Raw genomic sequence first — 72,089 nt, forward strand, 5'->3', positions numbered from 1 at the left:
TCCTGATGGCGCTCCAGACCGTGGCCTGTGTGGTCCTGTGAAGGAAGCCCCGACCCTCCCTCCCTTCCTTCACTCCCACTTCTGCCTTCCCTCGCTTCCCAAACACTATTTTTGAGCTTCGAGACAAAAGCGACGCCCCCGCGATCAACTTACATAATTCCGCTCCTTCCATCAGCTTATCTGCATAATACTGTTCTCCGGGAACTGTTGCACTGGTAGTCCATTTCATCCTCCGCTACCTTCCCCTGGTCCCTGGCAGCTGTCGAGGGAAGACAGCCCACACTCATTCCTCTCTCCTTTCCCTGACTCTCATCTTGCATCCCCCTGCACTCACTAAATCTTCTCCCCCTGCCGCCTGTTCCTTCTTGAAATAAACGACCATTAGTGTCTCCCTGATGCGCTTCCCTCTGCCCACCGCCCTCCACACCATTTTTCCTCACACGTCCCTTAGGAAAGATGTCCTCCTACCTTTTCGTACAATTCAGTCCCTTCAGGGAGAACATAAAAGTCCTTCCTACAACTTCCCTTTTTTCATCCATATTCGACTTCCTTCAACGTTACTACCTTACCCTTTATTTTTTTTTCTATTTTTTGTTCTCTCTCTCTCTCTCTCTCTCTCTCTCTCTCTCTCTCTCTCTCTCTCTCTCTCTCTCTCTCTCTCTCTCTCTCTCTCTCTAAGGGCCTCCGCTGCCTTGGTCGCGTCCCCTCACGGGTCCTGTATCTCCAGCGTCATCCGAAGTGCCACGCCAGGCTGTCACGCATACCCAGTCCATCACGCCTCTCCACCCCTGCTCTTCCTCCGCCATTTTTATTCCCCTAGGCACGGCAGATCTCCTTCCCTCTCCATCCTCCACACGCACGTCCTCGCATGATATGGTTTCGCTCCCTTCCCGCCTTCCTTACTTGCCTCCCGCCGCTCCTCCTCTCTCCTCACAGGCTGTTCTACGGGATTAGTGCCCTAATAATGGTTCGCAAGTCTATTATTGTACAGTGAATGGAACTGTCTATATGTATATGCATCTGTGTGTGCGTGCATGCGTGAGAGAGAGAGAGAGAGAGAGAGAGAGAGAGAGAGAGAGAGAGAGAGAGAGAGAGAGAGAGAGAGAGAGAGAGAGAGAGAGAGAGAGAGAGAGAGAGAGAGAGAGAGAGAGAGAGAGAGAATAAATTACGTAAATCATTGATCAACTGATTGTTTACTTAATCGGTTTCTAGGCTCAAAGTGACACAACAAGTATGATTATTGGCATCCACAACCAAATAAAAAAATAAAACCATCAGTAAAATTTACAACAACAACAAAAAAACAGACAAGAATGAGTAAACAAATCAACGACACAATAAAATCTACACTATAACCTCCATTTAAAGTCAACTCAATAATATAAATTGCGATAAAATAAATACAGAGAGAGAGAGAGAGAGAGAGAGAGAGAGAGAGAGAGAGAGAGAGAGAGAGAGAGAGAGAGAGAGAGAGAGAGAGAGAGAGAGAGAGAGAGAGAGAGAGAGAGTAAATACAGAGAGAGAGAGAGAGAGAGAGAGAGAGAGAGAGAGAGAGAGAGAGAGAGAGAGAGAGAGAGAGAGAGAGAGAGAGAGAGAGAGAGAGAGAGAGAGAGAGAGAGAGATTGGGGGGACAGGACGGAACGATAGAGGGGGCGGCTGAAGACGGTGGGGGGGGGCAGCTGAAGACGGTTGGGGGGAGGGAGGCTGCGTCAGAAGGAGTCAGCAACCATTAGCGTTAGAGAGGTACCGACAGACTCCATTGTCAGCTGACGTTTACGAGCTACTGGGAGGAGAGCGTCCCTTCAGCAGGTAAATATTTATGAGGCTGAAGGTTTGCTGTTGGGGTAATTTACGTTGTGCGAAAAGAGCGAGACCATTAAGCTTTTATTTCGTCGTTTGCGGTGGTCTTCCTCTCCTTCCCCGACCCCAAGGTATGTTGAAGATTTGGGGGAAATCCTGCCGCATTGGGAAGACTCCTCACCCACTCCTCCTCCCCCTTGACCTACATTTTTTCTCGTAATCATGCACTGCTTTTATCTGTGTGTTCAGAGGAGCGACTGCCCTTCACCTACTTCTTAAGAGGACAGGGCGCAATGGCAGGCATGTATTTAAGTGGCGCCTCGCGAGTTTTGTGGATCATCACCGAGTTGCCACCAAGATAACACACACGAGCTACCAAGAGGCAAAAATACATAAGTGCGAATACTTGCTGGCTGGTATTTTCTTTCAGTAATTTTTGTTCCTCTAAGGTGAAGTAAAAGCTGACTTACAAATGAGTATGTTCTGGTATTAACACGAAGATTATGTTACGTAAAACAATCCCATAAATATTAAAGTTATATGCTGATTCAGTGCTAATTGATACTGCCAAAAGAAAATGAAAGGTAGATTGCAGAGTAGGATCAATAGAAGAGCTTAGTTCAGCGTGTTGGTATCAATGAATAGTGAAAGCATCTGACCTTCATTCAAAACATAACCACATCAATGACAGTCTTTTAATGAGACAAAATATATTCTCTGACACTCCTCATCGGTCTCTCTCTCTCTCTCTCTCTCTCTCTCTCTCTCTCTCTCTCTCTCTCTCTCTCTCTCTCTCTCTCTCTCTAATGAGCGGACACACCTGCTTTATCCAAGAGGTCAGTGATATTCCTCGTCCAATGACCCGCAGCACTGCCCGCCAGGAGGGGAGGTGCAGGTGGCCCTTCGTGTTTTCGTGGTTGGGTTGGTTCTCGGTTGTCTGCGGCCACACACGCACACACATACACACACACACACACACGCATTCTCCCTCGCAGGCGGTCCACACACTCACACCAACTCCCCAGAACTGAGCTCTCCCCATCACACTGATCCACGGTTCCCGGTATTAATTAAGCAGTAAAACTCTCTGAGGAATCGTCTGAACCCAGCAATACGCAACTGCCGTATATCGAATTTAAAAGCATATATTTGTTCAATAATGAAACGTGTCTTTCTGTATGGGAGATTTCTTCCCCTTCAACTCCAATAAAAAGAGATAATCAAAGGACCATTTTCTTCAACTAATACTGGGAAAAAAGAGAGTAGTATTGGACGCATCAGGGGGAAGGCACAAGATGGTGACCCGAGGAGAAGAGATCCTTCGCCAATATCATTTAATTTTTAATCTGTAGGATCTTAATTCTCTCCCCAGCAGGTACCCTGGCTATTAGAGATCTTAAAGTTCAGGAATATACTACCGCTATGAGGGTTAACTTATTATGCAATAGAGAGTCTGGATAATAACTTTTGTCTCCCGTCGGTCATGGAGGAAAGGACGCCTTGAGAGAGAAAGAGGGAGCAAGTGAGAGAAAAAAGAGGAGAGGGGGAAAAAAGAGGGAGGAGCATGATTCGAGGGAAATAATAATCCTACAGAAAGCATGACCATTTCGCAGCCCCGAGAACCAGGTATTACGGAACGCCGGTCAGTGGTTCGTGGTAGACTTGTTACTGTATCCACCTTCAGTTACCGTGACGAGAAACGCTGCAACCGGCTACTCTCGGCTCTGTTCAGTGCCTCGCCCCACTTGGTATTGGCTAAGAGTGCTACGTGGCTCCTTGAATGTACAGGAAGTAGGGTTGAGTGGGAGGCGTGTGGGTAGTGAGGTGGACGTGTGTGGGGCCTCCACTTCGTAAAGGCGGCAAGGAACAGGATGAGAAGACTGAGGCTTTAGATAGAGAAAAGGTGACAGGTGAAGATGAAGTAATAAAAGTGGTATCTACCTATCTGAGAGAGAGAGAGAGAGAGAGAGAGAGAGAGAGAGAGAGAGAGAGAGAGAGAGAGAGAGAGAGAGAGAGAGAGAGAGAGAGAGAGAGAGAGAGAGAGAGAGAGAGAGAGAGAGAGACTTGGTAAACCGTAGTATCAAAGTAATGAAACAACACCAGGGATACATGCAGGGAGAGAACAGTGCACACAAATGTCCATAAATATCACAGCGTCTAAAAATAAGAGCCGTCCCCGTAACTCAAAACAAGAAATTCTCCTGGAGGTTCACGGCCCCATTCCCTCCCTGCCGCTGCAAGACTAATCACCTTAACTCACGCTATTCTCCATAGAAAGCATTAGGAATAAAAGCTGCGTTCTGTTTCTTTTTTTCCTGCTCTTTCTCTATTTAAAGTTCGACTATTTGGCCAGCCAGCGAGGGGAGGGGAAAAGGCGCGGGAATGCGTCAATAAAGCAACGCAGGGACATTAGCCCGAATTTAATGTCGGCCAAAGAGTATGGGCCGCCGCTTTGCATGTATTCAATAACGCTGCCCTGGGTAAATGCGTCCATTCCATTTGTAATATTGCAGCGTTTGAATCATAACTAACACTATGCAAATACTAATTGTCGTTGAATAACTCTGTAAATAACTTTCATTTCCATCCAAACAGCTGTAGTAGACACAATTGTGCGTTTGAGTGGAATACCCCTTTGTGTGTGTGTGTGTGTGTGTGTGTGTGTGTGTGTGTGTGTGTGTGTGTGTGTGTGTGTGTGTGTGTGTGTGCGTGTGCGTGTGCGTGTGTCCAACTCTCAAGCACACCAATCCCACAACTCTCACACAAATCCCTAACTCCTCCCTAAGCCTTGTTCTTCCCCGGGCGCCGCACCCCCGCGTGACATCCCTCCTCCTTCTCCTCTGCCCTGTCACTTCATAACCTGCCCCAGAGAACGGTCCTGGGGAGTTGTTTACGCTTCGTGTGGAGAAGCTGCGGGAAAGTGGTTATTATGAGTCAGGCGGGCGTGGGCACAGGACCGGGCGGCAAGTCGCGTCTCATAACTAAGACAACGAAGAGGAGGCAGCATCTAGCAGTTTACTTGACTTTGTCTTTAAAATCTGAGTCTAGTTCGCTCCGTTCCATACTATAGTTTCGAGAACAGTTCCACGACACACAGAAAGGAAGAGGGGTAGGATGTTGGGAAGGGGTGGAGAGGGAGAAGGAATGGAGGAAGACGCTAGGAAGGCAAAGGCTGGAGGGAGGAGAGAGAGGAAGTTACAGGGAAACAAACAGTCGTTGTATTTTGTCGAGGGAGGTTGCAGTCTAGCTTTGGGAAAAGAAATATCACTAACAGATATTAGGCATCAGTAGTGCGAAGGAGGAATCGGAGGAGCATGAGAGGAAAAGGAAAACGAGGAGTACGAAAACGAGGAGGAGGAGGAGGAGGAGGAGGAGGAAGAGGAGGAGGAGGAGGAGGAAGAGTCTGGCCAGCAGCAGCGGATGGATCAGACGGCCGTCCAGCAGCTTCACCTCGCTAGAGTGACCTCCTTATCGACTCTCCACGCTTACTAACCACCATGACTCCGATTACCAGACCTACAAAACTTGCAGCCTAACCACTCAGTCACACATACCTACGAGCTGCACCAGGGAGACACTCATACAGCACCACTTCCCATGTAAACAGTGAGGAGGGTGATGCTAAGGAGGTTGGCTGGGGGAGGGGACGAAGCGGCACGGTTAAGAGGAAGGGAGGAAAGGAGAAGCACAAGGGGTGGGAGAGGAGGGAAGGAAGGAGGTGGAAGTACACTGGCTACAACAAACATGTGTGCAAGAAGCCTCGGTCCAGTTGTTGACATGAGTTGGCTCCACGCTAAGCAATAAAGAAAACAAAACTCACATTACCTCAGCTTATTGCGTTCCACAGAGGACTTAGGGTGCAAACAGTGCAGGGTTGCTCACCGCCATTAAAACGCTACAGTTATGTCCCCGGCACGTCCTCTTGTGCTCCATGACGCTGCAAGGAGAAAAAAAGACCAACACATTATTTACTTCAACTTAAATGCGAAACTGTAAGAAATATACTGAAATCTCGCTCTTAATTTTTACTTTTACTAAGATTAAATTTCCTTTCTAGCGCCCTCTCCACCTAATCAACCACTGTGATGTCTGTTGAGATGGTTCGTAAGTGGCACTGCTTCGAGGCATCTCGAATCATCACTCTTTATACCAATATTACATCTGCTTCTAACAAGTAATGCATTTATCAAGTCAATCTTACTGGTCTGTTATCAAAAATGCATTTCATGTCGGCCATTAATGTATGTAGATCATATTTTCTGTAAAACTACATGAAATCCTGCCCAGTCATGGTGGCGACGTTGCTGATTTAAAAGGAGGAAGAGAGTGAGATGCCAATAGTGTTTGCGTTGTGTTGCATGAACGTCACCTGTATCATGACTAGTAGCAAAAATCATAGTGGTGGTAGTGGTATTATCATTATTATTATTATTATTATTATTATTATTATTATTATTATTATTATTATCATTATTATTATTATTATCATCATCATCATTATTATTACTATTATTAGTTGTAGTAGTAACTGTTGTGGTCGTTGTTTTGTAACTGCAATAGTGACAACAGCAGATGATGACTGGTGGGGAACACAGAGGTGGTGGTGGTGGTGCTCAGGTAACAGCAAAGCTAGGGATTGCTGTTTAAATGAATGAATTTTCAGTGATGCCAGTGAAGTGGATAGAATGGTGGAGATGATAAGAATGTTTACAGTGGTGGTGGTGAAGACGCTAGACGTGGTGATGGAGAGAATAACGGCAGTGGTGATGTTAGTGGTGGAGTTTGCGGTGTTTGGTGGCGTTGGTGATGGTGGCATTACTACTGGTGGTGGAATTGGTGATGAGGGCAGTGGTGATGGAGATAATGGTGAACGTGGAAGTTGTGGGGATGGTGATGGTGGCAGTGGCGAAGGGAGTAAGTAATAGTGATGTTGGTTTTGGTGGTGGCGGTGGTGGTGGTGGTGGTGGTGGTGGTGGTCCGGTGCGTGGGTATACCTGGGTCACCAGCCGCACCTGCCCTGCGGTAAGGCGAGAGGCCACACCTCCGCCCTGCAAGATGGCCCCGCAGAGTACAGACTAAGGCAAATTTTTGCTAAACTCTGATCATTTATTCTTCGAATATTTCACAAAGCCTTGTAATTACCAGCACGTGAATTTAGCATGTGCCAGGCTTTTGAAAGCGGATGTTGGCTCGCAGTGTGTCTATTAACTGTGGGATTTTCCTTCAGTAAACACTCAGGAAATATATTCACACTCTTCATCCTGCAGGCACGCGGGAGGCTTCCCGCACACTAAATATACACACCAGATTACACGTCCTTTTCATCTCCTCTGCCATTAAACACATCCCACCATTTATTTATATCACACACACATACACACACACACACACACACACACACACACACACACACACACACACACACACACACACACACAAAAAAAAAAAAAAAAAAAAAAATCATCATCATCATCATCATTCAGGTCTAGCCAAGTAAAGATCATCTCTGCTTCTGAAGTCTTGCCAGAGTCCACAGTCCACAGCCCCATCCATCTGTGGCCCGGACTCCACTCGGCAGACAGACAAACCAGGCGGCAGAGTATTTCATCCCTTGGCAGTTTAGAACGGGTTTTCTCTCCTCCTCCTTCCTACCCTCCCTTCGTCTCCCTCTCCTCTCCTCTCCTCTCCTTCTCCACCTCTTCTCCCATCCTCCTACTCTCCTCCGACCTGTTCTCTCCTCCCTCCCCTGTCTGTACACTCCCCTCCTCCCCTCTCCATGGTATAATTTAAACCTGCGAGATGCAATCGAGAATTCCTATCAAAAGCCCGGAGTCTCGCTTCGCCATGCGCACAACAATGGCTGGAAACAAAGACAACAATAACACTTCTCGTACATTCATATGCAGATCCAGTGCACGAGCCTGAAGGGGCGCCAGAATGAAATATACACATTCATTAGGGATTTCTACCTCGCGCTTTCCTGTCCATTTTTGGTTCGAGGAAGGAAGACAACCTATCCTGGACGGACGGGAGGAGCGGCGGGAATGGGACGGAATGGACGGCCAATGGTGGTGTCGAAGTGGCTGTTTACGCCGTCAGCATCCTCTTCCAAGCGATTTACTCACTCTCTTGGCACTTTTGTTATATTTATCCACGGAAACTCCCTTACAGCTTGGAGCCGATCTTGTTGTGTGTTGTGTGTGGACTCTATCTTGACTCTCGTGCTTGTCTTTGCCATGAAACTTTTCTTAGTTTTTTTTTTTTTTTTTCTGCTTCCTTCCCCAATTATTCTCTCCTGACGCTCCTCTCGCCCACCATCCCTTTACAGTATTCTCTCTGCGGCACCGTCTCTGCCGACCCTCCCAATAAATCTAGTTGGGTGCATGTCATGCATCGCCAAACAAGGGACAGAGGAACCCTAAATCATTACCCAGGGGGTCAGGGACGCCTCTGGGATATATAATTAATTTCTACAAGGGATACGAGTCAGAGTCCGTATATTGGTCCAGGGGGGAGGTTGTCTTGATGCTTTTTCTATTTTTCTGCCAAATAGTTCAAGTTGACAAGAACGTAATGCCATTGTTTTAGTGTTATATTACTTAAAGCTGAATACTCAAGTTTGTAGCTCTTTCTTATTGTTGTATCCCTCTACTACTATTATTCTCTGCCAAGAACCTTTCAGGTCTTCGATGTCAAACTGATAATGTTCCAGTTCTTACATTTCACGCCTCGCTAGTCGGGTTTCTCCATCGCCTTTTTATCTCCCAGTGCCCATCTGACATCCCCCTCACGCCTTGCTTCTCGCTCCTTCCTTATCGATGTTGCAAAACTAATAACTGGCGGTTCCATTACTTCCTTGAATCCCTTTGTTCCTGCTGGCTGCATTCACTTCTGTATTTGGAGTCTTATCGTGTGCATCGCCCGTTTTCAGTTCATACTCTGACATTACGATTTTTCCTTGCGCGTAATCTACTTTAGGTGGTTCTTATGGGTTAGAGAAGTCAATATAAAGGAATTGATTAGGATATCTCAGGATAATCATGTACGTAAGGTTTAACATTATATTGGTTTTACTAATTAGTTGATCTGTGCATAATTACTAAGGTCATGGAGGGTTTAAAAAACATGAAAAATTCACTTAGTTTAGTTATTATATTAGATACATACTACAAATACTTTCTGCGATATTAACTGACATCAAGTGTTTGTGAACGGTGACCGCATATCAGCAGAGCAAGTTTCCGAAATATATTTTTCTGCAGTAGACAGTTTAACAAATTAGGTCATAACGTAATCTTTGCGCCACTTCTGCCTCGTGGCCTGATCATCGTGCCCCTCAGTTTTTCGGTAAACTCTTACGTTATATGGAGCGAGCCGCGTAGCGACCTGCAGTTTTCATCTCGGTCATCAGGGGCAGGCCGTGATGGGCGGGGACGATCAGCAGTCCATCACCATTACGGTCACGAGATAATTTTGTGTGATAATGACTTGAAGCAGCACAAATTATTCCTTACACCAACTAGATATTTTGCAGCTCAATTACTGGCGTGTTCAAAAGGTGTGTGTGTGTGTGTGTGTGTGTGTGTGTGTGTGTGTGTGTGTGTGTGTGTGTGTGTGTGTGTGTGTGTGTGTGTGTGTGTGTGTGTGTGTGTGTGTGTGTGTGTGTGTGTGTGTGTGTGTGTGTGTGTGTGTGTGTGTGTGTGTGTGTGTGTGTGTGTGTGTGTGTGTGTGTGTGTGTGTGTGTGTGTGTGCGCATGCATTGCATGAATGTGTGTGTGTGTGTGTGTGTGTGTGTGTGTGTATTATATATATATATATATATATATATATATATATATATATATATATATATATATATATATATATATATATATATATATATATATATATATATATATATATATATATATATATATATATATATATATATATATATATAATACACACATCACGTACTTCATATTATAGAAATTCTGTTCAATTAATTTCCTGAAATTATTTCAGAAATTAGCATGGAAACAGAATATGATGGAAAACGAAGCAGTACGTTCTCAGTTTTCCCTTTACGAGCGTACGCCTGGCAGTGGCACGAGCCTGCAACAGATGCCTGGCTTAATGACTGCTGGGCGAGGGTGTCGGCGGTGGAGCAGCAGAGGCTTCATCTTCCTGCTTCATCTGTGTACGTATGCTCACACTATGCTAATAACGAATTTCTGCACAGGGCTGAATGGAAAATCAGACACACAGCGAGCTGCGCCTTCACTCGGGGAAATGGAATCTGAATTATCATTCAAAATGGTTCATTATGGAAACTGATGAAATTACTTAGATGACGAACAGTGATATATAAATATAAATATAAATGGATAAATGAATGCATATGTGTGTGTGTGTGTGGAGAGAGAGAGAGAGAGAGAGAGAGAGAGAGAGAGAGAGAGAGAGAGAGAGAGAGAGAGAGAGAGAGAGAGAGAGAGAGAGAGAGAGAGAGAGAGAGAGAGAGAGAGAGAGAGAGAGAGAGAGTGTGTAAATATAGGTATAGATATATCGATAAACACACGGGTATAAAGCTATGTAGATATATAATTAACTGATAAACATAAATAAACAAGAAAATATGAGACAAAAATAAAACGGAAACGAGCAGGTAAGAACACCATTAGTGATTAGGTGGAGGCGAGGCTGCAGCAACACGCGTCACTCCCCTACACCATCACCAGGAGGCCTAGACAACGCCTTCGAATATAAGAAAAACAGAATCTCCTTAGTGCAACGTTTCTCCTCTGAAGCAGAAATCGTGGGTACCGCTTTACGAGCTCTCCAGGAACACAGCCGCTGCCGTCTCCCCAACACTTCTCAAATGATGCAAGGCGTCGCTACCTCGTCCCTGGGGAGTGTGGAGTCGCCCGTTGATGCTGGAGGCCTAAACACGAATCGGTCCACCCCTCTGTCAGCGTTAAGGACGAATCTTGAGCGTGGCAAGGAAGAAGATCGACCAGAAGGACAAGGGTGGCCTGGCCGATTCTACCTGTCCGCCTCGTACTTCATGGTCGCGAGAGGTGTCGGGTGGAAAGGTACCTTGAGTCGAGACGGAATTCAATCTATATGAGCTGCTGAGGCGCGCACACAACCGCTCACTCACAGGCGACAACTCTCTCCTCAGACATGACCTCCCTTCACGCCAGCCTCACTCACAGGATCGCAAATTAGGCCACGTTAGGTAAATCACTTATTCAGGAGGGGGAGTGACACCTGAGCCCCAGAGCAGGTAGGAAGAGCGCCTCTGTCTCCCCCAGACCTCATTCCTTAGGGCTACCGTACAGGGGTGGGGTGCTCGGGGTCGTACAAGGGAAGATAACACGTGCACGGAAAACGAGACGACCTGGTCGGAGTCTTTGTAAGGGGAGGAGAGAAGGAAATAATCGGAAAAGAATAGACGCACGTGCAACTCAGGGAGAAGGTAGCAAATGGCGCCCTAGAAAATGCCTACCTGGGTGCCTGCTATTCAGGAGAATTTTCTCCGAGAATGTGACCTTGAGATGGAACTGGTTTACGCATAATAACGATAAATTTTTATTATTATTGTTATTACCTTTATTACTATTATTATTTTATTCATCATTATTATTATTAACGTTATTTTTATTACCGTTACTACACACTGTCTGTTCAAGCCTTGCCCTCGCGGATATGCAGGCCACTCCTCACAGTGTCTCCCTCTCCCTGGTTTCCTTCCACGTTCCCATTCCCGAGTCCACCATTCACCCCACCACCCCTATACGGTTAATTCCCATCCCATCACCACCACTCCCTCACTTCCTCTTCATTACCATCCCTCAAACTCCACAATATTTTCCCACCCTCATAACTTTACTCCCACCTCCTACGCCCCCGCAGTCCACCCCACCTCCGCCGCCTCCACCTCCATCGTTCGTCCCCCGCCATGGAGCCTTCCCACGTAACCCAATTTGGAGCTTCGTGAGGGAGTGAGTGATGGCCCGCTTGCTGGTCTCCACCCGACGAGGCCAAAATTACTGTACGCTGACGAGAGTTTATGGCGAGGCTGGCGATAATGCAGAGGAATAATTTTATAGGCTATTTTCACTTGATCTAAATTACCCTCTGATTATGTCAAATAAGCCTCTTACGGAAAATAGAGGGGGCCAGGGAGAGTTATTGTAATGGGCTTCACATGGTTTGATGGTAAAGGATAAAATTTTTCGATATTCTGAAGCACTAAAGTGTAAGTCTTTATGCTCCACATTCTTAATAACCATCACGGAGCGAATGATCAAGAATGAGGTATAAAACATTTCTTCAGTAAGAGTTACTACAAAAAAGAAAACAAAAAAGACGTTCTGGCACCAAAAAAAAAAAAAAAACGTTATGTAATGATTCACTTAAGACCATGAAGCAGACATTTTTCCAATCTATAAAGTCAAACTGAGTCTTATGTATGCATGGAAACGATCTATTCTGGAAACTTACAGAGACACGTGATGGCTATGCACAGGGCTATGTAAAAAGGAAACACAAACATTCTTTTCAACTAAAATAAAGTCTATTGAAAGGTGGACGTGGTCTGTCTTTTTTTTTTCCCCCTTAGTAAACAAAAATACCTTCGTTAATTCCCGCTATTCATTTTATCTACTTTTTGATCCACATTGACTCCCTCTAACATTATTCCTTTCACAATCTTCCTTTTCCGGCGTACAAAAATTCCCTCTACTTCATCCTACAAAAACAAACACTCATGACAAGTAGATTTACGCCGCAGTGAACGCATGGTAATTACAAGTTATGTACTCAAGAAATCTCCCCACTAATGGCCAGCTTTCCTGCAGCCTCGACAGCCACTCTCCCTGATCACGTGCACGCCCCTCTCCCCTCAAAGTCGGCGGTGACAGTGCAGCAAATTTACGTTCACCGCAGAAATATATTACAAGGAGCTTTCTCGTCCGTGCCACTCCAGCGTAATTGTGAGTGTCGTGTCTTGAATAACTGTACAAGTAAGTCCTGTTGGCCTTTGTAGAACACAAGCCCACCACGCACTGCACAAGACCTTTGTTATTAAGGAAGGGCAAGATAATGATATAAAGTCAAAAGTGCAGAAGCGAAACACGAGGCACAGAAAAACGAAAGAAAAGTGCAGTGAATGGTGAAGCAGTGCGTTAGATAAGAGGGCAATGGGCGATAAATGAAAGGGGGGAGAAAATGAGGGAAAGTGAAGTGGCAGGAGACATAATGTAATGATGACCAAGGTGGAGGAGACATGACATTAGGGCGTGTACACTATTAACAAGTTTAACAAGTAAAAGACTATAACCACAGATGAGCGATAACGGTGTAATACTCTGTGATCGAAGTTATCTATGAAAATTGTCGGGTAATTTCGCGAAAGTCAACTACTAGCATTACGAAGATTCAGAGTGCGCTTGAACATCAATTCATAAGACGGAAAACCCTCAAAATCTATACTCAATCAGGAATGTTCATGAACCAAAAATACCAATACTACCTGAATTCGAACGGATCCAATATAGCGTTTACAAGTCATAAATAACTGAATTTATTGAGTGGCTTCCAAACCCAATCTTCAGGTTTGAAAATGTACTAGAACTAACACAAATAATCCCAATCACAGGAATTGCCTCTCACCTTACACGAGAAGAAAAACAGTGGTGATCCTAATTGGTGTATTATTTACTTTCACCGATCAAGGGTTTCGATTGGATATATTCCTGAACTTTATGTGGCATGAAGTATTTACACGCGAAAATGACAGGTTCTGGACGAGCTGATGCTTGCCTGCTTGGCTGCCGGGACCGCGAGTATTAAAGTGTGGGGGACAAAACCTTGTGGCATCTTACACCTTCACTTTAATGCTCACACCGATGACCGCCTTCTTGCACTGTATCAATTTTGTATCTGAAGATGAGCGACTTTTAATTCGGAGCAACTTCCCCCCACCCTTTTTTTTTCTTTTTCTTTTCTGCCTGATTATGTGCCAAAGATAAAGCCTACGAGTTGCGCCTCAGCTCCTTTCGTTTTATTATCTGGTGTTATTGTGCAATCAGGGACAAAGATGGAGGAGAGTTTGAGATTTTATTCTCTCTCCATTATGAGCAGTACAGTAGCTATTACAACGTAAGACTGTGTGAAAATTATGAGTTCAATTAATGATTAGTTATGTTTTGTAAATTCGTTATCTCTTTTTCCTAACTTGAAACAGTGTTCACATTTTCATCACATTTTCCAGGGTTAGATAATTATGATTATGTCTCTGAAAAGCTTCAGCCCCCTCTCTCATCGCTTTTTCCTCCCCCCGCCATTCACACAAGCTCGCTCGTGCATGACGTTGGGGCTGAGTGCATACGAATCCAATGAAAATAGAACGAGAGTTATTTGCATTATATTCCCACAACAATAATTCAGGTAAGGCTCTTTGTCCGGCGCTCGTGGCGGTGGTGGCGGTTGTCTGGGGTCTGTCCCAGGGTTAGAAGCCGCCTCGCCCCCCATCCCCCTAAATCCCCCTTCAAAGCTAGCCATGAAAGCCTTTGAATTACTACACAGTGAATCGAATTTTACCTTGGAATGGTACTTCATAAGTTTTTGCGTGAATTTTTGTTTAACGAGGAAGTATGAAAAGACATTGATTCTTAATTCAAACGGCGAGAAATCTTAGCAATTGCCTCGTGATTGCTATCTGAACACAGCGTATGTTATCTGCGAGCTGTCCTTGCATTTCAAAAGCCGAGTACCAGACATTTTTTGAGCTCACTTTAGCTAACATGGATTCCATGCACCTTTTGATCACCACACCTTTGATTATCTATGCTAATGGAAGGCTGGAGATGTACACACACACACACACACACACACACACACACGCACGCACACACACAGTGAGAGAGAGAGAGAGAGAGAGAGAGAGAGAGAGAGAGAGAGAGAGAGAGAGAGAGAGAGAGAGAGAGAGAGAGAGAGGAGAGGAGAGGAGAGGAGAGGAGAGGAGAGGAGAGGAGAGGAGAGGAGAGGAGAGGAGAGAGAGAGAGAGAGAGAGAGAGAGAGAGAGAGAGAGAGAGAGAGAGAGAGAGAGAGAGAGAGGAGAGGAGAGGAGAGGAGAGGAGAGGAGAGGAGAGGAGAGGAGAGGAGAGGAGAGAGAGAGAGAGAGAGAGAGAGAGAGAGAGAGAGAGAGAGAGAGAGAGAGAGAGAGAGAGAGAGAGAGAGAGAGAGAGAGGCGGGTACATATTCTCTTCTTCTCGCAGGTGTGGCAGCCCCACGTCACACCTGTCTTTGTCAGTGACAGGTGATCAAGGCACCACGCCCACTCCATGTGCAGCAATCGACAGGTGGATGTATTAGGTCATTGTTCACAGCGACACTGATCACGCCATGCAGACATTTTCCACGACCGGTCTTCTGTACTGGCAGTGAATCATCAAGGTGCTGCTCCTCTGTCCCTGTCCCTGTCACTCTTCCTCACGCCCACCTCACAGGAGCCGCATTTCCAAACTTTTATCACATTTCCATCTCGCGTAACCCACACCTGTATTGCATCTCACACAAGCAATCTTCCACACTTGTTACATTTACGCCGCACACAGTCACACAGAAGCCATACTACTACACTTCTACAATATTTTCATCTCACGTAAGCCACAAATCCACATATCTATCACATTTTCGCCTCACATAAGCCACACTTCCAGACTTCTATCTAATATTCATAAGCCTCATGTCCACTATACCACGCAAGATCGCCACCTTCTCCAGAACAGTCAACAGCAACCTCACCAAGCTCCCTGACTCCATTATGATCACATATATCCTCGCGTCCGTAATGCAAATCAACGAAGGCAAAGTTAACTATCTCCAAAATCTACCACTGATGAGCTCCTGTCTTACACGTCAGGCTTCGTCCATCAGTCATTCAGGGGCTAAACTAAAAGGACTACAGAAATTGGGGAGGAGGTACTTATGTGTTAATAATAGCGGTATGGTTAGTATATTAGACCGGTCTGGCATATAGATGTTATAGTCACGAGTCCACGCGAGGACATTATTATACACATTACCCGTTAATTAGCTTGTTAACTGAAGACTTAACATATACTTACCATCAATATTCTAAGCAGGAAAATATACATAATAAACACTCCTTGATTATAATCCCTTCATTCTTAATTATACCTCCTTAGTTCTTCATAATAAGCCCTTAAACTTTAAACGTATAATTACAGCAATTATACTTTTTTTGCATAATTTCTTCACGGTAAGAGCATTTTAGTAAGATATAAAGTTAGTTAGAACATACTTATTGACGTTACCTAAAATATTTTCCCATGTAGGGAAAACACGCACGTAGAGAGAGAGAGAGAGAGAGAGAGAGAGAGAGAGAGAGAGAGAGAGAGAGAGAGAGAGAGAGAGAGAGAGAGAGAGAGAGAGAGAGAGAGAGAGAGAGAGAGAGAGAGAGAGAGAGAGAGAGAGAGAGAGAGAGAGAGAGAGAGAGACTGGAAACAAATGAAACAGGAAAAGAAGAATTCCATGGGCAAAAGAAATGATCACGAGAGAAATAGACTGTAGAGAGGAGAGAGACTTGATGGAGGAGGAGGAGGAGAAGGAGGAGGAGGAAGGGGAGGATGAGGAACAGGAGGAAAGGGGAAGGGGGAAGAGCACCGGAGCCAGACACAAGAGGCCCTTCGGCGGGAAGCTCTGGAGGGAGTAGCATGCCCCTGGGAGCCCCGCGCCTGCCTAAGAACCGGACCCCCGAAAAAAGCAACGGAATAGTAACTCCACCAAATGGGTTCAGGGAGAATTTGGTAGCGATGCGTGATAGAAAATTTATAGTAGGGGATAGAAGATGGATTACAGAAGGGGAGAGCCTGGATTATAGAGAGGAGAATCCATCTCGCCCGCCCGCTCGGAAGAACTTAATCTCCCCGTAAAGGATGGTGGATGCTTTGCCCGACGGGGGAAGAGGATTGGGAGGAGGAAGACAACGAGAGAAGCATGGGAAGGGAAGATGTATGAGGAAGGAAGGGTAAGGGTAGGATGCATACACAGGCACTCAAACATAAAAGTTAACTCCTGCACATAGGTATAGGATTGGAAGGACAACGAGGGAAGCATCAGGAAGAAAAGATGAAGAACGAACAGTAGTGGGTTACGTGCACAGGTTGTCAAAGTGAAAAATTTAACGCCTGCACAGAGGGAAAAAAAAACTATTAAAGGTTAAAGACAACGAGGAAAGCATCAGAGCAGGTTTAAGAAGAAAGAACATTAGTACGAGAAGGTTACGTGCTTAAGTATTCAAAGTAAAAATTTAACGCCTGTACATGGGAAAATTATTAGAGGGAGGAAGACGAGGAAAGCATTAAAAGAGGAGAAATATGAGGAAGAGTAACAAGGAAGATGAGCGAGTGGATACATACGTAATCATTCACGAACACAAAATATAACGCCTGTGATTTTGTTGATAATAATGATAGAACATGGAAAGTCCCCGCCACATTTCTACTTCTTACCTTCTTCTCTTTACCTTACAAGCTAACAAGAAGAGGAATCCACCATTAACAGACGTGGTGTTGGAAGACCTGGGAATGTTGCGACTTCATGGAAAGGCTTGTCGTTAGTTAAGTAAAAACAAATATGAAGTATGCGAAACGAAGTAACGAGTAGAAATTAGATACCGAAATACTGCTGTGAAAAAAAGATATATGAATAACCTTGGATAATATTTATGAAAAAGAACTGCTGGGCATAACAAAACAGTGAAGAATATTTCCTTGAAGAACAACCGAATGCGTGTTGAGAAGACTTCGATGACTTAAGTGAGATAATTCAAGTAAAAAAATAAACATATCCGCTTGTTGCTGACTGTGGAACTCCTCCTTTTAATAAGACATGACGCGCGTTCATTTCCACGTTAATGAGGGTGAAAATGCATGACTCTCACCGCTCACACTCCACTACCATGCTAATGACCTCTGAAGGAATGGAGGAAAATGAAAGGCGCAAAAGGAAAAAAAAATAGCAATACATGGAATAAAAAGGAATGTTTCTTTCCACTCAGCATTCACTGCAGACAAGACGGCTACCCGCAGATTATGAGTGAGCAAATACCATGATTATTTTCTTCCTTTTTCTTGTTTCTTTTTACAGATGAGAATGAGAACGATTTGCATATCCGGCACATTCAATTTTCTTTTCATATTCGTGTAGGTTTGAGTGGTCTCCGCGGCGGGTGACTGTTAGATTTAAGGAGATTGTTGAAGACGGTACGCGAATAAGCAACGAGACGCTTCCTTCAAGCCTTCTGGTAGCCATCATTCCCCCGTGTGTGTGTGTGTGTGTGTGTGTGTGTGTGTGTGTGTGTACAGAGAGAGAGGAGAGAGAGAGAGAGAGAGAGAGAGAGAGAGAGAGAGAGAGAGAGAGAGAGAGGAGAGAGAGGAGGAGAGAGAGAGAGAGAGAGAGGAGAGAGGAGAGAGAGGAGAGAGAGAGAGAGAGAGAGAGAGAGAGAGAGAGAGAGAGAGAGAGAGAGAGAGAAGAGGAGAGGAGAGAGAGAGAGAGAGAGAGAGAGAATTCTTGTACTTAAGGAGGCAATGTGTTTGAGCAATGGTGAGACAAACAACATATTCAATTAATTATGAATGTTAACTAAGAATGTAACTATGATATCGAGCAGTAGGTGAAGCAAATATCACCACAGGTATTAAAAGATAATTATCGCGAGATTAAATTTAATAAACCTTACTTTTTTCCCTATCAGTCCATTTGTGTGATAAACCAAAAAGCCCAAAACGAAATAACTACATTACCACAAAATGCTAGACAAAAACCCAAGTGGTCATATTTACACATAACCCTTCAAAGACCTCAACTCATTTCCTGTAATCCCTCTATCAGCCTTTCTGTGTCCTCTCACTCAGCCATTCCTCTCTATCTCCTCCTCTCCACGCTGCGAGATACCAGGCACCCGACGTCACCCCGCCCGCCTGGTGACGAGGGACAGGTGATGCGGGGGAGGCCAAAGGACGGGGTCGAGGGGGTGGGAGAGAAAAAGGACACGGCAGCTGGGCTCTTAACACGGCAAAGTGCTTGACCCCTCCACCCCTATACGTGGCTGGGAGGCGGCACACGGCTGAGGGTTCCTGACACTTGATGTGGTGGTCAGAAGCGGCTCACTCTCATGCATCGTCCACTCTCTCCTACTTTGGTCACCGTCACGCAGCGCCTACACGTCGTAATCGTTCACACACGCACGCAAACGCTGCCTCACCCGGGCGACACACACACGCACAGTAGAGGGAGGGATAAGTCAGGAAGACAGATGGTTTTGGTGTTGTGGGAAAGATGGTAGGCACTTAGTTGACAATAGACGAAGATGAAGTCTAGCAGGAAAGGAGAAAAATAGCAGGGGATTAAGTGGTGCAATTGTGGCTAGAGAGGAAGGAAAAAACAAAACAGAAAACGGCGGAAGGTTGAGCCAAAATGCTAAAAGAAGAAAAAAAAAGAGATGAAGAGGAAGGTTATGCTAATGGGAAGGAGAAATATGAAAAGAAAACGATGTGCGCACGTGAGGATCATGTTATTAGAGCCTTGATCCTCCTCCACCTGCACACCACCACCACCACCATCGCCGCCTCCTCTCAGCCAACCACTCCCACCAACAGCCGCCACCATATTTCTCTCTCTCTCTCTCTCTCTCTCTCTCTCTCTCTCTCTCTCTCTCTCTCTCTCATATGCATCCTTTGTTTTCATTTTCTCCTTTTCTTCTTCGTCTCCCTTACGTTTCTCTAAAATACCATATCTTATCGTTGTTAGTCTTTCTTTTTTTTCACTTTCAATATCCTATAAGCCTCTAGTTTCCTTTCTTTGTATTATGTCTTTTTTTTTCTTTTCCTCCGCCGTGTCTTCCTTCACTTCACTTCTCGACAAACACAACGTATCCTCTCCCTGCCCTGTACGTCTTTCTTTCCTTCTTTTTTTTCCTTCAATTTCCCACAAACACTCCCGTCATATTTTCCTGTATCATTTACTTTTTTCCATGGCTTTTTTCTATTTATTTTTCATTTTAGTCCAAAACAGCTGTCGTATATCAGGCCAAAGAATCATACACGCTCTATCTCATAACCAAGAAACAGTATAGGTAGCACTTTTAATTTTTATTCTACCTTCCTTGCTTCACTTACATCTGCATTACCATTTCGTCACTGCCTCTCATCTACAATACAAGACAATGCAGCATCCGCCATATCAGCTTCCACAGAGCCATTAAGTAAAGGGGGGATAAGGGAGCCTCTCAAGTCGTAATGTGCAGAGACTGAGGGAGGTTTGGGGTAGGGAGATAACGCAAGCAGCCCTGCCTGAGAGGTCATCAAGGTGTAGCACTATCTAGCCTCCCAAAGGGCTCTATATATCACCAGCTCTGCTTATAAGACGGCGCGGCTTCAGCTGGGCGGGATATTCATACATTACAAGATTGCCCAGTGATCCCGTTGTATATAGGCAGATTTCCATAGTTTCGGGAGGGCTTACGGCCGCCGCCCCTCCGCTCCAGACGAAGGATTAGGTGGTACAGTCCCTTGGCAAGATATCGGAAATTACTGATTCCCTGAGATACGAGGACGGCGCGGGGGAAAGTTTAGCTCGTGTAATTAAGGAGACTGTCATGGGACGTGATGTATGGCGAGGCATTAAGTGAGGAATCTTCGTTATGCCTCTCCAAGCCGCCGAGTTTGGCCAAAGTTCGCTGATGGTTCTCTTTTTCTTCCTCTTCCGTAACTTTCTCCTCCCCTCCTCTTACGTCTTCCTTCGCCAAGCCCTCCTGCTCCTCCTGCCCTTCTTCCTCCTCCATTTCATCCTGCTGCTGCACCGGATTCTCCTTCCCTTACCAGAACATATTGCTTTCACTTTTATTACTAAAAGTTAATTTTTCAACTAACAAATATTTGACCTCATAAACACTGCATTAAATTATATTATCAATGGACCTGTTGAATCTTCATTAATTCAAAGCTGGGGGGGAAATCTTGTTTCATACTCAGTCTCACCAAGCCTTCCACTCCACTCCTGGTGCGCACAATTCATGTCTCACTAGGCTGCTTTCTGAAAACGCATTCTAGATTAAGGAATATTATAAATGAGCGAAGAAATCTGTGAAAAGAACAGGAAAAAAACGTGTTGGATAGGGATGGCAACCCTTAAAAGCAGGGAAAAATGGAAAGCCTTAATAACTACGACTACGAAAAAAGGAATGTTTAAATATGTAGAACAGATTTTTGAATTGCACAAATGAAAGAGATGGGTAGACAGATCGCACTGATACACAGACACAGAAATAAACAAACAGACGAAAAAAAATCAATAAGCAAAACCAAAAAATACAAAGAGTAAGAGACGAACGGACTGATAACACACACACACACACACACACACACACAATATATATATGAGTCCGTTTGCTAATTTCCCAGTGTATTTACAGGACGAGAAACTTCCTCTTGTTGGCATTCATGTTACTAGTACAACGTGTATCTTTGTATATTGCTGCATCCTTCTGGAGTAATTTGCCTTCTACTTATTCACCTTCCTAAAACAAAGACGCCTTCATGATTTCTCTGGAACTAAACTGAGCTGTCTTTATTACACTCGTATACTTTTTAAGGAACTGTTTAATTGCTTGTTTGGAGGAGGTCAGCTCTTTCGTTCTTATTTAGAGTACATAACTTACACAGGCTTTATATATGGTAAACAACTCAAGCTAACTTGCACACGCGCACACACACACGCACACACGTATTGCACACAGTCATCACATTCAGATTTTTGTTAATTTCCTGTTGAATCTCCGCTAACGGCAGGACCCGGAAACTTTATTGGTTTAATCAGCGAGGAGCGAAAGGCTGTCCGGAGATGGTGCGAGGGAAGGGAAAGAAGGGAGGGAGAGGAGAGGGTAGGGAGAGAACGGTGAAGAATGAGAAGTTATAACGAACAGACGAGTGTGCAAAATAATGAGAAAAGAAAAAAAAACTCGAGGTAATAAATGGTTAAGGAAGGAAAAAACATGCAAAAAAAAAAAATAAATAAATATAATGGGTACAAAATCTTCATTCAGACTTCTGAAGTACTATATATAATTCTGTAAAAATATAGAACATTCATGGATACCTTGATACACGATGGAGAACTTGAAGGCAATGGAAGAGATGGAAGGAATAAGAAAGTCAGAAAAAAAAAAGCAGAAAAGGAAAAAAAAAAAAAGAGACGAGTAATTCCGTGAGAGGCTTCACCACTAACCTAGGTGTGACGCGGGCAGGTAGGACGATACATTAGTCTAGATTAACAAAAGTGCCGCAGGGAAGGAGGCTGTTCTGCCCGCCTACCTCCCTCCTCTTCCTTGTCCCTTCCCCTCCTCTTCCACCCTCGTTCCACTGCTCGCTCGCTACTGAAGACTCGTATCAAGACTCATATTTTCCCTCTAAGGCTCCGTGGCACATCCCTTAACACCCACCAAGGGCCCATCACGACACCAAATTTGGAGAAGTGAAAGGGCTCAGTGATATGTTGAACTGTCTCGCGTATATCTCGTTCCTCTTAAAGTTCATTTTAACCCGAGAACACAGGCCGCCGCCAGGAGTGGCGCGCCCGGTGAGTCATGACCCACCTGTCCGGGTGACGGGTCATCACGGCCCTGGAAACAAGTACTACATCTTTTTGTTTTGTTTCGCTAACTCTGCTACGTGGGCTTCCTGTATCTTCTTTCGTTATCATTGTACCATTCTTAAACAAAACAAATAGTTCCCTTCAGCAAGAGTTCATTAATCTTGTTATACGAGCTTTCTACAAGTAAATCACGAAAGTTTACGTAGCGGTATGTATGGTAAATTATGGTTATATACACAAGTAATACAGCTTCAGAAAACGAAGTACTGCAACAAAACCTTTTTTTTTTCCTAAAGCAAGTAACGGTAAGTGAAGTGGGACACAGACCTTAATTACCTACATATACGTGCCTAATTAAGAAGCATGACAAATTGTTATGAAGTGAGATAACAGGAAAAAAAGAAACCTCAGCCATAAAGAGAACCAGAGTATTTTCCTTCAAGTTATTTTACGTTAAGCTGCGTCTTATGTTTCGCCCCAAGCCTATCTCGACACACCCTTTACCTCCTAATTCCTTAATGCGAGCCAGTTTACGGAACGAGGGGCGTGATTTTTTGTTTTAAGCCCACCAAATGAACACACTATTATTTTCTGAACTGAAGGTTAGTAATCGTAGTTTTTTTCCTTATTTCTTTGTCTGAGGGACCATCTTTCCCCCCTTTAATTCGTTAGCTTTAAGGATTTTGAGGTTAGCTTGGTCTCAGGAGCGCGTGTGACTGGCAGGTAAGAGTTTGTTATGCTAATTTTGCGACCTTTTCCGCGACTGAGAACCAGGTGGGCGTTAAACACTCCCTGCCCGCTGTGCTGACATCATTTACCTGAGAATAACGAGAACACACTGAACAGGAAAGTGTCGGGGCTGGAAGTCGACATTTCTTTCTCTTTAGCGTCTCCTTAATGGTGTGTAATTGCTCTTGATGGGCCGAGAGGAGACTGAAAGAGGTGCGCTTTGGTTCAGTTTCCTTTACATATTCATTTCCTCTCACTCCATCCGGAAAGATAAAGTGTTCCGACTTAATATACTTCTCTCCGTTTGTTCGGCAATGCGAGACGAATATGTAAAACGTGGGCAAAACATCCTCCATTATTAAAGAGAAAAAAAAATTACATTCGTCTTAATGAAACGAGCATGACCACTTGTCAAACCGCAAATGGAGAAACCAAGGCGAAGCATCCCCGCAACAGCTTTGTGTACAGTGATGGAGGCTTCTCTCTTAAGGAAGTGGTTGGTGTAATAGTTCAATTGGAAAAGATTTCGTAACATAACATAAATATTGATCTATTGAGGTTTGGTGTTAATTATCTAAAAGAAACGTCGAGAACACTGGAATTTTTATTTTTTTATAGGGAGGGAGAGAGAGAGAGAGAGAGAGAGAGAGAGAGAGAGAGAGAGAGAGAGAGAGAGAGAGAGTCATGACACCTACAGGAGTTATACCTCAGCAGTCCTGTCAACCCTCCACCACGCCCTCCCAGACAGGCGGCAGCTCCGTACATTCTCCTCCATTAGTGGCAGGACACACCTTTACTCTGTTTTTAGGCTCGTTTTGCACACCTAGATCCCTTAACTCCCTCTCTCTTTGCCCTCCCTGTGTGGCCATTCTCGTCAGTTCTTCCTTGTTTGTCTTCCTGTCCTCCATGTCCCCTCTACTATTTCTTTGCCTCATACATTCCCTCAGTTTCCAGCCCTGCTCTATCAATTCTACAGTGTTTCTTCACTATGCCCTTCTATTGTCCTCTCTAAAGACTTTTCCCCCGTCCTCGTCTTCCTTTCCTCACTGATCTATCTGAGGTGTGTCTTTCTCTCGCAGCATCACCCATCTAAGAGTCCTATGCACGTGTTTTGGATCAGCATCGTTAGGAAATGGGAAGGCGGTCGCCCTCTCTCTCTCCAGCGCCTCTCAGGATCCTTAAGACTCGGGCCCAGACGAGCAGCTCACACGCCCAAGGCTAATGTTCCGCTCCCTCCTCCATTTATTTTGCATTTTGCTACCCTAATGCTTATTCCGTGTCGCTGCAGATCCACGTTCGCCCTTCCCCTTGACGCGCACCTCGCTGTCTTAAATATATATATAACTTTTTTTTTTTCAGCTTTTCTCGATTCTTTTCAGTGTGATTTCCATAATGCTGAATTAACTGCATGATATTGCTTTGACTGCTTCTGGTAATCCTTGACACTTACCCACACACACACACACACACACACACACACACACACACACACACACACACACACACACACACACACACACGCACAAACACACACACTGGAAAATAATAATCAAAACCGTAAATTTATATTAATTGCCCTAACATCGACAGACCTTAATAGAACATGATAAGCAGCGGGAGTATATTAAAACGTGGGGCAAGTCGTGGGCTGTGGGGCATCTGAGGGTGCTCGTAATGACAAAGGGGAAGAACGTTATATTTAGCAAAGGTGCACCTGAGTTGCATCTGTGAGGTGTGGGAGCGTGCTGAAGGGTGTGTGGAGGGATGACGAAGCCAGGGGTCACCTTCAGGCATTCAACAGGTCAGGGGGCATTGTAGGCGTTTCACAGTGAGGTGATTAGTTAACAAGACAAAGTAAATAAAGTAGATAAGTTCCTCCGGGCAGGCATGCAAGGGAGGCATCGAGGTTAAGGATCGAGGGAGGGGAGTGTAATAAATCTAACACGAAAGAGTTCATAATACCACATGCAACATAAAACAAAATAAACAATAAATACACTGTCTTCGTTAACTTTACTTTTCAACAACAAAATATTAAAACAATTTAATTTTTGAACACCATCAAGTCATACCACATTTCGTTATTCGACTCAAGAATTAAAACAAAAAATATTTCACTCAATATAATCTCTTTCCTACTCCTCATTACTTTTACAGTCTGTAGTCAATAAATAAAGTTAAATAAATACTCCAAGTAACTAATCTTAAAACTCACCAGGTCTCAACGCTTTCATGAGAAGAGAAAACAAACCTAAGCAGGAAAAAAAAGTTCCCAGACATCAAGGACATCCGAACTGCCGTGGGACGTGCTGGGAATAAGACGCAACGCGGAGGAAGCCTTGCGGAACGCCTCATAATGGGTAAACGGTGCGTGACCTGCTACCAACACCTGCACATGTGACAGAATTATGGAGCTGCTTCCCAACATGACGGACAATGCTGCCAAAGTTAAACTGGAGGAGAATGGAAGCGGGAAACTATTCTGTGTTAGTTTTATACGAGACAATATTTGCAAAAAACAAACAGGAAAACTGAACAATAGACGCAATTAATAGCCTTAGATACTTCCAACTCAATGAATGAGAATAGCGATAGAGTATCATGATAAAGCTTGAGCATGGAGAAAATTTTATTTAATTTTGCTTTTGGGTAAAACACGAGATGTGACGTAAGAAAACAAAAACACAAACATATATAAACGCAAGGCAACAAATACACCGCTTCCTCACACACGCACCACAAATAAACATGTCCCAACACCCAACGGCCTCAACACTGCCATGATCCGACACGGCCGCGACAAGAGCTCCTCACCCCAGGCACGAGTGGACGGCAGGCAGCAGTGATTACTAGTGTTTACTGGTGGCGCCTCGATACAGGGTCGAGTGTGGATTGGCACTCATGGGTGACATACTCCGAGAGGTGGAGGAGTGAGACTTGTAATTTAACATGTTCTTGAGTGGGTGGCCCGACCCCTCCTAGGAGCTGGGATGATGCTGATGGTGATAGCGGTGGTGGAGAAACAAGATAAAAGAATATATATATATATATATATATATATATATATATATATATATATATATATATATATATATATATATATATATATATATATATATATATATATATATATATATATATATATATATATATATATATATAGACACACACACACACACACACACACACACACACACACGTAGTAAGCCTCTTACCGCCAACCTACAAGGGACAACCCTCGGCCCCAGTCCAACCAGTTTGGCGAGAGACCAGACCAGAGGGAGGAGCGTGGCGAGGAGGGTGATGGCAGGGGCAGGGAGTGGTCAGCACGAGTATGGATGGCGAGAAGCTGCGATACAATATACAGCCATTACTTGATGTACGAAGAGGGACGGTGGGAATAAAATTGAATGAAATAATGCGAATATAACGACTGGAAATCTAATTAACTACTTGGCAATAAAAATCAAGAACAAGGTGTACGGAGACGAGTCATGGCCAGAGGAGACAAGAATGAAAGCCGTGTCCGCACAAGTCATAATGTATAGTAACGCTGATATAAGTGACAGATTATCAATTTATGTGATGTGCATAAAAACGTTAAGAATTGCAAAACAAGAAAAATATTAATAGCAAGGTAGAGGATGATGAGCAATGTAAGATGCAGAAAAGACAATATATAATGTCTACGTGAAGAAGAGGAGGAGGAGGAGGAGGAGGAGGAGGAGGAGGAGGAGGAGAAAGTGAAGGGAAGGCGGGTATGAGACTGAAGAAGGGGTTAAGTACGAGGATGTGGATAAGCTGGATAGAAAGAGGAGGAGGAGGAGGAGGAGGAGGAAATGGAGGTAGAAGACGCAGGAAATGGAGGAGAGAGGAGAAGGAAGAAGATGCTGAGGAGGGATTGAGTAGGAGGATGGGGATAAAATGGAGATGAGAGGAGAAAGAGGAGGAGGAGGAGGAGGAGTAGCAAGAAACATCGAAGAGCAAGTAAATGAAAACTGCTGGGAAAGGAGAGTATAGGTGAGCATCGAGCATCGAGGTCAAGGATGTGTGCTGGCTACATTAGAAGAGAGCATAGGAGCAGAAGGACGCCCTCTTAGCATGCCGCCCCGCCACGCCCCACTCGGCACCGACTGATGACCAGGTAACCTTTAAACGCAGCGAGCGGGCGTGCTGTTCCCGGGACGCTGCAGGTACGTCGATCCATACTTGGGCCCCGTATTGTCCTTCTCTCAACTATCTGTTTTACCTCCGTGTTTCGCTATTGTCCCTCCGCGGTTGACTTCATGTGTGTTACGGCAAGCGCAGGTGACTTCATTACCCACACGAGTTACTCTTGTTGTTTTGAAACCTTTCTTGTTACTTTTTCTGTCTTGTATCTTGTTTACATAACATATCTGATGTGTGTGTGTGTGTGTGTGTGTGTGTGTGTGTGTGTATGTGTGTGTGTGTGTGTATGTGTGTGTGTGTGTGTGTGTGTGTGTGTGTGTGTTGGGGGGAGAGAGGGGAGGGGATATGAAGCATCGTTTACCTTTTATTAACCCTGTTTTCTTTACCTCCTTTATATACTCGAACGTGTGTGTGTGTGTGTGTGTGTGTGTGTGTGTGTGTGTGTGTGTGTGTGTGTGTGTGTGTGTGTGTGTGTGTGTGTGTGTACAAACTATATATATATATATATATATATATATATATATATATATATATATATATATATATATATATATATATAAATATATATATATATATATATATATATATATATATATATATATATATATATATATATATATATATATATATATATATATATATATATATATATATATATATATATATATATAAAACATACGAAAAATTTGAATAGATAACGTCCTGAGACAAGAAGCGGATGCCTCATCCCTGCAAACTCTCGCTCTGCTGAGAAATGTTTGGCAGGGAGACTAACGACCACATGTGGCTTGTGGCAGAAAACACCAGATTGACGACCCCCACCCCCGGCCCCAGCACGGGCGGGCCGCGGAAGAAGCCACTCCTACATATTTCCCTCGTGTAGAACCCAAAGTCTTTAGCCTTCATTAGGGAGCGCTTCCAGGCCTTGAGGTTTTTCTTTCTCTGTCTGAAAAAAAAAATAGACGATAGCAAAACCGGAAAGCAGAAGTCGAGCTCAAGTATTTCCTCCGCCGGTAAAGACTTTCTTACAGCCAGTCAGGGACGTGTTAAGGAAGGACAGTCACGCATTCACGGCAATGGTGCCTATACAGGAGGGACAGGCACACATGGACGCTGGTGCACATGCTGCATTCATATATGAATATGCACATATTAACGACGGTAGAAATAAGAATACAAATACATAAATAAACAGCACACACACACACACACACACACACACACACACACACACACACACACCGTGAGACTGACGTAAGGTGACATTAATGATAACGCTATTTTTACGAGGGTCATCACACCCTTCGACGCCGGCTGATAAAGCGGCTGCAGACAAGGACGTGGTGTCTCCTGCCCGGCAGTAACAACGCGACGTCCCTCAGATAACACCACTGCAGCGGCTGCCGGGCCTCTCCCTGACAGCACGAGACGTTTATCCGCTTGGGCCGCGGGGAGGGCAAGCAAGAAGCGAACCATTGGGTGGGGAGGAGGAGGCAGCGGCTGACGGGTGGGCTGTACACAGTGAGGCCTCGCGGGAGGAGCAAGTCCCTTAATTAGTAACAGTCGAGGCAACAATGAAGATCGTAACTGAATTCCATTATGAACATTCTATACATGTTCTTAAGTATCTAACCACTTGTCTAATTTTTACTAACATTTTTTCATTATAACTTTAAGATACACTCGCACAAATAAGGATATACAATATAATTGCTACGTAAGGTACATAAAAATAAATAAAAGACATGTTTTAAGAAAGGTTGTCTTAAAAATTTACTCACCTTACAATACTCGTTTCCGGTGCTGGCGAGAGAGGACAGAGTACCAACAACCTAAGAAGCTTCCTTTGTGAGCTTATATATATATATATATATATATATATATATATATATATATATATATATATATATATATATATATATATATATATATATATATATATATATATATATATATATATTATCCTGTGTGTGTGTGTGTGTGTGTGTGTGCTAGCACGCGTGCGTGCGAGGGTGCGTGTATAAAATAAATGCACATATCTATGGCTTCGGTGAAATCATGATGGGTAAACCTGTAAGCCAGGAGGAGGAGGAGGAGGAGGAGGAGGAGGAGGTAGCGGTGATGGTGGTGGTGGCGGTGATGTGAGACGCAGCGCAGGGAGTGTCAGGAGTGGAGGTCACGCTCAAATGCTGCTGTGAATTGCTGCAGGTAATCATGGCCCCTGACGCCATATTGCCACAAAACACACGGATCAGCCTGCACACTATTAATCTGGTTATTGCTTCACGGCAAAGCTAAAGAACAAACTAACTCAATTACAAAATTCGTTACTTCTTTTCTTCCAGGAATTAAATTACAGTCTGGCGCAGCTAAACATCAATATCAAACTTTAGAGCTTTAATTTCAGCATATGTATAAAAGGATGATGGACCTCACTGAAGAAAAAGCACACCAAAAAATAATACAATAAAAGGTTACTGCAATATCGTTAACTTGTCTTCCAATGGATAAAAATGCGATAGAAATATATATATTACACATTTTACGAAGGTGAGGACACATCCAACCCCCTAAACCTACCGCCTGAGACGTCTTCCTCCCTCCCAATCCTGATTAGCTCCTCTGTAATGCCGGGCGATTAGCGAGTCTGCTTGAGATTAATTCGCCTTAACTGGTATCCACTGCTCGTTACCCAATAGCGTCTGGGGCGGAAAGCTGCCGGATTACAAAGTCTATTGCCAAGGCCACGGGAGGCGGGAAGGGCGGCGCTACCCCCTTAACAAAAACATCTCTCCACAGGTGGCGGGAGGGAGGCAAAAGAGAGAAGGTGGCAGCTGTGCTTGTGATGAAGGCTGCAGGGGTTATTTTGGATGGTGGTGGTGGCGGTGGTGACTGGTGGGGTGGGCATGATGGCGGTGTTGTGAGTGAAGACATGCACACACACAGAAGCGGTATCGGAAGAAAAATGATACGTAGTCACCATGGGAAAAGGAGAAGAGCAAACAAAAGCAGAGAATGGTGCCAGGAATGTGCAATGCAGTCAAACGACACAGATAATAAAGTAGCGATAAAAATACCACGCAAATTCACTAACAACGCAAAATTATTAAAGTATAGCAACACAGATAAAAATGTATGCAACAAGATGGGGACGATAAACGATAGTAAAGAGGGAGAGTAATGTAATCAGGCAAACACGAGGGAAATGAAGGAAGAGTTAAACACAACAATGGACAGGCGTGTAGGGGTGTGGGGGGTTAGGGGGAGCAGGGCGCCAGGCTGGGAGGAAGGAAAAATTCAGAGGATTCTGAGCTGGACATCCAATGATACGAAATGTGCGTGTACGAACAATAATCATTATGTCTCTACCTCCGCATAAATTACGTCGGAAACATCCATAAAACTGGAGCCATAATTATTTCTGTTTGGAGTAAAAATGTGCTTTGTGTTCACGTTCCAGGGATATATTTCGACGGCCTCCTGCGTATTAACAGCTTTTGCCACACTGTTTCTGGCCCATTGCTCCGCGGGGCGGCGCTAGAGGCTCCGCGCCGCCCGCGAGGGTAAATATTCCTCGAAATATACGAATTCAAATGTGAAAAATTATGAGCGGAAAAAGGAAATGCGAGACTCGACAGTTTTTTTCGCATTTGGATTTAGATGAGCGAAATACTCGTACATACTAGGCTTTATTGTTCCGGTCTTTGTTTCTCCTGGAAAAGACTGTTTCAACTGGACACTTGCAATACACAAGGGCGAAAATTATGTATGTTAGGAGGCAAACTCCTTTCATTGTATAGATAGAACTTAGTTTGCGTTCACAGTCGAAATGTTCTCATCCGATACTATGTTAAATATTAATGTATACACCGTGAACACATAGACAGGGCAATCCTTGGTCCAGAAATGTATGCACCGATCAAACAAGGAAGGAAAAATGAAGAAAAAAGTACATGAACATCCCCACATATGAAGAACGAAGAAAAACATACTGCATACACGATACTGCATATGTACGGAACTGCTCCAAGTGCATCGTAGTGTTTGCCAATGCAGGACTCCATTACTTCTCGATAGCTCGCCGGCCTCGCTCGCTCTGTTATTGCACATTTAACGACCCGGGAGCGGTGGGGAGCGGAGGGCCTCAGGGTTAGAGTGGGTGGAAGGGGGTGGGCGGGAGGGGGCAACGCTGGCGCGAGGGAGAGGTTCCCTAGTGAGCGATGAGAGAGCAGGAGAGAGAGGAGTGGGACCAAGGGGAAAGAAAAACAGAGTAGAGGGACCAGTTGAGGGGAAAGGATCCAGCTGAAGGGGTGACATATTAAGGGAAAGGGAGGCAGATCCAGGGATGTAGAAAATAATTTAGAGAAGATTAACAGTGAGAGAAGGGAAATAGGCAAGAAGCGTATTTGGGAAAAAAAAAAAATGGGAAGGAGAAGGGGACTAAAAAAGGAGGCAGTGAGAACAGACACAAATAGACTGAGACTAAAAAGGGTGGGTGGGGCTGGTGAGAAGGGGGTGGGGGAGAACGGAGATGCAGAACCGACCACTGTGGGAGAACAAATGGAAGGAGGGCCGCGAAAAAGATTCGGGGAAGAGTGGATGAGGTGGATGAGGGAGAAAGGGAATGCAAGAGAGCGCAAGAGGGGCTGCAATGATCGAAAGGAATAGAGTGGTGGCTGGCTGACCTTTTTTTTTTATTTGAAAAATACAACTACTTGCTGGAAGAATAATTACTTGCACAGAATAATTACCTGCTTTAGAATCCTGAGCTTGTCTGACGAGCACCACCTTGTGTACACTAACGTAGATTTTTTTTTACAAAAGTGAGAACGTGCACGCACGCTAGCGCGCTCACACACACACACACAGAGAGAGAGAGAGAGAGAGAGAGAGAGAGAGAGAGAGAGAGAGAGAGAGAGAGAGAGAGAGAGAGAGAGAGAGAGAGAGAGAGAGAGAGAGAGAGAGAGAGAGAGAGAGAGAGAGAGAGAGAGAAAATAAACGTAAGTGAGGGGGGTGGGAGGGATAGGAGCAGACGCAGGGTGTATGGCCCAAGCACTTAGCAACAGCCGCCCCGCGAGGTACCAATAGCAAGGCTGAGTGTGCAATGAAGCGCTTGCACACACTTGTTTTCGTTCAAAAATTCCCTTATCTCCCACGTAAAGTTCGGGAACAGCCTACCTACGACGACTTTGAAAATAAAACAGCGATGAGGTCTTGATTACTCGGCGGGGACGGACAGTGTTGGCGAGGCATTAGAGTTCATAAGGGAGCCTCAACTTTGGCATGAGGGAGGGGGGGAGGCAGGGGGGAGGGGGCATCAGAGCAGATAACAGAAAGGAGACAGTCGGGAGCTCCGCCTGATCACCTCACAGCCGCCCACGCCCTGATGTCCATTTAATATCGTAACACCAACTAATTACTCTCCTAACCGCTGCCCTTTTCTATTTTCCCCGCATCGCCTAGGCATGATGGCGCCTCGGGACGCGTCGCATTTTTGCAAACTCACTGCCATTACACAGGGAACGGCCTACGGGGGCGAACGGATGGCATTATCGGGGTTCTATTAAGACTGGATACGGTTATTGGCTTCATCAGGTTCCATTACGGCCGCGGGCAAACATCGAAGCTTCGAGGCCGACACCATCCCGGCTCAGAGGGGCTCGGAGGGCGGTGCTTCAAAAGGTCAATACTTGGAATTTGGAGCAACGTGTGCGCGTCGAAACACCGCAACCTTTTGTTTTAATGTTCATTTGGCGCAAGTCTACGCAATGTAAAAGGAAGTCCAGGGCGGGACGCGAACGTGTTTATTTGCATATGTGAGTCGGGATTGGGAAAAGTGTGTGTGTGTGTGTGTGTGTGTGTGTGTGTGTGTGTGTGTGTGTGTGTGTGTGTGTGTGTGTGTGAACACCAGCGAGTGTGCGAGTGTTTCAGGTGGACATTAGGCATACATATATATACACTATTACTTCATAAATGAAGCGACACTCATATGAAACCATCTGTGATGCTTTGCGCTTACGCCATTATACACTCGTCCCGCGGCCGCCACCCAGGCACTCATAACAGGCCGCAGTGAGGAGGATGGCGTGTGTGGGCTGGGGAGAGCGGGGGAGAGGTCCACGTCATATTGAAAAAAAAAAAAAAAGATAAAATAAAGTGTTGTGTCCAAAGTTCTTAATTGAAGCAGGAATTTTTTTTACGTCCTGCAATTTGCATGTTCCAAATGAATAAACATTCGAGATTTTTTTTTTCGGTGCCATGGCAGATTACATTGGCAATGCAAATCCCTTCTGGTGTAGGTGAGTTTGCGAGCCTCAGCTAGAAGCACCACGTTTAGCAGCCTCTTGGTGCAGACAGCTGGAGACACTCTTGGTGTTTCAAAGAGAAATAAAGCGAAGGAAACAATATCATATTGACTTCTGCAAACCTTCCTCCCTTTTCTTTGTCGTCCCGGAAATTCATCATGGAAACACCAACCACCATGAGTATGCTTTTAATAACACATGTTAAGAGTTTCCCATGACACTACTTGTATAGTAGATAAAAACGAAATTCCGATGGCCTCAGCATAACAATATTTAAAAAGGTGAACTATAATGAAAACAGTTATCGTTACTCTTAGTGAATCGTAAGATGCATCGCGTTCCACGCCAAGGCCCCCACACCCGCCCTAGACGCTCAGGCGTGATAATTAAGAGAAAAGATGTTTACGAGCTTCGTCCAGCAAATTTTTTTTTTTTTTTTTTTTTTCTTTACGGTATACTGCAATGAATACAGCATACCCTCTTGTACAAATGGATGCATGTGTACGCGCGCGTGTACACACACACACACACACACACACACACACACACACACCATCACACACACCCTCCTAGAGACTAAGGTTATGTGTATCCCAAAACTCCTTTATGATTTCACCGTCGTAAATCAAGAGTGAAGCCAAACCACGAGCGAAGGCGAAACTGCATTATCCTGTTCCAGCGTCCTGCCATCCCACCGTGAGCCGTCGCCCTACCACCCACCCGCCATAAGGACGCCTCTTGCTAAAATGGTGGATAGTTCGCTGATTTCGTCACCTCGACATTGTAGTGCGCTGGTTGTAAAATGCTCGCAGAACCTGTAGTGGAGAACGCGAGGAGCCATAAAGCCGATTTTTGGCAAAGAACAATAATATTGGCCAAATGGCTCGGGTCGGACCAGCGTTACGAATCGCTTTCCCAAGAAGAGGGACAACAGGTATTTTTTATGTGAGCGGCGACTCGCAGATAATCCCGCGAGGCCTCCGCCGGGAGACACAAGCAGCTCTTGACCAGTGAATTTTTTTTTTCTTACCCATAGAACCTTTTTTCCCCCTTTCCTTCCTACCCTTTCATGCCTTCCTCCCCGCGGCGGCGATTCATATCCTTTACGATCGTCGTGTGTAGTTTTAGTCTTGTTTCGACTCCTGAGAGAGACACGACACTTTCCTTTCCTCCTTCCTCTCGTTCTCCTGCAGGTAAGTTTGTGCACACACCATCTGTTGGAGGGTGAGTGAGCACTTCCTCAGCATGCGCGGGGCCTTTGTGTTTTTATTTACTCTCCCAGGAGCTAATGATCCTCTTAGGTATGCTCGGGCTGACCAGTGACCGCTATTTAGCATGTAATAACCCATGCGTGCGCGGGCGCGCGTGCCTGTTTGTGTGTGTGTGTGTGTGTGTGTGTGTGTGTGTGTGTGTGTGTGTGTGTGTTTCGACTTAAGCAGGATATGTGTACGTCGATGCGCGCTCGCACACGTTGAATTTACTTACGCAAAATGGTTCTGTATATGCGCTACATTGCGAGCGGTATTGCATCATTAAAAGTAACTAAATAAAAAAGAGCACCTTAGTGAATTCCCCGCCTGGCGGGATGTTCGAGGCGTCCGCAAGGAAGAAAACAAAGAACAGATTCCACTTTACTTTGTTTTGCTCAAATACGTCGACGACGCGGGGTGTTTTCTGTCTGTCGTGGCATGAACAGTGAGGGGAGAAAAAACAAATAAGTTACCGCTCGGAGCACCAAGAAAAATACGAAGTAAAGCGTGTGTTGCGCCAAACAAGCGGGGCCCCTCCAAACGGGCGTATTTGTGTTGCCCCAAGTGGCACATTTGAGGCTCGCTACTGGGGTTCCTCCGCGCCGCTGACCCTAAACACCCCTCGGACCCACAACCCTCGTTGCTGCAGCTCTTTTACCCCTCCACAGCACGCATGTCAATTAGTTCTTATTACGACAGCCTTTTACCTCCACGCTACCAGATGGCAATTAACTATATGTTTTATTTCTTAATGACCAACCTTGCTATTACGGCCTTTTACTTATTCATGGCACATGAGTTAAGCTAGTGAGTTATTAGCTCGTCATCTGAAGAGATATTGGAGATCACCGTCACTAATCAAATTTACGAGTGAATGAAAAACAATGATTGATGTTCATTGTTTCATTTAGGGATAAAATCGAAACGATCAGTTAACGCTATAGTTGTTATTTACGAGAAGCATGTTAACATGACCTCGTTAAACTATTTTAAAGCTTATCTTACCGCAGTGGTCATCAAGGATGAAAATGGGAACACCTTTTTATATGAAAATAGCATAAAATACAACAAAGTGTGGAGTACCTGCCATTTGGTAACGCTTATGATCATTTTGCCTCAAATATTTACACTCAACGTCCACCAAACACACATTATCACCAGGGCAAGACCCGCCACCGAAAGGAAGGCGCAGAGAGAGGAGGCGAGGGTGAGGACTGGCGAGGAACGTGAGGGGATTCATGCACTGCAGGGAATTTCCTTTCTATTGATTAACATCATGCGTACTAACGGAAAAAAAAAAAAAAAAAATATATATATATATATATATATATATATATATATATATATATATATATATATATATATATATATATATATATATATATATATATATATATATATATATATATATATATGAACCGGGTCATCTTGACTGCAGCAGTAGAATTTAGAGACTGTATTCAAATGATGGAAAGTGTAATTAAAAAGTTCACGCTGTTCAGATTTGACTAGAGGGTCTTGCATGTACCTACAACACGTTACAGCCTTCTGGATCCTAGCCAGAGAAAACTCCATCCCACCTCCCTTCGTCTAGCCAGCGTCGCGTCGCCCGCACCACACTCTTACGTTGATCTAATGGGTCCTTGGTGGGGCCCGTATTAACATGAGCTCTATGGAAGGGTCGGGTAGCGTCAGTGATCCCGTGTTAACTTACCGTCAGCCGAGCAGGGAGCTCGAGCTGGAAAATTGTGTTTATAAGATGAGCTTCCCTGAAACACAACCGGGGAACGGGCGGAGCTGGCAATCGCCTCACAATATACGCTGATTAAATTCCTTATCGCCTGAGTTTTCGTCCAGGGGAATCTTCCAAGATCGACTGGAAGTTAATTTAAGGCTCTGAAGCGTTTCTTGGGAGTGGAAAATTGCTGGTGCAAGTAAAGAGAATACAAAATACTCCTTCATCGTGTTTCAGTGTGCATAACATCCTTCTCGTCACCATCTCACCCAACAGAACGCATTATCATCATGTGCAGCATCATTAAGCATTACTTGTTCAAATTTCTTCCACAACATATAAAAAATGCCTACAATTCACCTTTACATCTCATGAAACGGCAAACTTAGTAATTACAGGTGCGTGGGGGGAGCCAAGGTCCATAACACCCGCGGAAAACAAGTAATCTCTTAAGGTTAAAACCACATAAGCCCAAATCTGCCCGTGACAGGGACGCCAAGAGGCCGAGCAAGGTCTGGCAGCAGCCTCCCGGACGGTCTGGAGCCGATGCAGCCAGACCGAACGATGATCTTCCTCTCACCTTTAAGAAGAGCAGCGCGTCGGGGCTCGGCTTCTCCTAGCTGGCGAGCTGGAGTCGAACCTGTTGGGGGAAAGCCGGGGGGAGGCAGGTTATACAACAAGCCATTGCACCACGAGTCCCAGCGGCTCAATAAAGGCCAGGGAAAAAAATCATGAAACAATTTCAGCCTCGCAATAATTCAACATTTCATGACAAGAGATGAACTCGGAGTAAATTAAAGTAATAACAACTTGGAACAATAACATATATTACACATACAACCACAAAACTGCCCAGCGGAATAAGTGGGTCTTGATTTCGTGTGATGTCAAGGTGAGGTTAATTAATTGGGAAGGTACAACACCAGGTGATACAGAGCGACCATCAAAACTTTACGACGCCATAAAACTCACCAATTGTGTAATCTCTGTGTGTGTGTGTGTGTGTGTGTGTGTGTGTGTGTGTGTGTGTGTGTGTCAGAGAGAGAGAGAGAGAGAGAGAGAGAGAGAGAGAGAGAGAGAGAGAGAGAGAGAGAGAGAGAGAGAGAGAGAGAGAGAGAGAGTGTGTGTGTGTGTGCCAGCCACATAAAGACAGAGCCACAGACAGACGTCGACAGACACACACACAGACAAAACAGAGACAGACAGACAGACAGACAGACACACACGCACACACACACACACACACACACACACACACACACACAAGAGACGAGACAAGGAAGAAGAGGGGAAGGAGAAAGGAGAAGACGGGATAAATGATAACAGCGAGAAGAAAGAGAGAAGAGCAAAAAGGGGAAGATAAAGAGCACGGAAGAATGGCTAGAGGAAGAGAGAGAGAGAGAGAGAGAGAGAGAGAGAGAGAGAGAGAGAGAGAGAGAGAGAGAAGAGAAGAGAGAGAGAAGAGAGAAGAGAGAGAGAGAGAGAGAGAGAGAGAGAGAGAGAGAGAGAGAGAGAGAGAGAGAGAGAGAGAGAGAGAGAGAGAGAGAACCCTTCCCTTCCATAGCGTCCCCCTCCCAGTTTCTTCACCAACAAGCGGCGCTCACCCCCAGCCCATATCCATCCCATCACGCACGCTTCACCTACACCCAGGAAGACACATGACCCAAGTGATAAGCCGCCAGTATAACACGCGAGCATCCATCTCCTGTAAGGGTGTGGCGGACATCCCTCCCTCGTTCCTCTTCGTCTCCCTCGCCTCTTCCCTCTCCCTCTCCTCTCACTCCCTCCCTCCTGTCCCTTCCTCACAGGCGCACCACCTCCCCGCCTCACTCTATAAGCGACAGTTTGGAGTTCATCACGCAGCGTATAGCGAGGGGGAGCGTCAGAGGGACCCGCGTGCCACTTCGCGATGCCCGGAATGCTGTAATGAGTGCCAACAGTATGTGGCGCTCTCTCTCTCTCTCTCTCTCTCTCTGTGTGTGTGTGTGTGTGTGTGTGTGTGTGTGCAGCTCTTCTCTTTCTCCCCTCAGGGTGAAGCGCGCTCCCTCCCAGGCCTCTCTCTCTCTCTCTCTCTCTCTCTCTCTCTCTCTCTCTCTCTCTCTCTCTCTCTCTCTCTCTCTCTCTCTCTCTCTCTCTCTCTCTCTCTCTCCACCGAACAACCCTGTCTCCATTTTTCTCTTCCTTTCACTCTCTACTGTCACTTTTATTTTCTGGTCTCTTTAGTTTATTCCATAATGCCGCGGTTTTTCTGCCATGTATTTATGATCGTAGGGCTGCACAATCATAAAAATCTAGGTTTATATGCATTTTCAGTAACAGAACTTTACGCAACTCTAAAGATAGTATTTTTATTTCTTGTACTTTGTCGTATATTAGGCGCTCCATTTTCCTTTCAGCGTACATTATGCGTGAGCCCTGAGCGTTATGTAGAGAGGGAGACGAGAATTTTGCATGTATAATGTACTTGAGGAAGGTACCACATCCTAAAATCTGACGGGTCGCACGCACAAGCACCAGTATACACACATGCATACACATAAACACACACAAACACACACACACCACTACCCCTCGTCACCTCACCACCAGGCAATGGCGATCACGATAGAAGACGCTCCTTAAGAAGAGCGCAAAAGGACACTCCCCCATCCGCCCTTCTCGCAGCCGCTTGAGTTAATGCAACATAAAACACACTTGAGAGGTCCTTTAGACTCTGCTTGACGGTCGTTCCCCCGCCCCCGACGATCGATTCGTGAAAAAAAAACGGCAAAAAAAAAGAAGTACATTGTTTATCTCCTCAGCGGCAACGTTTCGAGCTGTCGGACAAACAACAAAGTCCCGGAAGGAAACATTTCGTGGACGGCGACAGAAATACATCCCACTGTCTGACCTTCTTGCCACAGAGAGAGAGAGAGAGAGAGAGAGAGAGAGAGAGAGAGAGAGAGAGAGAGAGAGAGAGAGAGAGAGAGAGAGACGAGAAGAGGAAGCAGCATAGGAAAACATTGAAACTGATATGAGAGGTTGTAGTAGAAAGGAAATGGGAAAAGGAAGATGAGCAAAGCGACGGAAACAGGAAGGAATGACAGATACTCTCCCGTACACAATATAAAGAAACTCTCCGTGAACAAACAATAAATAAAACACATAACACATTAATGAACCATGAAAATAATGAAATTACTGATAGAAGAAAAAAAAAACAGAAAAACCTGCAAAAAAATCCGATAAAGCAGGAAAGGAAAGAGTACGATATAAATATTGGATGTGGAGAAAAGAGGAAGAGGAGACAGGAAGAGGGGAAAGGGGTTGATAAAGGGAGAGGGGAGAGAGAGAGAAGTTGATAAGGGGAGAGGGTAGGAGTTGATAAAGGAACGGGATAGAGCGCTGCGTGGGGAAGTATATAGAGGGAAGCATATTCAAAAATTCAAACGAAAAACAAATTCTGAAACAAAGGGGAAAGTGGGAGGCATGGAAAGGGGGCATGTAAATTAAGCGAACGAGAGAGAGAGAGAGAGAGAGAGAGAGAGAGAGAGAGAGAGAGAGAGAGAGAGAGAGAGAGAGAGAGAGAGAGAGAGAGAGAGAGAATGTGGGGGGGAGAGGGCGAGGGTGAGGAAGGGAGCAAGACAAAGAGGAGGGCAGGGAGGAACAGGTTCGAAAGGAGACTATACCCAACCATCTTGATTAGCCAAATGGTACAAAACGGGATGTAAAAATTCTTAGTGAAACTGATGCCCATTATAGAGGCAGAGAAGGCTTCTTTGGTGGCACGATCGGCATCCCTTTCACACCTCTGCGCCCTCTTCCCCTCCCCTCCCTCCCTTCTCCCACTCACTCACTCATTCTCCCTCCTCCTCTTCCTCTCTCTCCTCCTCTTCTTATTGCGCCATCTTGAACCTTGATACTTTAGTCCTTTCGTACCAACTCCCATGCTTATTTCCTCAGTGATTCTAGGTTTACTACTACTGCTACTATTACTAATACTACTACTACTACTGCTACTGCGATTGCTGCTGCTACTGCTACTATCAACACCACCATTACTACTTCTGTTATTGTTTTTACTATTATCATCACCACCACCACCAGTAGTACTAACTATTGCTACTACTATTACTACTACTACCACTACAATTACTACTACTACTACTACCACCAATGCTACACTTGCTAGTACTACCACTACCACCATTACTATTACTACTGCTACTACTACTGTACTATTATTATCACAATGCATAATAACCATCAAACTACCATTATCACTCACGGTACCATTAACCAGCACCAGCACTACTTCCATTAACCCCACAACCACCACTAAGTCATACACTCTTTTTTCTTTTACCTTCCTCGACCCTATATTACTTTTTGTATTTCTTAATCTTTCCTGCTTTCCTTCCCCTGAGCGGCTGCAGAAGCTACACCTCCTTCAGAAATGTTACACACTCCTGCTCTCCTCTGTTAAGACGCTTTTCTCCTTGCATTTTTTCCTCTCCCTTTGTGCATTATGGATTACAACAACGTCGCGAGTTTGTGGAGATGACTCGATGCTCTTAATTCTAGTGTAGCGAGGGAGCGTGGTGGGCAGGTACGAGGGAGGCAGGGAGGTGAGAGAATGCTGGGGGAGCATACATGGTGCTGGGTGGGAGCGCGTGGCGGGTGGAGTATGGCGTGGACGAGGAAATGCGCTGGGTGAGGAGGGCTGAGGAAAGGGATGGGGATGGTGAGAGATCGTTGAGGGACCGGGAAGGGTTGGGGGATGAAGGGTGGAGGGCCAGGGAAGGGTGGAAGGTGAGGGAGGGTTTGGGTACCGACGCTGGTGGTACTGAGGGGTTGGGGAAGCTTGCGTTGGGGGAATTCTAATGAGTTTCTTGCCGGTGGGGGCCAAGTAGCAATGAAGAGGCAGCGGCGCGCATGAAGCCATCACTCACCGGGAGAAGCTCGCAAAAACAAGATGTTACATTGCTCGGAGCTGCACCACGCCCCGCCTCGCCCAGCCCTCCTGTCATGACCGGCCAATATATGAGATTAAAACATTATATTTATGTACTTGGGTACCTGTAGCCTCCATATGTATGCATGCACGCTACATATGCGTATGTATACTCGTGTCTTCATATATATTTGCTTTTAAAATATTTCCACATCCTCCATCTTTCAGCGCCAGACTTCGTGGAATTTCTAATTGTGGATTTTGTCAAGGCAACGAAAATGGTGTCTGTGTCTGGGAGCGTGGCGGCGTCACATGCCCGCCACATGTTGGCCGCCGCCCTCACTGACACGCCTCCCTCGCCGAGACGTATTTCCTCTCGTAACTTTGTGCGTATGTAACTGTGGTGGTGGTGGTGGTGGCGGTGCTGGTGAGGGGACTAGTGGTAGCAGAAGTGGTAATGAGCAGTGGTGGCGGCTACTTGAATTTACGTGTTAGCTTTGTGCTGTTGTGAAGGGTTGGGTTGGAAGCCGCATCGTTTCGTCATTAAAATAACCCATTTCACCATTTCTTTGTGATTATTTACTATTGCTATAAATCTTGTCCTTCGCACACCGCATACTTTCCCTATTTCTTCTTAATCATTATTGAAACACACATGCTGCGGCCAAACTAAGCCCCTCTCCCATCCCCGGTCCCCGTGCCTTCCTCACCCTCACCCTCGCTGGCCCAGAGCCGGCTCCCTTCCTCCTCCGCCACGACTCAACATTGATACCAGCGTAGTTAAGGAATTACCTCCCTCGTAACTTTCAGTTTGACCAAAATGACGGAGTACTAAGAGTAGGCTAACTCCTCGTAAGAAACAAAGAGAACATACCTATTGAGGCAGGGAATACGGAGCAGAAAGGCAGGAGCAGCGCGGCACACCAGCCACCAGGAACAGTCTGGGAAGCTCCAGTGCGCGAGACATGCGTGAAAAACTCGAGTCTTTGTTTCGAACCAATTACAGCTGAAGAAAACGATGAGAGGTAAACATCGGGGACATTAGTAAAATTCCACAAGGCATATTATACCTGTTTTAAATCATAGGAAAATGTTTTGTTGTTTTGATCTCGTCCATATCACATGTTATACAATAACAGTCTAGTCTTCCTCCCTACAGATTTGTCGGAGCTAATAGGAAAATTACACAATTGGTCATTCCCTCGTTAGCTCGTTTGGTAGTGACGTTATGGTAGTAACAACTCTCTCTCTCTCTCTCTCTCTCTCTCTCTCTCTCTCTCTCATGAACAGAGCCTCATGTGAAGAGTTGAATAAAACGCCATGCACTGGCACGACATGTTTCAATGTTAGGGGCGAGTCAGAACCAACTGAGAGATCTTGTGTAAAACGGCTCGCTTCTTAGCTTGGATCTGTACCAGCAGGTACTGCTAAGTTAATTAAGTGTTGTAACATAGATGTAGTACTAAGGATGCACCTCGAAAGACCCGCAGAGAGAGAGAGAGAGAGAGAGAGAGAGAGAGAGAGAGAGAGCTTGCCTTTTCCCTAGTCTCCTTCTTTTCTTCGCTGCTTCTTATCTTTCCTGCTCCCTGTTTCCTTTCACTTCGTATTCCAAAGCGTTCCTCACCTCATACTCCACTTACCTCCTGAAAAATGCAGAATGTCATCCACGCCGGCGGAATTTCCCTCCTCTTTTCGCCTTCCCTTTACTCCTTGCACTCCTTAACTCTTACCCTCCTTTGCTTCTTTGCACGTCTTCCTTCACCCGTTCATTTTCTCTATTTCTAACTAATTGATTAAGCCCTTACATTTTTTTGCTTCCAATATGGATGTGCAAGTAATCACTTCCACAAAGAATTGTTGATTATTTTCAATTATATAATTTTCAGGCATGTTTGCTAATTAATATCGCGATTCGCTCACTTGCCTTGATTATTCTAATGAATAATACCTCCATTATCACCGTTTTCTTCGTTACCACAGACAATTCTATTTGCAATTATCAATTTCTCGTTTGGCACTGTTGTTATATTCATCAGTGGAATAGATCAGATTTTTTTTTTTTTTTATCATCGCAATTTTGTCATCTCAATAATTATTTGGATTCATTAACACCATGTCCACCAAACTCTCTCCATAAGTTATCGTCAGCATTACTCAAGATTACCGTCATTCCCTTCCATGGCGCAGTATTTTTTGTCCACCTCATCGTCGGTCTGCGTCTCCATCACCACTCATCACAATCACGCGCACCATTAGCATCACCAAGCACCGCCAGCGCCTCGCCGCGCCGCTCCATACAAGCGGCGGTCGTCTACACATCATCTGTTTCATCATCCAGACTCGTATCGCCGCCAGCGGCTTTGCGTCATCAACCTCATCGCAATTATAACCGTTTTAATGACAAATATCTTTTGCGTTACTAATCCAGTGCTTCTTCATAAAAATAAATAAATAGATAAGTAAATAAATAAATGCATAAAATAAAACTAATACCAATAAGCAAATAATACTATATCATTATACGCACAGTTTTTAATGTTTTTTTTTTCCTAGAAGTAACAGGTGCACCTTTTACTCACATCCTACTCATACTGGTCAGTGTCTCTTTTGTGTCGGTATCATGTGATTGTCTGATCCTTATCACCCTTAGGCCTAAATCTTTCACTGGTCTTTCTTCTCCCATCTTCCCTTCTCTACCTGCCGCCGACTCCTCCCAGCGCCCTCTATGCAAGCTTCACCTTTATTAAATCAATAATTCATCTATGTATAATGGGGCCTCGTCCCTACCCACGCACTGAGCCAGATAATTGGAGAGTTGGCGAGGCAGTGTAGGGTTGGTGTGGGCAGGACGTTACAAGTGGAGGCAATGGGAACTGCAGCAGGCAGCGTGATGTGAAGAGCATGATGCAGAGCTGGTGAGACGTTCGCTGTGCTGCAAAGGCTAAGGGACGGAAAGGGGGGGAAAAAGTATAATGCCATGGCTACAAGGAAAACTTTATAATCTCGATAATTTACAACCATTTGTAGTGTAAATATAAACACAAATCGTCAACATAAGCACTCATGAAGCCTGGCGCTTAATTCTTACACACACTGCTGGTGACTCAATTAGGATTTCTTGGTAAGCGAACACCGTGAGTCTTGAGAGCGCCATGCCAGGGGACAAGGGGCGCTGTGTTCGAGAGGAGAGTGGGAGGGCGAGGGAAGTTGAGGGAACCACTTGGTTCCGAACTGCTGACGGCATCCATTTAGTTATCAAATTTATAAAGACAGTTTTTCTTCCCCTCATTCGATAACAGCGATAATGCACACGGTGGGAAAGTAAAGTGGTAGAGGGAAGAAAATGCAGAGAACAAAATATAAATTTTATATATATATATATATATATATATATATATATATATATATATATATATATATATATATATATATATATATATATATATATATATATATATATATATATATATAATCAGAGAGAGAGAGAGAGAGAGAGAGAGAGAGAGAGAGAGAGAGAGAGAGAGAGAGAGAGAGAGAGAGAGAGAGAGAGAGAATGGGAAACTGGGAGGGGCTTGGGACAGAGGTAAAGGACAGTAGAGTATTGGGCGGTCTGGCGGGAAGAAGGGCGGAAGGAAAGACGAGAAGAGAGGATGGGAGGGAGGGAGAAAGGGTGGGAGAGAAGACAGGGAACACGACAAGAAGAAAGGGAGAGGAGGGGGAGGGAGGGGGTCGGGAAGGCGGTGGGAGAGGAGGGAGTCGTGGGGGTCTTGGGACAGGGCCGAAGTCTTCTTGGCCACCGCTCAGCTCAGTGGAAAGGTCATAATGGCGAGGAGGATGAGCCCAGACTAGCGGCGGAGAGTGTAAGGGGGTGGGCAGAACGAGGGAGAAGGAGACGTATGCTGTAGGGAGAATGGCGCGCCTGACGAGCAGGAATGGGAAGCTAGTGGGGAGGATGATTGAGGGAGAATGACGTATCATATGCTCAGTCGGAGGCTGACGGAGGGAGGGAAAAATAGTCTCTCACCTTGTGAAAAGAGCGAGAGCGAAAGGGAAGGGTGGAGAGGCTTAAGAGTCCTGCGAGGGAGTTCCGGGATCAGGGGACGAAGGACCAGTGTAGGATTTGTCAGTCTCAGAACTGACGCGAGGAAATAGTTTAATGCTATCTAACGCCAACCTTTGGTCTGTGTGTGTGTGTGTGTGTGTGTGTGTGTGTGTGTGTGTGTGTGTGTGTGTGTGTGTGTGCGCATCCATATCTATACCTGTATCTACATTTCTTTCCTATCTACCTCTATATCGATGCTTCTAAGTATTTATGTGACTAGCGATCTACCTATATAGCCATCTGACTGTCTGTCTATCTCTCTCTGTCTGTCCGTCTTGAGCAAAGTTATAACCATTCATATTCCCTCGACCACATCATCTAACTATGAAGTAAAATAATATTTCACCAAAACAAAAATGTTTAATGAAACTAGAAAGAAAGAAAGCTAATGTGGGAAAACATGAGTGGACTTAATGTAGGTGAATAAAAATTAAACACAAGACCCAGTAAACAGGCACACAAAGGCGAGACAAGAATGTGACATAAAAGCAAACACAACAATGGAAGGAAGAGCCGGCGGGAGTCTGTGTGTGTGTGTGTGTGTGTGTGTGTGTGTGTGTGTGTGTGTGTGTGTGTGTGTGTGTGTGTGTGTGTGTGTGTGTGTGTGTGTGTGTGTGTGTGTGTGTGTGTGTGTGAGAGAGAGAGAGAGAGAGAGAGAGAGAGAGAGAGAGAGAGAGAGAGAGAGAGAGAGAGAGAGAGAGAGAGAGAGAGAGAGAGAGAGAGAGAGAGAGAGAGAGAGAGAGAGAGAGAGAGAGAGAGAGAGAGAGAGAGAGGAAACAAAATGGCCACACGGGAAAAGGTACGGCAATTAATTTTGCTTTTTACGAGAAAACATTTGTTTTAAGCTGAAGGTGGAAAGAGGACCATTCTCCTTAAAATTTGGAGGGAGGCCAGAAGGTACGAAAAGAGAGAAAAAGAAAGGAGGAAAGCCATATACGGAACAAAATAAGCGTACTTTCAAGTAGAGAACATGTAGGTAACGATGAATCGCTAAAGAATACTTGATTTAAACCTATAGCGAGAATATAATACAAAGACAATAAGAGGGAACATATCCCTTCCCACCAGTAACTCCGCATCTTTGTTTTACCTTCCCAGAGAGTCGCAGGTCACGGGGGAAGACTTAGCGCCCAATAAGGTTCCATCGTCGCCACGGCCACATAAGTTTCGGCATTAGATCGCCTGTAGTTTCCCGGGACGCCCCTCGTGGGATGTCGACTCCCCAAATCATGGGGTCGAGTTTGCCTTTTTCGTGAAGGTTTTCATCAGGCGCAGCTATTTTTATGGGTCGCTTTTCATTTGTTCTGTGGACGTCATCGCCACAACTCACGGTTCTGAGGGAGACGTATGTTGCGAGCTAAAGTGGCGCCAATCTGCCGGCCCTTGCTCTCCGAATATATGATAGGAACTGTTTGAGCTGTTTTCCCCCTTCAGGTAAATTATTGTTAGGAGGTGAGGGTTAACTGAGGCACGGGACACAAGCTCAAGTTAGGACAAACTTAGGAATGAGTCTAAAATTTTAAAATGTTATTTGAATATTTTGTAATATACAACGTAAAATGATCCCATCAATATAAATATATAGCGAAATTTCACAAACGTATAGCGAGAACACAACAAAGTGCACGAAACACAGTAATGATAGTAGCATCTTAAAGGCGGTGACATGGGAGCGGGCTTATATTAAATTCTTTCGCACAACTAACAAAATATAATACGAGGACTGGAGTGTTTGTCCTGACAAAGTTGTTTACTATGCAACGATATGAATATCAATAAAATGTTGCGAGTAATGAGAAAATGTTAAAGCTAAAAATAAACTTAACGCTGAGATGAAAGGAGTATCGGAAGTTATGGGGACGTGGTGGTGGTGATGGTGGTGGTGGGAGAGGCGTCGCGGGCGAGGAGGTGGTGGGAGACAGGTAGTAAACAATGACAGTAACGGCCTCACTACGGCCCAGAAGAATTTACTAAACGGTTATTTTCTATGTGATTTGAGACACTACATAGCTTGGCAGAGGCAGTGGTGGGTCGAAGGCGGCCTGTCGGTGGCACCTTTATGCATACGGTTACTGCCATCAGCGGGGTGGGGACGGGCGTCTCCTGTCGGCAGAAGACGAGCTACGGATCGGGTTGCTCCATCAACAAATACCAAACCCATTTCTCGCTCACGTTACTCGGTTCAGTTTACTTTTGAACTCAGTAAAGGACACAGGTATTTTATATAAGAGTTCTTCATATACGTGTGTGTGTGTGTGTGTGTGTGTGTGTGTATATATATATATATATATATATATATATATATATATATATATATATATATATATATATATATATATATATATATATATATATATATATATATATATATATATATATATATATATATATATATATATATATATATATATATATAGATAGATAGATAGATAGATAGATAGATAGATAGATAGATAGATAGATAGATAGATAGATAGATAGATTGATAGATAGATAGAGTCACAGGCCTATTACACGCTTCATGGAGCATGAAAATAAGTTGGGCTGTGAATCTCCTTTTGCAATTTCTCTCTCTCTCTCTCTCTCTCTCTCTCTCTCTCTCTCTCTCTCTCTCTCTCTCTCTCTCTCTCTCTCTCTCTCCCCCCCCTCCCCAAAAAAATGCTTCGGCCGTGAGCCAAGTTTTCAGAGCTCAGTTATTACTGCACACAACCAATAGCCTAAGTGCTGATGTTTTCCTAGGAGTAATATAACATGACTAAAGGAAAAAAAGTGCATTAATGTAATGTTGGTTTACAGCAGCAGTGAAAGAAGCGCCGCGCGAGCTGTTCCTCAGACCGGCCCTAGGAAGTCTTAATTCTGTCACGAGCACTTTGGCTTCGCCGGTGCGCGAGAGAAGATAAGAGAATGATGCAGAAAGCTTATTACAGCGAATGAAAGATAAGAAAATATAATAAATATGCTTAACGTTGTGCAGTGATCATGAAAATTCCAGGCTTGAATTTATTTACTAGAATACATTTTTGTGTCCATCACTTCCACAGGTTATCAACTTTCTATTTTCCTTTTCTATAATTTCTGAACTATTATCAATCCTTACGTTTCTTCATCCTTCCCTCTCCACACCTTCCTGAGCACTGAGCACCTCTTCATTACTAAGCTTACACTGCCTAAGATCTCATTTATCTTTCTGAACAATATCTCGCCGACGTAGGTCTACCTTACGAGAGTCTACGGGTGGCCTTCCCTCCCTCTTTCCCTATCCCTGGCCACTCTAGCTTGTTGGGTGTCCCGATGGTCAGATAACACGGCCGACAGGTGAGTTGTGTCGTGTCATGGATACCTTTCCACACCTCCCTCCCACCTGAATTACTTCACTTCCCTGCCTCTTCACCTGACCTGCGCCATCCACCTGTCCTTATACTGCCACGCTTACCTGGCCTACCGCGTTTTCCGCCACTTTCACTGCTTACCTGTCCCCAATTAACCTTCCCCCTAACCTACCACATGTGTTCCTGCCTCCATGACCGCCTGCCTGTTCAGCTAAGCTCGTCTCCACACGCCCACCTTTCCTCACTTACCTCCTTCATTCTCGCCTGTGTTACTTGCCACAAATCATATTACCTTACCTGGAAAAAAAAAGAGAAACTGAAATAAGGAAAACTTAATAACCAAAGAAACTTATGTGAAGTTGACAATAATCTAACTACAATTAGCAATGTGGAAATTACAGATCACGAAAGGAAAATAGCAAACACTTGATAATCGAGAGGAAAAGTAATGAGCAAGATAGCTCGAAACTGTAATGAATAATGAGGAAACCATGATACCATTCCGAGCCACGAAATTACACCAGCTCTCCTCTTGCCTTTATCACGCGTGGTATTAATTACGTTTGCCGAGCCTCGCTAATGTCCTCCGAGGGAATTTAAACAACCAGATACGATGCTGGAGGCAAGACGCAATTTACATATTATTATCCCCTCGGCCACAAGCCCCTCGGCCCCGCCCTCCCCACAGGCACGTAGCCTCTTAACACAGCTAGAATTAAAGTCTCTCTAACGCCCGTCGACGCATCCTTCCTCACTCCATCCCCTCCCTCCATTTTCTTCATATATTGTCTTGCCTTGCTCTCCTCGCCCGTCTGTCTGGCTCCCTGTCTGTCTACAGCTCTGTCTGCTTGTGTACATGTCTGTCTGTCTGTCTTTCTGAGTTCATTATTTTAAATCATGATGGTTTATGTCTGGATGTTGTATAAAAATGGCTAAAGAGAATGATAAAAAGTTGAAAACGGCGACAAGAAAATGCTTGAGTTTATTATTAAGATAAACTAAAACCGTTATAAGAAAACAAATAATATGAAGCACAAAAAACAATAATAAGATAAAATAAATACATAAACAAATAAAAAAAAAAAAGAAGAAGAAAAACTGAACATCACAACGTGGTATATAGATAACTTCCATACCTATAGGAATCAAAATAGACGTGTACACTTCAACAAACGTATCACAATATTCACAGACACTTCACTGACCCAAAAAAAAAAAGAAAAAAAAATAGCTAAAAATAATTCTCAGAAATAAGCGAAACGAGAAAACATTATAATGAAAGCAACCCAGCTCACGTGACACGCACCGAGGACAAGACGAAAAAGAAAAGCAATTAAAGTGAGGAAAAGAAAACTAAAGAATAACAACAGCAGCAGCAACAACAGCTTCATGTCGCAAGGAGCGGAGGCAAAACACGGCCAGGCAACATTGGGAGGGACGTGAGGAGCAGAAAGTTGGACAGAGTTGCTTCAGGCTAATTACTGCAGCTAATGGCAGGGGAAACTGTGTCCTCCCGCCCTCACCAGGAAAACACACATATTTCATACCGCTGAGCATATTTTCCTGTTTTCCCTCTTGTGTCTACGCGGAGTTCTTGTACTGAAGTGGCGCAAAAGTTATTGTAAGTATGTGTATTTACAGATCATTAAAATTCTTCTTTTACTTCCTTATCTGCGCACATTTACTGTCTATGTTTAGTAGTATTGCAACATTTACTTTTACTTGTGCACGTGTTAAGGGAGGAATAAGTGTAGTAAAGTGTTGCAATGGACGCGTGTAAGTTCCCAAGTTTCCAAGATAACAGGGACCTTAATGTCATACTTTTAGGGGCGAGAAGAACGTGGAGAGAGAAACTTTACCCAAGACAATTAAACTCTCGATCGACCAACGGGGGAGTTTATTGCCTCTTCTCCGTCTCCTCCTCCTCTTCGCGAACCTTCTTCCTCACCCCCTCCCCACTACTCCCAAAACCCTGATTTTTTTTTTTTTTTTTTTTACAGCATCGTCCTCTCCTTCTCACTAGTGTCTATTTGCATGCAGGTCTATTGGTTACATGATACACTGTAGTTAGTTGTCTTTGACTTTCTTTTCCTCTACATTTGAGGCGGACTAACACGGCCATAACCATCCAGAATTATCTTCATATCTGCCTCTCTTTTTTGCTTGCCTCTCACTTCCCAGCGTTAAGAAAAAACACGCTCCTCTCTCTTCTTTACACATCCTTCCCTTCGAGGTCAGGGAAGCACAGACCCAAGCCTCCTCAAAACAAGGTCTTACCGTGGCGCCGGCAAATCGAACGAGGGGAGATGAAAGTAAAAATTAAGATACACTCGTGAGAGAAAAAAAAAAAAAAGAAAGAAAAGAAGGAAAAAACAAAAAATAGGAGAATGTATATATGATTAAACTGTAGGAAACGACTCTTAGAAAAGAACTCCAAACTCCTGGTCTGGCAAGCGAGGCAAGGCAAGGCACAAAACTTGGGTAAGATACGATGCCCTTAATTAAGAACAACGCTATGCTAATGCCCAAAGTTAGGCGGGCTTAAATCGGACCGAAGTTGGTAATGGCCGCCTGGGTGTGTTAATTATGAGTCTACTGCAGGGCGTCCGAGGGAGAGAAGGGCAGCTTATTGAGAACCAGGACTCTCTCTCTCTCTCTCCTCTCCTCTCTCTCTCTCTCTCTCTCTCTCTCTCTCTCTCTCTCCTCTCTCTCTCTTTCTCTCTCTCTCTGTCTAAGTTCTTAAGTCTCTGTCTCTGTTTCAATACCCACCTCTCTCTCTGTCTCTGTCTCTCTCTCTCTCTCTCTCTCTCTCTCTCTGTTTGTCTGTATGTTCCAATTCCCATCCTCTCTCTCTCTCTCTCTCTCTCTCTCTCTCTCTCTCTCTCTCTCTCTCTCTCTCTCTCTCTCTCTCTCTGTTGGCTCCTTTTTCATATCTTACTTCCGCTCTTCCTCCTTCACCTCCATTCCCCCTCCTTAACCTCCCCTCTCATGTCCTCCTCTCTTTTATCTCCTGTCTGGTTTTCTCCATTTCTCTTATCTGTTCTTACCTTCTTCCCTTCCGTCATTTCGGTATTTCTTTGTGTATTTTTTCTTGCTCCTCATATGAAAATCCTAAAACATATTCCATCCTTGCGTGTACTTCTTTTTCTTTAATCTTCGTCTTCGGTTCTCTGTGTTTTCTATTTTTTTCATTGCTCTTAATTTCTTGTTTTCGTTTGTACACTGTTTTTACTCAATATTTTTTTTTATAGCTTCGTCGTCTCCTTCTAACGTGAATAAATGAATAAACACAAGAAAGAGTTCCACGAAAAATTAGGAAATATGTCAAGGAGGAGGAGGAGAAAGAAAAGGAATAAAGAGAACTAAGAAGGGTAGATTATTATTATTACTATATATTGTACATTATTTATTGTATATTATTTAAACAAAGACAGCGATGCGTGTTGGCAAAAGCAAGTCGTGTGGGACGTGAGACGGAGGAGTATCTGCAGACCGGGGCCAAAGTTTTGTAAGATAATATTGGATCTCCTTCAGATGCATGCGAGGAGAATCCAATCCTAAATTTCGTCGCCTTGGATCCCGACCATAATTTTTCCTGGCTTTGAATTCACAGTCATAAAGGCGGTGACAAATGATAGTTCGGTCGCGCTTTCACATTCTCAGAGGGTGACTTCGAAAAAAAGAACACTATTCACGGTGCACGTAAGATTTGGTCTCTTATTACCTGTCATTAGCGGAGGGAGGCCATGAGGAGATCATATGTGCAGACTAGCCATTCTCAGACGCTCGAATCCCGTAAGGTATACTACAAAAAGATGCTTGATACACGGGGATCCTAGACCGCTGTTTATCCTAAATAAGATATTCCGACGGACGTTTCCTAGACACAGCCTCGGGTAATTGAAGCCTCGCTATTCTCGGTGGGGAATAATCAAAGTACTTGTAATGATGAACACGCCTTGAGGGTGATATCTTTATTGGTGTTCTGCCAGACCGAAGGGGCAGGTGGTGCGGCAGCAAGGGTCTGTGTGGGGGCAGGGACGTAGGGGAAGCGAGAGGGAGGGGTTTAGGGAGTGGCTGCGACTGATTGGCTGACTGTGAGGGTGGAGGAGGGAAGGAAGGAGGAAGTGAGGGGGGGAGAGGAAGGTGGGTGGGAGGAAAGGAGTGACAGCCAAGGGAAGGAAGGCGGACAGGCTATTAGGTTAAAATGGTTCGATATGGCCGTCAAGGGTATTATTTATATACTTCATTGAGGGAGTTAAATACTCAAGTATATATGGATTTGAATGCATTTATCAACGAGTGTAAGTGGAGCCTCTCTCTCTCTCTCTCTCTCTCTCTCTCTCTCTCTCTCTCTCTCTCTCTCTCTCTCTCTCTCTCTCTCATAAACACACACACACACACACACACACACACACACACACACAATTCAATCGTATTTCTTAATCCAACAATATCGATGAAATACGCAGACACACATGGCGTTTTAGCACGAAACTTTCGGAGAATTTTCCAGACGAACCCAGGGAAAAGAGTTAGCCAAGTCACCTCACATAAATATAGTTTAGAAGAAGCAGCACAACAGTCCACACGGGGGAAAAAAAAATTTAATTTCTATATAAGCAAACAGAGGTCCCCAAGGGATAATTTTTTGTCAATATTTTCAGGCCGCATCATCTCAGAGTCGATTCTGTTTACCTGATGAAGAAAGGAAAAGGGGAAGGAAGAGGGAAAGGAAAAGGAAAATAACAGGGAAGAGGGAAGGGACGGGGAAGGTCAGAGGTCAACAGAGTTGGGTCAACAAGGCAGCGCCATTAAGTATGTGTTTACGACTCAGTCACACGTGATGAACGAAACAGAGTTGCAATGTCAAAGAGAGATTGTGTTGATTGAAAAATGAGGAGGGTCACTAAACCCAGAAAATTATTATTTTTTTAACAGTGTAAACTTTCATGAAATTCAATATTCTTCTTTTAGGTTTCTTCTCTTTTGTGGCTGATTTATTAATGTTTTCACAAAAAAAAAAAATAGAAAATCGTCATTATTTAGCTTTCCTGTGTTTTTATTTCTCCTCCACTGTTCTCCCTTCCGTCTGCAACCCGCTATTATAATTTATAGTACAACCTTTTCCTGGTCTTAGCGCCGCGGCTCCCTGCGTTCCCCACGCACGCTCCCGCCCCCCGCACGCAGCCCAGGGACATCACTCATCATTACCGCACCCAACTGAGTTACTCGCAAGACGAGGTCGACCTGAGGCACATGCTAATCTACTTCGCCCCGAGAAAACTTGCGGGGAGACTTTTATTGTTGCGAGTCACCTCGTGAATATTTGATGGTTACCTCCCGACGCCGCCTCCTTAGTACTGTGGGTGGCCTCGCACGCTCACTCCGCAGGCCACACGTTACTTCTCAACGTGTAATTCTTCTCTGGGTTATAATACATACATTATAGGAGCGATTTTTTTCATCCTATATGAAGTCCTCCCTTTCACATACACACCCACGCACACGCACATGCGCATACACACGTGTGTGTGTGTGTGTGTGTGTTTTATAATATATATATATATATATATATATATATATATAGAGAGAGAGAGAGAGAGAGAGAGAGAGAGAGAGAGAGAGAGAGAGAGAGAGAGAGAGAGAGAGAGAGAGAGAGAGAGAGAGAGAGAGAGAGATAAATAGATACATAAATAAATAGAGAGATAGATAGATAAATAAATAGATAGGTAGTTAGATAAATAATTAGGTAGATAGAGAGATGGCCAGATATACGTACAGACAAAGATACATACATACATACATTTTGTTTGTGCACATCCGGTGGTTTTACGGGCAAGACTGCAAACCTCGCCGGCAGACAGCAGTGACAGCCAGCACCTGTATCTCACGGGAGGCTCCAGAAAATAATATCCACGACTACATTTGGTAACTACACATCGTGTGGGGCTCTTATCGACCTGGGGCTCACGCCAATAACAAACCTCAAGGCCTATTTAGGACCACTATGTGGCCAGGAGTGTGAGCGAGGGACACTAAGGACACACTGCCCTGTGTTTCTGGGGCGAATTTCGAACCTATGAATCCCTTTGCAAAAGCACCTTGTTGCCCGGGAGAGCACTGTTAGTGGGTAGTTTGGAGGGATCGGCGACCTCGTGGACCAGGTAGACGGCGGGAACGACACAGGTGCAGATCATAAATGTTCCACGAACGGCAGGACAAACACCTGCAATGGACGGCCGCCCCGGAAAGTGTTTCTGGATACTTATCGCCGAGGGGGGCTGAGTTATGAAGTGCCAGGAGTGTTGGGTCGAGGTTGTGGCGGAGGTGCGAAGGTGAAGGCGGCGGTGGCTGTGGTGAGAAAGGAGGTTGTAGGGTTGAGGGAACATGGGAATGGTTACGGAAGACGGTGCCTCCTCTTCCATTCCCACCCCCGCCACCACTCACCACCACTCACAAACAGACAGGTATATCATTTAAAACGGAAACTGTGTTAGCAATTTACTTTCATTATGAAGAGTAATGTCAAGGTAGACACGACCCATACACAGCGTTATCGCCGCGTCCACAGACCACACCGAGATGGGAGTCACGCTAAGCGGATATTTCTCCCTGCCTTCCTATGATTACCGATACCACGTCCATGAGAAAATGCAGGACTTACATCACTCCCACATACAGGACTCAAATTTTGGCTACACGGGAACGCGGGTTGAGAGGGAAGCAATCATAGCATAAATACGTGACGGGAGTAGCGTAGGTGCCGAGTTTATGGGAAATTCACGCCTCCATTACTCGTGGCTACCGCCAGCCGCCGCCGCCGCTACCACCGCTACTGTGCTCCCTCCCGCCGCCTCCTGCCCACTAATGGTTGTAATTATCGAGATTAAAGCAGTTGGAGCCGGGTTGATTTGTATGAAATGAGTAACTTTTTTCATATTCGTCAAGGACTTACGGTGGATTTCATCAAGGTAAACGCAGCGGGTTTTTGAGTTATGCTTCGACATTTAAATCAGTTTCTTTCTCGTTCTCCCGCGGGTGGTGACGCTCCGAGATGCGAGGACTCCCTTGGTCCCTCGCAGCGCACGGGAGGGGTCGTTACGGACTAAACTGGGCGTCTTTGATAAGATAGTTTATAGTTCATCACGGCACGATTTTAATGTGCAATCGCAAGATCATGTAAAATTAAACGAAGTTTAGGTAGATTTTCCTCCCGTTTACTGCCTTCTGTGCGTGCAGAGAGACGCACATATATATATACGTTTGTATGTACGTTATGTCTGCCACACATAATAAAGTCCAGCGGGCCATCTCCTCATAACAGCAGCTCTCCTCAAAATAAAGGGCGAAAATAACCACACAGACGACTCGCCTCACAAAGACATACCACCGCACAACGCTGTTATATGCGAATACCCTCGCTGCGTAACAGCCGTATTGTTGGGACTTCACTTGAAATTCGAAACAATATCAGTCGTTAGAGGAATTCAAACGACCTGATTTATAGTAAAGTGTTGCACATAGCTATCGACAATTTCTCTCACAATTAATGAAATGCAAAGCTCGTGTGTTGGAGCTGTGCCTCGGACCTGATGACGCGACAATCTATAGTAGAAGCAACACGGCCATTATCGTCACTAAAACATTTGATTAGATAACGACACAAAATATATCTGTACATACTGGACAGTACTTAACAGCGGGATCACAGCACCTTTACTTATTAAAAAACAACACTCAGATTACTCTTTTCCTTGTTTTTCTTACTCTTTCTCTCTTTCCATTTTAGTAAGTATCATCGCATCACACAATTGCTCTCTCTCTCTCTCTCTCTCTCTCTCTCTCTCTCTCTCTCTCTCTCTCTCTCTCTCTCTCTCTCTCTCTCCATTTTGTGCCATTTCTTTTCACTTCCCTTCCCTCCTCCATCTGGTCTTCCCGCGCCTCCTCAGCTCTAGTAAAGGAGGAAAAAATACAGTACGAGGAATTTGTCAATGGGTGAGGGAAGTGCGTGATACTTCTCCAGCGCCTCTTTCCTCGCCGCGCCGTCACTCTATCGCAAATTCCACGACAATCTTGGATAAATTCGACATCAGTCAGACCTTTTGCATACATCACACCGCTTCCCTTTCCTCCCGTCACTTCCTACTCCCCTTTGCTTCCTTATGTAGTTTAATATTGCATTTCTCTCTTTTTTTTTCTTTTTTTTCTGGTATATGTTTATGATAATTTTACGTGGTGTTATAAAATTATGGTGGCTTTGAGAGAGAGAGAGAGAGAGAGAGAGAGAGAGAGAGAGAGAGAGAGAGAGAGAGAGAGAGAGAGAGAGAGAGAGAGGACGAAAAGACGGAGTAAAGAAAATGTAGGTTAGAATGTAGAAAATGGAGGGTGGAGCACGCACGTACGCACCCACGCACACACACACACACACACACACACACACACACACACACACACACACACACACACACACACACACACACACACACATGTATATAAGCACATATGTAAAGTAAGTGTTGAAATGATAAAGAAAAGAGATATGTCTGTAAACGTCTTGCAAGTACAGAAAGAAGTTTGAACAAAGAAAAGGAAAAGGAAGTGCAGAGAGAGAGAAAAAGAAAAACAAGGAAGGAAACTTCGAGTGATTAAGGAAGAAGGGATGTGAGAACAAGGGTTGGGTGCACAGAAGATAGAAATAATAAACCAAGGAAAAATAAAGAAAACAAAAGATGCGAGGGGAATAAACAAATAAGGAGAAGGAGAATGAAAAGAAATGATAAAGAGAAACATGTACGAGGATAAAAGAGAGAGGGGGAGACGCAGGGGAACGAGGAAAAAGGAGTATGGAGGGAGGGGAGTAAAGGGAGAGGGGAGAAAGGGTTCAGCCATAATCCGCTAGGGGCTCACACCTTCCTGCTATGAATATCAGGCCGGAAATTGAACCGATATATTCAGATGTCACTGTAGCAGAAAACTTCCCTGGGCCACCTAATCTCGGAGGGGAAATGAGCCTCTTCTTTCTTCTCTTGCCTTCCTCCTCCTCCTCTTTCTCCTCCTCCTCTTTCTCTTCCTTCTCTTCCTCATCCTTTTCTTCCTATTCCTTCCTTCCCTCCTTCTCCTTCTCTTTTACGTCTCGTCTCTTTATTATCCTATTAATTCGTATTCTATTTTTTTTTTTTTTGCGTGTTTTCATAATTTTATTCTATTTACGTTTGTTTTTTGACATTACCATTTAAGTTTATGAAATGTTTCCTTTAAGTTGAGAACCATTTGGGAGAGAGAGAGAGAGAGAGAGAGAGAGAGAGAGAGAGAGAGAGAGAGAGAGAGAGAGAGAGAGAGAGAGAGAGAGAGAGAGAGAGAGAGAGAGTCAATACCAGGCATCTCACTGTTTCAGACTCCCGCTTTGAGAAAGAAAGACTGCAAATTAGAACCCTAAGAATGTCACCTTCGAGTCCCTTAATGTGGCGGAACCTACTCCAGAATCTGAATGGCCAGATGCTCCCCCCTCAGCACACACACACACACACACACACACACACACACACACACACACACACACACACACACACACACACTTTAGTATATTGGATATTATGATCGGATGGTTTTCAAGGAACTGTCCTGTGTGTGTGTGTGGTGTGTGTGTGTGGTGTGTGTGTGTGTGTGTGTGTGTGTGTGTGTGTGTGTGTGTGTGTTTCTCAGTTTTTCCCTCTTTTCTCAATCCAAATCTATGGTTATTCCTTTAAATAATTCTGGAATCTTTTGCCTCCTTCCCTCTCCTACCTTCCTTGTATTTCACTACTTCCTCTTTTCTCATTTATTATCCCTTCCCCCTCTCCCTCCCCACCCTGATGACGAAGACCCTTTTAAAACAAAGAAAAACTTCCCCAACTTGGTCAATAGCAACAAGAGAGGAAGGAGGCGAACGAGAAATATTATTCCCTATTTCCGGCAATGGCCTCATTGGGAAACACATACGTCGCCCTCCGTATTAAGGCGACTTTATGGAGGAGAATTGTTTCCAGACTTCGGTGGATTTCCAGACAGCCTCCAGGGAACATCTTCCTTCTGGGACGAATTGAAAATCATATTTCACAGAGTTTATTTTCATAGGTTTCTCTCTCTCTCTCTCTCTCTCTCTCTCTCCTCCTCCTCTCCTCTCCTCTCTCTCTCTCTCTCTCTCTCTCTCTCTCCTCTCTCTCTCTCTCCTCTCTCAATATTTCCTATCATTTCTTCATCCAACTGCTTTACTTACTTGTCCTCTGGAACAAGTTACTCTCCAATAGACTGTAATTTTCTAGTAACATGGAGGACCAAACGCAAGTCCAAATACAGCCATTTTCAGCTTTTACACTATTTCCTCCTTCTTGTGCTCTTTTCCTTCTTCCTCTTTCCTCCAACCGTTCTCTTCCTTTGCTTCGCTTTTCTTCGATCTCCTCATCGCACTCCTCCTCTACCTCCGCCTTAAACACTCTTATTTAAGTTATATATTTGGCGGAGGGTAAGTGGTCTAAGCCTCAAGGAGAGTCAGCCAGGTCCTCCCATGGCTTTACTGGGGCCACTGCTGCTATATACATGACCGCTTGTTGCTCCAAGTTTTATGTGATTAAGTTCTTCGTACCCGGGATCTTTTTTTTTTTTTCTTTTGTTAACTTATAGAGTCGTCATCCTGCTGTACGACCCCATAATGCATTCACCTGCCGTACCAAAGACTGTGATTTGCTTTTTTTTTGTGTATTAAACGAAATGGTGGCTGCTCAATCAATCACACTGGTACACGTGGTGGGTAGCTATAAATAAGGCAACTATGTATCAAAAACTGTTGGGGCATGAGGGAGTGAGAGGTTGAGGCCGGGATGAAACTGAGCATTTTAGAAAATTTGATCCACACGAAAATAAGTATTACAGTGATAAAGGAAATTGACTCTGTGATAAGTTGTTAAAGTCAAGAACAGTAAAGAATGCAATGGAAGACACTCACACACACACACACACACACACACACACACACACACACACACACACACACACACACACACACACACACACACACACACACACACAAGGACGATAAACGCATGGGTGCGGAAAAAGACGACACAAAAACAGACATGAACAGGGCTGGATATGTAAAAGTAAATAGAAACGTGGAGGGAGCAAGACGGCTGGGGACTGGAGAAGGCAGACGGGAGGTGGAAGGAGAGGACCCCGTAACCTCAGTGAGCAGCCTCCGCCAACTCCCACAAAACCAGAACAGAAACACTATATCCACCTTCTTTTAAGTAACATAGAACAGCTCCGCGACCAAGTGAATGTATGTAAGACAGTGAGGAGGCAAATTTTACCACGAAAAATATTAACAAATGCAAGAAAATTGTTTGCTAATGAAAGGTTTACACAAAACAAAGATTGAGCAGATGAGGGAAATTTAGTTGAAAGTTAGAAATAATTGCTGGTAAAATGCTTATTAGTCTTTCAGGTAATTATTTTGTTAGAGAAGTTACTGCAAAGCGTCTCCCATTAAGAAACACATTAGATGAATATTTTCTTACTTGTGTGTGCAGAATACACTAAACTGTCACTCGTTTATGAATCTAGAACAATCTGGAAAAAAAGAATAAAAAACTCAAATTGTAACTACTTTTCGTCACTTACGAAATTATTTCAATGATTCTCTATTATAAAGTCAACATCCTTTTTCATCTCCCTCTATTTACCTCAGTCGAAACAAACTATGAGAGAAGACCAAAGAAAAAAGAACATTATACAATACGCGAAGCAGAAAATAAGTGAATAATGAAGTTCCCTCTCCGACACACACACACACACACACACAAAAAAAAAAAAGAAAAAAAAACCACGAATATAAACAAAACGCTAACGACAACAAACAAAAAAACAAGTAGGAACAACCATAAAGCACACTGAGGCAATTGAGCTCCCATAGGTACTTCAGGAGGAGCCATAAAGCGCCTCCGCAGCGTCCACGGGGGGAGGAAGGGGAAGAACACACCAGGAACAACAGGAGACAATGGTGGCGGCGGGGCTCGTTGGCGACGTGGACCTGCAGCGAGGGCCATTACCGGCAGCAGAATGGGAGGAGCTAAAATTAGAGTTACAATGTTTATGTGTTTATTGCGAGTCTCCTGAACTGACCCCCAGCCGGCTATACAGCGAGTCAGGTCCAGGTCGAGAGGCGAAGGAGCTCCTAGAGGGGTGGGGAACAAGTGGATGGGAGTGACGCCTTGTGGTGGGGGGCCGGAACCCTATATTTTACAGCTCCAGAACTCCGCCAGTGAAAATTTGGGAGAGGGTTACACAGCTTTCCTCCGCGCCGTAAGCGATGGTTTTGTTTATCTAGCCCAATAAATATGTGGTGGAATAAGTAGCATGCAATCAAGGAGAGTAAAATCTTGCTCTCCGCGGCCATTGGCACGTCTAGGGAAGGTAAAAGTAGGAAAGGAGGCAGAAGGGGGAAGGGAGAGACAGGAGAGAGCATAAGGAGCGGAAGGAAGGAAGGTAGGTAAAAGGAATGAAAGGTATGAAGAAGACGCGGGAAAAAGGAATATAATATGAATGGTAAGCAATATGAAAATGTAGAGAGATGAGTGAATGGGAGGAGAGAAGAAAATTAGGAGGAATAAAGAGGTTTTTTGTTTACTTTCAGACACACGATTTTATTATAATGGAAAGTGACATTAATTTTAGGTTCTCTCTTTCCCCCCCCCCCTCTCTCTCTCTCTCTCTCTCTCTCTCTCTAAAAATGGTGCAGACATGCTCAGGTGTTCGGCGCCGTGGATCAACGCGGTAAACGTGAAAAAGGAAACGATGAAAAATGAAACCAAAGAAAATGGAAACAGAGAGGGAAAAACGGAGAGGAGGAAGGAAAACGGAGTAGCGGAGGCAGTGCAGTGATGGATCATGTGCAAGAAGAGAATGGCGATGTGTAAGGAATAACAAAAGGAAAGGAGGTGGATTTTTACAAGCACACAATGCCACAAAGATGACAAGGTGTTTTCTCTGATGCGCTCATTATGAAAAAGTAAATTAGAGAGTTATATGGTGAAAATTATTACAGGACACTCATTGCTAGACATTTTCCCCCATAATCGTTTACAACTCTTACACGAATGTAGTACAGGTTGTTAAGTAGTTTCTATAGTTTAGAAAAGACATAATTCGATTAATTCTCTCTTTTTTTCTGTGTTCATGCATTTTTTTATAAATACTCTGAAAGTTAAGAAAGGACGACCATACCAGTGAAAGAGTTAAAAGAAAAAAACGAGAAATAGATTAAGAGATAAATTTGGAGTCTTCATGGTTGACACCGCCCTCTTCAGTGGGTGGGTGCAATTGCCGCCTGGCGTGAGGGAAAACTGAAATATCTGTGGGTTGAGGGAAAGGAATCTGGGTCCTGGGAGGCATTATGAAGCAGGATAAACTGTGAGCATGACGTGCGAATACCACATTCCTGCATATTGGTCCAGCAGTAATAAGACAAGCCAATGTCTGGAGATTATATGTCATCAGTGAGTCAATGGTGAACTTCCCTTAAATTAGCTTTATAAGATTCATCTTTGTTTTCATGACTTTATTTATTCACTTGATACAGCTTATGCGGCTTAGACTGAAATAAGCCTTGGCTTGTGATAATTTAGCTCGTCATCTGGGAAATTTTATTACCTCGAGGCAGGCAAGAAAGGGACTTAATTCTTTTATTTCGTTAATTCACTTTATTTTCTTATAATCCTTTCTGCTTACACACACCGACTATTTTTCATTAAATCTGATATACTAGACGAAACTCCACCGGGGGAAATAAGTTCCACACTTTCCTGTATGAACAGAAACGACACGAAACTGTAACATTATGAAAAATATACGTGCATGGCGAGTATGTTGCAAAAAAATTAACCTTAGAGAGAGAGAGAGAGAGAGAAAGAGAGAGGAAGAGAGAGAGAGAGGAGAGGAGGAGAGAGAGAGAGAGAGAGAGAGAGGAGAGAGAGAGAGAGAGAGAGAGAGCGCGGTAAGGGAAAGAGGAAAATAAAGAGAGAACTAGGCCGTCGCGGGATATATTTACGTAACACCACTTATTTAGAGATAATTGAAGGTAATACGAGGGTGTTGTGGGAAGTAACGGGGATGTGAAGAGAAAGGAGGAAGGGGAGGAAAGAAAAGGGGAAAGAATAGCAGTAAAGGAGGAAAGAATGGGAGGGAGAGAGGAAGGGAGAGGGAGAGTTAAGCCTGTGTACCTCCCTTACGCTATTGGTCCCCTCTCGCACTCCCCCCTTACCACTACCCACCACCATCACCACCACCACTACCACTATCTCCACCTTAAGTCTCGTCCACCTGAAGTGCAATTACCTGAATGGTTCATAAGATAGGTAGGCCGGGGAGTCGTGATGCCGGGAGAGGGCGGAGAGAGAGGGAGGGCGAACAGAAGGGTCAAGATATAATATTGTATCCTTCATTTTTTCCCCGTACGATCAATCTTAAATCTTCAAGGGGAGAGAAATACGACGAAAAATGGTATAAGATGCAATACTGATTCCTACCTTCCACTCACTCACTTCACTTCCCTCTCCTTTCCTTCATTCCCTCCCCTCCTTCACCACCACTTTCATTTCCATTCCCTTATATTCCTCAGCTCTTTCTTCCATACCATCTTAACACACACACACACACACACACACACACACACACACACACACACACACACACACACACACACACACGCACACAACCTGAAGTGAGTCGATGGTATAAATCCGGAGGCTTCCCCAAATGTGTGTCCCCACGTCTCCTCGCCGCCCGAGTGTCTCTTCGGCCACCCATGATTGTTGGCTGAATGGTTCCTTGACGCGACCCAGGCAGTCCCGTATGCCGCATGATTATGGAGTGTTACGTCCGCCAGGAGGAGGAGGAGGGAGGAGGAGCAGGAGGAGGAGGACACAAGGAAGAGAAGAATCATTTTCAGGAACAGGAGGACGAGGAGGAGGAGGAGAACGAAAAGAAACGCGCAACGAGATACAATAAAAAAAAAAAAAGAGTGGAAAAAAAAGGAAGTCCGCAGGGGGAAAAATAAAAGCAAAGTGAGATGCCATATAAAGAAATAAAAAAAGGCGAAACTGAAGTAAAAAAAAAAAGGAAAAGACATCAAAACTCAAAACGAATGAGAACATGAAAGGAAAAGAAGAAATGGGAAAAGAGGAGAGGAGGGAGGAGGGAGGAGGAGGAGGAGTGGAGACAGTAAGAGACATTGGAAGGTATTGGGAGGCACGGTCTATGAAGTGTGATGAAGGTGTGGTGAAGTGGACTCCCGTTGATGACAGAGTAAAGAAAGTCGTGGTGGTGGTGGTGGTGGTGGTGGTGGTGGTGGTGGTGGCGGTGGAGCCCTGCAGCGGTGGTGGACTCAAAGGGGGGAGGGGAAAAGAAGGTCGGAAAGATTGAAGGGTACCAGAGGTGCTGAAATATGGAAGAGGGAGGGATGACGAATCACTCGACTAGATACTTCAATAAATAACACATATTATGGCTCAAGGGGCAGCTGGGAGAGATTGAGAGAGAGAGAGAGAGAGAGAGAGAGAGAGAGAAAGAGAGAGAGAGAGAGAGAGAGAGAGAGAGAGAGAGAGAGAGAGAGAGACCCACATACACACAGACAGACAGGTATACAAACAGACAGACATACAGACAGACTATACTTTTACTCAAACGCTGTATCTATGTAACAAACACTATTACTTCATCGACTTATTCAGAAACCCCTCGCCTCCAAACCGTAGAAGGCAAGGGAGACTCGGACACCGGCGGAATGCTAAGTGCAAGATCTAATCCCCACACTAATGACCGAAGCTGTACAACGGAAGATTAAAACTCACACCTTAAGTTATGACCTCCAGCAGGGCCGGTTCTTCTCCTTATATACGGCACTTCGTCCCCGCCAATTATAGGTCACACAACTTCATAGGAAAAAAAAAAAAGGGAAATGTGTATAAGGAAAAGACTGAGTGTTAGAGAAGGCAAGGGGAAGACTGGGAAGTGAAGTAAGAAGAGGTTTAGAGATTGTCTTTAAGTTTATCCCTCATTCACTCTCTTATACCATTTCTATAACCCATTTCTTTATATAAGTAAAAAAAGAATGAGGTAGAATGAGAGAGTCAGTAGAAGGGATGGGAAGACAGGCAGGGAAAGACTGGGAGGACATGATGAAGCGTGTTAAGTCTGAAGGAATCTATCCCCCATTCAATCACCTACACCATTTCTTAAAGCCTCTTCCCCTCTACCTATGCGGAAAGACTAAGAGCGTCACGGAAGGCAGGGGAAGGTCAGCAGGATACACAGGTAGAAGGGGAGAAGGAAGTTTAACCAGGGTGTTCTGTCCCATATCCAGTAACCTTTACCATTTATTCAACCCTCTCCTTCCCAACGTATAGAGAAAGACTGAAAGCATCAAAGAAGGCATGGAAAGGTTGGCAGGGAATCTAGAAAGGGGAAGGAGGTTTAGTCTGATGGAGTCTGTCCCCATTCACTCGCCTATACCATTTCTTTACCCCCCTTCTCGCCTATCTCCTCTCTGCTCTTCCGTTTCCCCCCCTCACAACCCTAATTTAGTTATCCTCCACGACGAAACCCATCTCCTCTGACGGCCAATTAACATTTTGGCTCCGTTTGAAATCGCATTTAAGTCCTAAATACACACTGCCCCTTCCTGGATCGTTCCCCTCCTGCCGCAGAGGACGTAACAAATACTTGGAATGGTGAGACCTGCGGGGGAGCGGCGCACTTACTCTCTCCCTCAGGTGCTTCAATTTGCACACCTTTCCTCTGGCTATTGTACGAGCTGCCAGATGGTTGAATGATATACGATGTGTTCGCCTTCCAGCATGGGGTGAGGCTGCGGGATGGAGATCTTCCCGAGAGGGAGGAGAGGAGAGAGAGGGGGCACATAATGGGGTCTTGTGATGAACGGGATAAATAACGGGAGGAGACGGGAGAATAAAATGGTGGGGGAAAGATAAGAGGAAATGGAGCATGGGTAGATAGAAAATAAGGAACATATGGTTTTGGGGGAGAAAATGTGATACGTCCGATAACGAACGTAAAAACTGAAAAGAAACCGTAACATTCCAAGCTATATACCGTCGGGGAAAGTAAAGAGAGCGAACAAAAACCGTACCAAACAACATAACAAACAAAAAAGATGAGGGAAAAACATGGGGGATCCCTCGCTTCAGTGTTCCATTTAATTTTTCCTCTGCGCTCCTTCCCCCACACACCGAAAAAAAAAGCGAACTAAGCCAACAGACGGGAGAGTGCAAGGAAGAGAGAGAGGGAAATATAGAGACTCCCCGGCCTCCCACGCCCAGCCAGACCCCACAGACGGCGAGAAAGGGGATGGAGGAGGCAAGGGGCAACAGGGCGGAGGGGTGGGGAAGGGTCCAGCCTCTCGTCGGTGATATAAGCCAGACTCAAACACGCCTCGTAGGACGCAGGATATATGCTCTCTGTCAAGTCAATTTGTCACGAGCTCATTATGGTTCCCGACAACGACAGGGGAGCAGGACCTTAAATGAGGGAGTAGGTGGTGGAGGGAGGCAGGGAAAGGGAGGGAGAGGTAATAGAGAGTGTGGGGAGAGATAGAGGAGCGTAATGGAGATAAAGTAAATATAAGGTTAGGAGAGATAGATAACGCACTACAGTTTATTAACACACGGCATCGTTGTTAGCGCGCGGAAAAAAGGAAAACAAAATAGCAGGGGAAGCTTTACGTGTACCCTACATTTTTTAACGTAAACAAATGTATTGACTTCTGACCTTCTCGTGATACAACACCCACCGGATAACTTATAACAGACTCACGGTAACTGACTGACCGGAAAAAATGCTAAAGTAGAGATGATCACCTATCAAACCCGCTTTTGCCTTCCACTTCTCTTGATTATGAATAAACGTGAAAAATTAGGTTGCGTATATTGAAGAAAAGGAGTAAAAAAGCTCCACGGGTGCGCCATTAACCTGCCTAATTACCTGTGAATGTTTCTGACTCATACACTAATGAATCGAAAGAAAGCTATTTACACAACTCGCCAATTATGCAGATGCGAAGCCCTTTCCAGACTCACGTGAAGAAGAGAAGGGGAAAAACAGCACCTAATCACATCATACCACCTACCAAGGCAGCGGTGAGGAGGCGGGAGTTAATCAGACAAGGAATGAAGAGTGTTTGTGTTGAGTTGAGCTCTGAACAAACACCTTCAGCCTCTTGTACACCGTTTCCTCTCGAAAGGGTCAAGTGGGTGTTTTTAAGTGTTCGTCGATAAATACACGAGTATATTACGATGTTTGGAAGGCAAGCCAACACGCGCACACACACACACACACACACACACACACACACACACACACACACACACACACACACACACACACACACACACACACACACACACACAGGTTTATAATAATGTTTGTAAGATTAGGTAAAATAATGGATAGGGATGACAGATGGATATATGTATGTATGTCATATTTAGGGACAGCTACGTGTAGGCTTGGTGGCTTTTTGCAGCTTCCCTTTTTTTTATTTTATTTTCTTATGATCTCATTTATGTAACTACCCAAACATCCACACCACATTACACATACAGCTAAATAATGAAGTACAGTTTACATCAACTCGACAGTTACACAAAATAATACTTAATTAAAGCGAGTGTTTTCCCGCCATTGCCACTTCCATTTCGAGTCTTACCCTTTTTTTCCCTTGATGTCCGTCATTACTCAGGGCAGACGAAAAATAAGGTCTGGTTTTTGGCTTCAGACTCCTCATCTTCGCGTAAATTATTCCATTAAGAAAAGGGCCAAAGTTCCTAGATTCTTTTTTTTTCCCCTAATTTAGTTACGTCATCAGGCGAGAGTAGGAAAGTTGTTATTCCCTGTGTGTTACCAAAAGACATGGATTGCTATTCATATGCATGTATTCTGACACACTTATTATACAGACCCTAAGCACATTGAATAAGAACAGTAATACGCAGCCACCACCACCACTTCTACAACTACTACTACTACTACTACTACTACTACTACTACTAAGGAAGAAAGGGCCCGCTTAGTAGTAGCAGTTAGGGGCTGGATTAAGAAGAGTCACACATACCGGCGGGGGGATCTGAGTGTGAGGAAAGGAGGAAGATGGGGACAAGATGAAGAGTCGCATTACATGGAAGGAGGCTTATATGAGGGACGAAGAGGAGGAGAAAATTCACAAAATTAACAGGGAAGAGAGAGAGAGAGAGACAGGGAGAGAGAAAAGAGAAACGACATTTGAACTAAAGACAAAAAATAGATAAATAAAATTGATAGAACGAGAGAGAGAGAGAGAGAGAGAGAGAGAGAGAGAGAGAGAGAGAGAGAGAGAGAGAGAGAGAGAGAGAGAGAGAGAGAGAGAGAGAGAGAGAGAGAGAGAGAGAGAGAGAGACAGAGAGAGAGAGAGAGGAAAGGACATTTGAACAGCCAGACAAAGGAAAGAAAAAAAGATAGATAGACAGATAAAAAGAGAACGAGAGAGAGAGAGAGAGAGAGAGAGAGAGAGAGAGAGAGAGAGAGAGAGAGAGAGAGAGAGAGAGAGAGAGAGAGAGACGCAGCAGGACGGACGCATTATTTGGCCTGGAAGTCCTCATCTCATTATCGACACCGACTTGTCCTGTTCCCCCGCCGCCCCTCGCCCATCAGTCCCAACGATCACCCAGAGATGTGGTTTTCCAGGCCCTGACCTAATAATTCTGCCGAACCTAAAGCCAATTAGTTCCTTTGACAACACGACCAGAACGGAGAGGAAGACTATAGAGGGGAAGAGGAAGAGGGACAATGGTATGGGAGGAGCTAGAGGAGGAGGAGGAGGAGGGAAGGTGGGTAAAGCTAGATGGTGTTATGAGGGAGGGGGTGGAAGAGAGAGAGAGAGAGAGAGAGAGAGAGAGAGAGAGAGAGAGAGAGAGAGAGAGAGAGAGAGAGAGAGAGAGAGAGAGAGAGAGAGAGAGAGAGAGAGAGAGAGAGAGAGAGAGAGAGAGAGAGAGAGAGAGAGAGAGAGAGAGAGAGAGAGAGAGAGAGTGCATAATGTATACCAGCATGAATATGAACGAGTATGAGGAATAAGATGTAAGCATATAAAAGTAACACAAATATGGAGGTGCCGCATCCTACATCAACACTCGCGTCACACAAATGATCAAAAATTACATTCATTGATGCGAAAGTAATAAACAGGAGAAAAACGAACATTTCCTGACAGCATCACTTACGCTACATTAATACCAAACACGGTAAAAAGGAAATATGGAGAAAAGAAAAAAACTAGTCTGAAAAAGAGATTACACTCTTGTCTTGAGGAAAAACATTGCAGCCTTTTAGGACGAGACTGAGCTAACTTATGCGCCTCGCCCTCCGCCTCGCACCTCCTAGATATTAATTACCTATAAGTAATGGACGTTGCCAAGCCTCCCACGGCGCCAAATATAACATACTGAAGGAATTTTGGGAGGGCGCGAGGGCCTCTTAACGGGGAGCTGGTTTACGAGCCAATAGTTGGGGGTCAATATGGATCTTGCCGTGGAATAACCGTGCATCCATCCCTGGCTGGATGCGGCACGGATGGCAACGCTAGATAACCCAATACTTAATCAATGTATTTTGAGGTGAGATAACAACACACTGAAAGCCTGCTATACAATCAAACGCCTGGGATGGTGAGGGAAAATAATATGCGATGTAAGATTGGGTGTGGATTTCTTTCAGGATGGAAGGAACATGTTAGGGAATCGTGCCAACAGTGCCAGGGTCGTGTAGCGCCAAACACATGATGCAATCTCCAGCTTTTGACGTTAGTAAGCCAAATTAATCCCAGCCGATTCAGTGGAGAAGGAACTGGAGGGATCCTTGCAGCGGCCATTGAAGTTCCTCCATTTTGCAATCTTTCTCTGTACTTCCCTCTTTGTCCATGTTCGTTCTCGTCTGTGTGTGTGTGTGTGTGTGTGTGTGTGTGTGTGTGTGTGTGTGTGTGTGTGTGTGTGTGTGTGTGTGTGTGTGTGTGTGTGTGTGTGTGTGTGTGTGTGTGTGTGTGTGTGTGTGAGGGAACGTGTGCGTGTGTTCTCAGTCCTGTCTGGCGGGTGACCTTATAATCCATTGGTTTGTCCGTCTCTCTCGCCTGCATTAGATTATACTACTTTCAGACATAATTAAGCCATCGCTGTGAGGTTTGATATGAAAAATGAAAATTGAACTCCCCGACAGGACACACGAGAGGGGCAAACATCGCCTCGGGGCCGCGCTGAACACGCCAGGATACCAGTGAGACTCGGCAGATCCTTCGTATCCTGCCGCTTCCTCGACGACTTAATCAAGAGCTGGCGGTGCCCCCTGATTACCCATGGTGAATTTCATGTTGAATTTATATCGATGGTGTAACAAGGCTTCATTAAGTGCAATTATGTAGTTATATTTTTCTTTTAGATAAATCGGATTTCTACAAAGAATAGACTTGGATATCGAAGGGTTATAATCTTTCTTAAGATATTGGCTGATAAATATGATCTTACTGATCTTCCCCTTCCTCTCTCTCTCTCTCTCTCTCTCTCTCTCTCTCTCTCTCTCTCTCTCTCTCTCTCTCTCTCTCTCTCTCTCTCTCTCTCTCTCTCTCTCTCTCTCTCTGTTCTGTCTGTTTCTCTCCCCACCCCCTCTCGTGTCTGTCTCTTCTCCCTCCCCCCGTACCTCTCTATTTCTTTCGCACCTCACACGTCTCTCTCTCTCTCTCTCTCTCTCTCTCTCTCTCTCTCTCTCTCTCTCTCTCTCTCTCTCTCTCTCTCTCTCTCTCTCTCTCTCTCTCTCTCGCTTTCAAGTATCATGGCCGCCCTTAAAAATGACAACGGCTTTATTACACCGAGAGCAGACCAGCCCGAGAGGTCCGCGAGTGAGGCGTGAGGGTGGTAATCTCCGTCATCATCGGCAATAAGATGATGGTAATGGCAAGATAGCACTCCTAGCCAGCCTCTCCCACGCTCATCTTGCACCCTCACTCTTGGCAGCCTCACCTCTCCTTCTGTCTCTACTCTATATTCCACTTTATCTGTTGTAATTATCCTTCAGTTATACCTGCCTCTTATGCCTTGTCTATTTTGTGTCTGTCTATCTATCTGAGCCTATATGTTTTCTGTCTCTTTCATTTTGTATAATATTTTGTAATCTCCTTATTTCATCCCTGATTGTTCTCTACATTCTCATCCTATGTCCGTAATTATCAAGGATAAGAAGGATGAGAAGTTAAAGGTGGAAGGTTTTAAGAGCTGATATTTATTTTACGCCATCGAATATTTAAGTCACAATATGCAGCAAAACTTACAAATAAACACATCAAGGCAATGTGAGAAACAAAGATTTTCATGCCAGTCTGTTATTTGAGAAAGAACCAACTATCATTATGGTGAAAAGAGCAGGTTCTGATATTACCGATTCTCTCTCTCTCTCTCTCTCTCTCTCTCTCTCTCTCTCTCTCTCTCTCTCTCTCTCTCTCTCTCTCTCTCTCTCTCTCTCTCTCTCTCTCTCTCTCTCAGAATACCCTTTAGGTCATCAGATTACATTTTCTCTTCTCATTTTACGTATTCCTCCCCTTGATCTTTAATCGCTTCTGGCAATCTCCTTCCCTTCTCCTCCTCCTCCTGTTGTTGTTCCCTTTCCATCTCTTCTCCTTATCTTCCACCTTCAGTGACCTCTTCTTCCTTCCTCTCTGCCCTCTTTCTCCTCCTCCTCTGTCCTATATTCCCTCTGCATCGTTCACTCACCACAACTCTACACTTCACTTTATCTTCTTTCGTCTCTTCTTTCCACTGCCATCATCTCTCCTTCCTCCCTTTCTCACCCTGTCATCATCCCTTCTCTCTTATTTTCCCTTCTCTCTCTCTCTTCATGCCTTTCCACTCTTCCTTTCCCCATTTGCACCTTCACCCCTCTTTTGTTCTCCCGCGCGGCCTTCAACTCTCCCTCACTCGCTCTTCCTCGCCCCGCCCCTCATGGCCTCGCCC

At 44.6% G+C, this 72,089-nt stretch overlaps 1 long non-coding RNA gene across 1 annotated transcript; it reads right to left on the reverse strand.

The window, feature by feature from the left end:
- Positions 1 to 25,300: 25,300 nt before the first annotated feature.
- On the reverse strand, positions 25,301 to 42,616 carry LOC135107897 (uncharacterized). Its single transcript, XR_010272043.1, has 4 exons — positions 42,458 to 42,616; positions 37,231 to 37,290; positions 26,406 to 26,539; positions 25,301 to 26,186 (listed from the first exon to the last, which is right to left on the reverse strand). It is a non-coding gene; the product is annotated as an uncharacterized LOC135107897 (long non-coding RNA).
- Between the last annotated feature and the right edge of the window lie 29,473 nt (positions 42,617 to 72,089).

This window comes from Scylla paramamosain, chromosome 16, assembly GCF_035594125.1.
Source record: "Scylla paramamosain isolate STU-SP2022 chromosome 16, ASM3559412v1, whole genome shotgun sequence".
In the NCBI taxonomy this organism is placed as follows: domain Eukaryota; kingdom Metazoa; phylum Arthropoda; class Malacostraca; order Decapoda; family Portunidae; genus Scylla; species Scylla paramamosain.